Genomic DNA, 53,164 nt, shown 5'->3' on the forward strand with positions numbered 1-53,164 from the left:
AACCGTCTAGAAATCTCAACATGTGTTCTTTTGTTGTTTTAGATTATACACTATTTACAATTTTAAACACAAAAGGTAAAAATAAAGGAATATAAAATCATTTTGAAAATTAATATTCTTTTTAACTGTATTGAAAATTTGGAATCTCATTAACCAACTTTTTATATGCTTGAAATACAAAATTTTGAGATGGGCAAACCTAGCTTGACCTAATCTACCTACCTCGATCAAAGTTGAAATACAAAGACCTACTTGTGAAACTAAATTAATTTATTGATAATAAAGTTATACGACATATACATTAAAATTAACAAGCAAATAAATAAATTAATTTAAAATCAAATAATAATCTAAATAAATGTAACCACAATTGTTTGTACATGATAATTGAGATCTGTTTCATATCTTTTTTGATATAACTTTTAACAAATGAGTCATTCGATCTAATTGAGTTTTCATATAGATTTGATCTTATATTATTTTTTGTAAATGCAAGATTGATATCTCTATTGAAAACCCAAGTATTTTCAACAATAAATGGAGGCCACATATGTAGAAAAAAGCTATAAAATGAGCTTTTTATAAAAAAAAAATTCATAAATAAGCTCTTAAAAATTTTAATACCAAAATAAGCGGTTTCAAAATTCAACTTAAGAAAAAGCTTATTAAGCCTAATGAAGATATATGAACTAAAAAAGACCCTAATATAAATTCTTTTGTTGTACATTTAATAATAAATTTTTATTAAAATTAGGGAAATTTGCAAAGAAACACCTTTTAAAACCTCTTTTTTGTAAAGAAACACCTTTTATAATTTTTTTTGTAAAAAAACACCTTTTAAAAGACTTTTTTTTTTAAAAAAAAACACCTTAAATCAGTTTCCGGTGACTTTTGTCAACTTTCCGGCGTTGACTATGCCATTTGTCAACTTTCCGGCGTTGACTTTTGTTTTTATTTTTATTTTTATTTTTATAATTAATTTAATTTTTTTTAAATTTTAATTTTTATTATTATTAAAAAAAAAATAATAATAATAATAAAAATAAAAACAAAAATAAAAAAATTAATAATAATAAAAATTAAAAATAAAATAAAAATAAAAACAAAAGTCAACGCCGGAAAGTTGACAAATGGCATAGTCAACGCCGGAAAGTTGACAAAAGTCACCAGAAACTGATTTAAGGTGTTTAAAAAAAAGTCTCTTAAAAGGTGTTTTTTTACAAAAAAAATTATAAAAGGTGTTTCTTTACAAAAAAGGGGTTTTAAAAGGTGTTTCTTTGCAAATTTCCCTTAAAATTATGGAAAAATTGATATTAAATAATCCAACCTTTCACTCATCCGCTGTGAATAATCCTACCTTCAGATTATTTTTTAATAATTTAACATTTTCCTTTAGTTTTCTAGCAGCATAATCTTTTATTTTTTAATAATCTAACCTTTGACCTTAGTTTGCTATCAGCATACCCTATTAGTATGCTGACAATAGACCCGATCATGGGCGGCCCGAAAAAGTGAGGGTTTGGGTACCAAAATATGGCCCGATGGGTGGGTTTGGGCAGAAAATAAGTGGCCCGAATTTTTTTGAGATCGGTTTGGGATTGGCGTTTTGGCCCGCGGCCCAGCCCGAAAAGTTATGGGTTTTGGCACTTGCATTAACATTATTGATATCATTTAATATTGTTCTAGGTCCGTCCCAATTGAAATAATTGCTTGACATAATTAAATTTTATTCTCATTAATTTTCTTTGGTGCTATTTATATTATGAAAAAATTGTCTCAGTTAGATTGCTTAACGATTGGCGTAATAATTTCAAATAATTAATGTACTTAGTTTTTCTTTTCAGTTTGTTTCTTTTTTCCAGAATATTCTTTAGATTGTTAATCTGATTTGCTGCCATATTTCTATACGAAAACAATATACTTTTTATGTAGTAATGTTAAACTACATGCTCCTATATGAAATAATTAAAACCATTAGTACATGTACTGAAATATTGGAAAATAACATCTTAATTAATTTTAAAGAAGACAAATATAATTCCGTTTCAAAGAATTTAAAATGTTTGAGCTAATATATTAGAGTTGTATAATAAAATAAACAAAATATTATAATGTATAAATAATATATAACATAGGCCCGCAAGCTCGCATATTACGGGTTTGGGCATAAACTTTTAGGCCCGCACTTTGGCCCGACTCGACCCGACCCGACCCGCATCAACGGACTGTTTTTTCCCACCTGGCCCGCCCCAGTGTTTGATCAGGTCTAACTGACAATAAACTAAGGGCAAATGTTGGATTATTAAAAAATAATCCAAAGGTGAGATTATTCTCAACGGATAAGTGAAAGATTAGATTATTAATATCAATTTTTCCTAAAATTTTTATTTATTGTGATAGAAATTTTTGAGGGTTTAAAGTTTCTTACAAAATAATTTTTTTAGCAAATAAATTATTAATTATAAATAATAGTTATTATTTAAGTTTATTTTAAATTGGATTAGAGACACTCTTGATCTCACAAATGCACAATAAAACACTTATGCTAGATTGAAAGAAATTGTGTGTGATGGATAATTTTAATCCCTCTCTTAACTCTTGTAGTTGTGTACTTGTGTTTCGAATTTCAAAGGAATTGAAGTGAATGAATGGCGCTTCTTGTTCTTAGACCTCGTTGTTTTCCTCATCGTCTTCTCATGGCTGCTGCTTCATCTTCTCGATTCCCTTCTTCTCCCTCTTTACTTCACTCTTACCCTTCTTTTACCCCCTCTTATCCCATTACTTACAGGTGTTTTTTCTTGCATTCTTTACTGTTCCCCTTTGAATATTATCATTTAAGCAACACTAATTCATGGGATTGTGGATGTGAGTGTGTTTTATGCTTCATTTATTTGTTGGGTTTTACCAAATATTGCATTTTTTTGTTGCTTAAGAGTTGTTTAGAAGTAATTAATCTTTACCTAGTTCTAATTTAGGGTGTGAAAATTATCCTTAAGCAACAGAAATTCATGGACTTGTGGTTATGGGTGGGTTTTATGCTTCATGAATTTGTTGGGATTTTACTAAAGATTGCATTTTTTGTTATCCTCTTTTTTTGATTGATGGGTATTGGGCATTTCAAAGAGGGAGTGAATGTAAAATTTTGTTTTGTGGGTGGGTTTTATGCTTCATGTATATGTCCAGTTTTTACTAAAGACAGAGGTTTTTTTATTGGCTTTGTTTTAATGTTGATTATTTTCTGCTTAGTGTTTTTTGGAATAATTTCAGCTTTCCCTAATTTGTATTTTAAGCTTTGAATAACACATCTTCTTTTAAATTTTTTTATTTAATTGATGGGTATTTCTCTTTTAAAATTTTGTTTTGTGGGTATATTTTGATTGTTGAAAATAATGGTGGCAGGGTGAATTTTAGATTGAAGAGGGTTTCAAATAGTTCAGTGGTTAGAAATGTGGGATTTCCCAAAGCATTTATGTCTTCCAGTACTGCTGCTGAACTTTCTCAGGCAGGCAAAGGTTCAAAGTCTTATGGTTCTGAGCAAATTCAGGTAAGCAAAGTTTCAAATACAGGCAATGTATTGTCTTGTTAGTGATACAAGGTAATTGATTTGTGTGAATCATGATCTGTGAGATCTTTATCGTGTTGCGCAAACTTTGCCACGTACCCCTTTTCGAACAGTTCGTAATGAAGTGTGCAGAAACGCGAATTAACACTAAAATAATGTTTCTCGTTTGCATCGAGATAGAAAACTTGTCTTTCTTTTTACTTATACCGTTATGGTTATTATGTTGTACATTCGCGCTACATGAATTATGCTTTATCATTAGTGTTATGGTTATATTTCCAACGTATGATTAGTCTGTTTGGACAACATCATGACCCTATTTTAGTTTTTATTGGATCAAATTTCATTCCCTAAATTTCTGAAGCTTTAAGTTAACGATATGCATTTCATTTCTCATATCGAATTGAATTTTGTTTTGTTTAACATTGATCTTTATCATGTCGTGGTGGCTTTTGGCTGATGTTTGGTTCATAATGCTGTTGTTATCGGTGCCCGGGTTTTATCTTAGAATTTAGTTGTTGGAGAAGTTGTTTCTATTCACCAATCCATAAGGATACTTTTGATGTTTGATCCATTGCAACTTTTGGGAAATAAATTTGCTCATGCTATTGTAGAGTGGGCTTCTTCCATTTTTCAGTTGCTTATTTAGTGTGCTGTTTTCTTGCCATTTAGTTTGGCTTATATCCTTTGTTCATTATGTCACACATTTAAACTTTACCGTGCTTCAATGATTCCTACCCTGCTAAAAGTACTAAAACTTTGTGTTTTCCTATTTTATGTTCTCCATGCCATAATGTTTCTTGCAGTTGTTATTTGTCTTTTCTTTTCATCCATATGATCTATGGCTTATACATTGCAATGGCTTCTTAACATAGGTTTTGGAGGGTTTGGATCCTGTAAGAAAAAGACCCGGGATGTATATTGGAAGCACAGGCCCTCGTGGTTTGCATCACTTGGTATTTTTAACTTTTGGATATTGTTTTTGTAGTTATTACGCTTCAATGTGCTATTTTTTTTTATTTTTCTCTGAATGATAAGGAGAATTATCAAACTGAAATCGTGAGATAGACTGACTTTGACTCTGGGTTCTTCCAGGTTTATGAAATACTTGATAATGCAGTTGATGAAGCACAAGCAGGATTTGCGTCAAAGATAGACGTTGTCTTGTTTGCTGATAACTCTGTGAGCATCACTGACAATGGACGTGGGGTATGGAACATCACTTGTTCAATAGCAACGAATTTGTTTATCCTTCATAGTATCTTGCTTCTCTAACTTTGCTAGACCATCTATTGCACTGCTCTGTTTATCCTTCAATTGCACAGGCAGGATTTGCTTCAAAGATAGACTTTGTTTTGTAATCTACAAGTTTTAGATGCTCTTTAAACAAAATTTTAGCTTGATGGAGATTAATTAAAATTTGACAGTTCTTTTGTGATGTATCTGTAATTACCTAGGGCTTGATTCTAGAGTCAAGTGCTATTTCTGTTTCTTGCGTAGGCTAGTCTCATAGACGTCTTTTTTCACTTCATGTTCATTTCTTAAAACTCATATAATTGGTGGCATGCCACTTTGTTGCTGATTTTGCGTTTTTTCTCATTTGATTTGTTGCAGATTCCTACTGATGTGCATCCTGCGACCAAGAAATCATCTTTGGAGACTGTCTTGACGGTAAAGCCTTTAAAACAAATTGGATTGGAAGTTGCAATATGATTATAACTGCACATGCGTCGTACAAGTATACACTAATCATCTAAAATGGTGGTAGTTAAATTATGCAGGTCTTACACGCGGGTGGAAAATTTGGTGGTTCAAGTAGTGGGTACAGTGTGTCTGGAGGTTTGCATGGTGTGGGTTTATCAGTTGTCAATGCACTATCCGAGGTAGATATTTGATGTCTTTTATGATTTTATGCTTTTAATCTAGCATTAGAAGACGCTGGGTTTTATTCAATTGCTACAGTGTTGTCGTACATGTGATCCTCTTTCTATTTCGTCCAATAAATTAAATCCTTCGGTCAACGTATTGCTATCCTATTTAAAGGAACCAGGTAACAGTGCTTTTAATTCTTATTCTCCAGGCTTCTGACACTCTATTATTATGAAGGTTCTAGAAATTACAGTTTGGCGGGATGGAATGGAGTACAAGCAGAAATATTCCCGTGGAAAGCCTTTGACAGACTTGTCATGTCAGGTGCTTCCACCCAATTCTGAAGATCGCCAAGGAACGTGTATCAGGTTTTGGCCTGATAAGGAAGGTAATGGAGGAAAGTCTTTGTTTGCTATGGCCTTGTAACTTCGCAAATGTTTTTTTTGTTGATTGTATGATGTTTCTTATCCATCTAGTTGCCGACTAACAAGTTTTTTTTTTTTTTTTTTTTTTTTTTTTTTTTTGTTTTTGTTTTTGTTGTGTTTTGTTTTTTTGCAGTGTTCACTACTGAAATACAATTTGATTATGACACTATAGCTGGACGGGTCAGAGAGCTTGCCTTTCTGAATCCAAAGGTAGAATATTGGCCATGTATCTGGATATTTGAAAAATTGAATATTTGGATAAGATGTTTGTATCCACGGTGGTGGCTAGTTGTAGATAGATTCTGATTTTAATCTTTCGTTTACTTTGGAGTGTGAAATGTGAATAATGGCAGACATTGAACCCAGAGTTCTAATATTTATACTTCCTTCGTTCCATAATACTTGTTACATTTGAGTAGTAACTCTATTCATCTCCAATTTTGTTTCGGTAATTCCGAATCATGCTTAAGAAATAATACAATCATATGGGATTTTGTTTTAATCTTCTTAAAACCTATTTTTTAATATGTAATTTTCATAATTTTTCGTTTAGTCAAAATAAAAATATTTAATATCATAATATGCATTGAATTATGTGCAAAAAGAAATGTACCAAGTATTGTGTAATGGAGGTAGTATATGATTATGTAATTATTTAAATAGATTTATCGCGGTGAAGACTATTACCACTGCTTAGTTTAGGTTGTTGATTGTAAGCGATTGTTTATGGTTTCCCTTGCTATATGCAGCTAACCATTGTGCTTAGCAAGGAAAGTGAGGACCCTGAGAAGAATCAGTATAATGAGTATTACTATGCTGGTGGGTTGGTTGAATATGTGAAATGGCTTAATACTGATAAGGTATGCAATCTACAATGAATGTCATTTTACTATAGTTGCACTTGCTAATAATGAAGTGTTCTTCCAGAAACCAATTCATGACGTCGTTGGGTTTCATAAGGAAGTGGATGGTGTAGCTGTTGATGCAGCTTTACAGTGGTAGGCTTTGTCTCTTAATATTCTATGAGAATATGTGTGTATTTTCTGCTTTATATTGTTTAATTATTTTCTAATTGTACACTTTTTCAGTAGTGCTGAGATTATCCACATATTGTTTAATTATTGTGGCCTTTTTCTGATTTCGAGAGTCACTTGACATATGTCAAACCCTCAAAGTAAAGAACTATAAAAACAGAAGAAATTTTGTAGATGAAATGACTATGACAAATACTAAAAGGAAAAATTTACATTAATGATCCAACCTTTTGCTCGTCCGTTGTGAATAATTCCACCTAGATTATTTTAATAATCTGACATTTGCCCTTAATTTGTTGTGAATAATCTAATGGTATAACCTTTGTCTTAGTTTGCTGGCAGCATATCCTTATTACCTATTATTGTAATATGGTATGTTTTGGGCAAACTATAGCAAAGGTTAGATTATTAGAAAATAATCCAAAGGTGAGATTATACTCAGCGGATGGGTGAAAGGTTGGATTATTAATGTCAATTTTTCCTTACTAATATTAGAATCAAAGAAGAAAAATGCAAAGCTTAAACAATATCAAGTTCAAATACACCCATATTTCGATGGTACAAATCTTGTGCTTTAAAAGGTATATATATTTTGTGCTGTTGGCTTATTTTGAGAGTCGGGGATTGAAATATGGCAAATCCACAAAAAATATAGAATGTGAAGATATTACTTAAAGAATTCTGTATGTTTGGTTGCATTCAAAGCTTCATAATACACATTTTTGAGTGTTACGCTTCCCTTTATTGAATTTTTTTTTAAAATAGTTACGTTTCTATTTTCTTCTATTTTTAGTTTTGTAAATCTCTCTTCATATACCATTATACCCTCACTTGGGCCCACTGAGAATCCTCTTTACCCACCACCTCTCATACTTATTGACTTCTGCTCTCATACGGTCACACTTCTCACTTCCTTACGAGAATTCGGTCCAAGTGACAAGTGAGATGTTACTGTTAATATAGTGGGATACTTGAATTCTCAGAGTTGCTTTTCTTAGTGATGTGATGGGTTTCTTCTTCTTTGCTTGGCAATTCGCAAATGGCATGTGTGTTCACCCTGCCAAATCAGCCCCTTTTTGTTTTATCTTATTGTGTTGCTCTTCTATTAGACTAGATACGTGTTTTGCTTGTTTTTGTCATTGAGACTGTGTTTCTTTTGGTTCATCTGGATTACTAGAAGATCATCAACTTTCTATATATATTTAAAAATCGCACATACTTGAATGGCTAAATCGGTTTATTGTTTTATAGGTGTGCCGATGCATATTCAGATACAATATTGGGATATGCCAATAGCATACGCACAATTGATGGTGGCACACACATTGAAGGTTTTAAGATGTCATTGACCAGAACTCTAAACAATTTGGCAAAGAAATCAAAGGCTAACAAGGTGCATTTCTTTTCACTCACATCGAACTTTCCTTTATTTTAACCTTTTATTGTTCTTTTATGGAGTTTAATTATCATAAACCCATTTTTCTCGCCTAGTATCTTTTTCAACTGTATAAATTGCACATTTGTATTGCAATATGATGCGAGGACAGCAGTAAATGGTTGGATCTTCACCCGTCTCTAAAGATTTATGATGAATGTTCTTCCCATCTTCTCATCATATTTTCTTAATAAAAAAAATTATTGTGCTTTCATAAGTCTTACCAAATAACATTAGGGGTAGGGGTTTTGATTAGAAAGGCTCAATGGGTCTTGTTCTGTCCCGCAAAATCATAAGTCTTACCAAATAATATTAGAGCATAATTGTGCTTTCAGGACAAAGAATTAACTTTGAGTGGTGAACATCTAAGGGAAGGATTAACTTGTGTCATTTCCGTTAAAGTGCCAAATCCCGAGTTTGAAGGACAGACTAAGGTACTTATATTATCTGTTTCTTCTCTTTAATGGTTCTGTTAGCAAAAAAAGATTGCACCATAGTTTGGGAAGCAAATGATTAATCCTGTTTGACCATGGCTAATAGACAAGATTAGGAAATCCCGAGGTTCGTAAGGTTGTTGATCAATGTGTACAAGATTATCTTTTGGAGTACTTGGAGTTGCATCCTGATGTTTTGGATAACATCCTTTCAAAAGCTTTGAATGCTCTGAAGGTAAATTTGTTCTATTTTTTTATGTTGTCTGTTGGCTGATTCAATAAAATCCGAATTTTCTGTCTATGTATGCTATTTAGGCAACAATGTGTTGCCTTTTTGTTGGCTGTACTAGTGAACGGCAGCATTTTTCCATTTTTCATTTCAGGCTGCTCTGGCTGCCAAAAGGGCGAGGGAGCTAGTGAGGCAGAAGAGTGTCCTCAGGTCATCCTCTCTTCCTGGAAAACTTGCTGATTGCTCTGCCACAAATCCCGACGAAGCAGGTACGTCTAATTTTTTTTAGTTTTGAAAAGCGTGAGGCGCACCGAGGTGCAAAAGGTCCTTAGAGCCTAGATGCAAAGTGTTGGGTGAAGGCGCAAGCTTTTTGTAGGCGAGGCCCACTTTTCCGCTATAAGGTTAAAAATCAATTTTAAAACATATGTAATACTTCAAACAATATGATATTCATATTTTAGTATCAATAAGCTTGAAAACATACATTATCCTTGCGGTAAACACTAGCACAAACTACTATGATGAGAACATGAATAATTCCCAAAATTATTTTCTTCCTCTTCGCATGCTTTTTGTTTTTCTTGAAGAAGCAACAATTTTTTTGAATCTCATATTCAAGTAAATTTGGTTTTGAGTTTAATTTCTTTTTCGAACAAACAAGCATGAATTAGTTACCAAACTCAACAACGAGGCGCACCGGGCACCCAAGGCGTGAAGCGCATTGAGGCGCCCAAGGCACATGCCTATTGTAGTGGGCTTTGCCTAACCTGGTTGAGGCGTTTTAGGCCTATCCTAAGCTTGAGGCGCAAAGCTAGGCGTGCTTTTTAAAACTACTGCCAACATATAAACCTATCTGTTTACAAAGTGGAACAAGGGAGTTTAAATAATCTCTTGGTACCAGTAAAATACTGTAAGGATGGTTTACAAAGCTTTACGCAGTCCTAATCTCTAGACATCTGCATGGAGCCCACCCTTGATCATAAAGTAGAAACACTGAAGAAATTCAAACGTCAAAAGCAGCAATTGAAAACCATATTTCTCAATTTGGTTTCCATTATGAATCTATATTCTAATGGTTGACATATTCTAGTTCCAAACAACTGAATATTGAATCATTTTTGCAGAAATTTTTATTGTTGAGGGAGATTCAGCTGGTGGAAGTGCTAAACAAGGCCGGGATAGACGCTTTCAAGTGAGTGATTGCTTCTTGTAGTTGAGGCATAATCTAACTTTGTGCTAATTATGTTCTCTTGTATCGTCTATAATCCTTTTGTTCAAATGTATAATTCTTCAAACCAGCTTAGCTGCTGGCTCCTGAATAAATCATGATGTTCCTTAACCTCCATTGTATTATACTGAAGCTAGGAGATTGGATTTCTTTCAACAACTTTCTTCTTGTAGGGGGGAACTCAAAGGAAAATAAGGTAGATGGGCAATCAATAAAGGATAGTATGAAAATTCGAAAATTTTTTTACTTCTGTTCAGGGGAGATTCTGAGCATGTTCAACATGTTTTGCTGCACAAGGTCTTGAAAAATTTGGGGCCTCAATATTAAATTTTGTGGTATATGTTATGTGTTTTAAAATACACAGTTGTTTGAAAATATGATAATTTATAAAATTGCACAAATTGCATTAGGCTTCAAAGAATTGATCAAATTTTGCTCCGCCCTGTTCCACAAAGAATTCTTGCTAGAGAACTTTTGTTTTCCTGTCGTTCGTTTCTTTCTTTCTTCTTTCGTTGCGTAGTAAAATAAATGTGAGGTGAAGAAGTCTTAGGTTACATGCATACATTCGTTCATTCCTGAACTAATCGTATAAAAAATATTTAGTTTTGTCTTTTCTGATAACATATCTTTGCAGGCTATCCTCCCCTTGAGAGGTAAAATTTTAAATGTTGAGAAGCGGGATGATGCCGCCATGTATAAGAATGAAGAGATTCAAAACCTAATCCTTGCTCTAGGACTCGGAGTTAAGGTACCGGTTTGATTATAATTTCTAAAGTTTTTTTAGACCTGTATGGCTGTACAATTATCGATTTTGACTTATTATCGTTTAATCAGGGTGAAGAATTCAAAAAGGAAGATCTTCGTTATCACAAGATTATTATCTTAACTGATGCTGATGTTGATGGTGCTCATATTCGAACTTTATTGTTAACATTTTTCTACAGATATCAGGTATATGCACTTTGGTGGTTAGAATACACTTATCGAGTAATGTATATTAGTAATAGTCTAATGTATATGGCTGATTACTTGCAGAAATCCTTATTTGATGAAGGCTACATCTATGTGGGTGTTCCTCCCCTGTACAAGGTTTAACTTCATGAACTTTTTCTTATTGATATTCTTTAGTTCCTTCCCTGCATTCGTAGTTCCTTAGGCAATGGGCCGTTCCGTTCATTTTTGGGCCTGAGAGCGAAAGATAATAAGGCCACTGAAATCTTAAGCGTAATGAATGATGAAATACTCTATTTGTTTTTTATTGTTGATATTTGAACTACTCTTATCAAAACAGAACACTAATAGCTCATATTACTTAGCAAAAAAAGTTAATTATATCTAAATTTAATTCAAGTTACTATCAAATGTGTACATGAAAATAAATTTTTGGGACCCTAGAAAATTTGGGTCCCTGAGCATTAGCCCGCTTTGCCCACTAACTGACGGCCATAGGCATGGTGGTGGTGATTAGTGAAAGCTCACTTGTTGGTAGGACTTGAGACGTTTAACTTTGTGAACTCCTCTTATTGATGTACTTATTCATTTAATTTGCTATCTTATCTAGGTTGAAAGGGGGAAACAGGCATACTATTGTTACGATGAAGCTGAACTTAAAAGCCTCCAGCGCAGCTTTCCTTCGAACGCTTCATACAATATTCAGAGATTTAAAGGTAAACTAGAACCATGCGCGTTAATGACATGCTCTTATGTTTCACAATTTTGGCTGCATATAGGTTTACATATAGGTGAACTAGCAATTCTTTTGTTTGATGAAATTCGGTTATAACTTGTAACCACGGCTTGTGGACAAATCAGCATTATTTTATATGTTTTTGAATAATTTACGGTTCCATTGTCCATGTTAGAAGATGGTCTGGATTTAACATTACTTGCGGGCTTTGTTTCGGTTCTGTCATCTTCGCTTATTGTGTGATAGGGTTGGGTGAGATGATGCCTGCTCAACTGTGGGAGACGACAATGGATCCAGAAAGTCGATTACTGAAACGATTGACAGTAGATGATGCAGCTCAGGCAAATTATGTTTTCTCCTCTCTTATGGGGGCTCGGGTATGTAATTTTTCTTTTGCACATTTTCTTTTGTTCTTTTTCCATTGGGCGATTTATATTCTTCCAGTGTAGTTTAGTCTTAACCCGCAACCCAACTGTAAAATTTTTTTGGGAATTTGGAATAAAAGTGAAGAATATTCTGGGACAAAGGTTGTAGTCGCATAAATTGCGGTAGGATTTCTTACTTCCAGCTTTCCTTGTATGTCCACTTATTGAGTTTGCCGTGTAACATAACTTTTCCAGGTTGATGGGCGGAAGGAGCTTATAAAGAATTCAGGAAATATTATCAACCTCGAACAGTTAGATATATAAGAACTATGTGATGTGGAAATACGCTGATTACACCTTCCTACACGGGACATGGTTTTACTACCTGAAGCTCTTCATAAGGCCATCAAAGATCGTTTAAGACATCAACCCAGCAGGGTAGTCGAAGCTAGTTTTCACTGTTTTTCCTCTTTTTCAGGTAGGATTGTAGTGGTAGGCGCCAGAGGGTATGCATGTCCCATGGTTTTTCCGAAACATTGCTGCGGTGCCATGACTTCGCTTAGAATTTAGGAGTACTCAAGAATCTGATTGTTTTTGAAGACACGAAATTCGTAGTTCGATCGTTTTCGTTTTTATGTATAGTTTTATTACGGTTAGGCTCATTTTAATTAACGTAATCTTTTGAAACAATTTATTAAAGAACATATTATGTGTAGAAAGGATGCTGCAATATGTGCTTTTTATTTTTTTATCTGTTGAAGGACTAGTATTGTATGCCAAATATATTCCATTCAGGAAGATATCTATAATGTTCCATACAACACTTGTTATTGGCACAACTTTAGACCTGTGTAATGTCTCGGATATGGGCTGGGCCATGCTCTAATGAAAATGGTTTGGGCAAGGCCCGTTATTGCAAAAACATAATACAGGCTTAAACAAGATGGCTTCAGCAAAAACACTTGATGATCATTGTTCCCTTTATTAATGTCAACTTATTTTCGCAAAAAAAAATATTACTCAATTGGGGTTTAGCTAACAATTCAAATCTAAGCATGTAAATGATTTCATTCACTAACATGCTAATGGATTCAAATTTGATTTCTTAGAAGAATGCAAGTTAATACACAATCTTGTATTGGTTTAGGTAGTTCAGATCTGAATGAGGTTGATTTCTTAGAAGTAGAATGTTGGATGGACTCAGATTCCGAGAAAGATGATGATTTGGCTATAAGAGATGATGCGCTTTCGCAAGAGTTTATTCGTGTTGATGAATTTGATCAAAGATTAATTGACGCTTGGATGAAATTTTTATGAGACCTTTACATTTAAAAACTAATAGGAGTAAATTGGATATTTTTGGAGAATCCAAGCCTAACTGATAAAGTAACAATTCCAACTGATAACTATAGGAGCTCAGGCACCAACCTCAGGAAATCCCTAATTATAAGAACAATTATTCAATTCTTGGTGATTCTTTAGTTCTCAGTTTTATTTTTCTAAATCTAGGGTTTTTGATGTTAATTCATGCCGAGACTTTACATTTTAGGGTTTCCAATTATGATTCTTTTTAAGCATCTATTAATTCATCTATTACTTAGGAATTTGCTCTCAGTTTCCTTTTTTTACACGGGCAATTTTGTGTAATTTTTCTGTTTTGATTCCGCAATTCCTTTTCGTTTCAGATATCAGGAAAATGATAATTGTTACTTAAAGCTTGAAAGTAATTAGGTTAGCAATTTGTCTCTAAATACTGTTTAGATTATCATGAAATGTTTAATATTTGGATTATCTAACATTGTATTTCTGATTTAGAATGTATATTTTGTGAATTATCAAGTTGGGGAATTTGGAATTAAATTTTTTTTTATCATGTTCATGTTTTTTCATAGGACTTAGTTCTGATTCTAGTTACCACAATGGATTCTGATATGTCCTATCCAACCCAAGATAATAATGAATCGAAAGCTGAATTTCGCAAGCTTACGAATGAAGCAACTAACCGGAAGTATAGGCGTCAATCCCCAGTTTCTGGGATTTCTGATGATGGTGAGTCTTTTCCTTTATTGCTTTTTTGTTTGCTGATGTATTTGAGCTTGGAGGATATGATAGAGATACAATACATATTATATACTATGCCATTTCTAGTAAAGCTGGAACACAATTCTTATTGAAATTTACAGTCTCACTTTTGAAGTTGAAAGAATCCCACATCTTATGATAAGAAGGTGATGACTTTGGTAAATTAACATAAGAAAACCATGTTTTTGTTGGGGAGGACATTACACTTTGCCTTCTAATTGTGAGAATAATATAATTGTGGTTTCGTAAACCTTAATCTTAACATATGGGCTCAACTATATAAACCAAAATCATTCAATGCGAAAGATCATCATTAGCAAAGACTATACTTTATTCGGCCAATCTTATGGTAGTTTACAACTAAAAAAATTAGTTCAATGATCATCAACATATATTTTCCTCTACTAGTTCCTATTTTTTGTCATATACTATTGCAAATCTCAATTACTGATGTCATTCCTCACTCGGGCATTCTTGTTATCAAGTTTATCTACCTCTTCCTATTCTAAGTTCTTCACACTTCAACCTGTCCAATATTCTAATTGATGCATTTTTCGGACCCTTTTGCATCAAACCAAACCAAACCATGATGTAAATTTATTTTGTGTGCTCTGTTAAGGGCTAGGCTATTTGCTATTCTAATGTTTTATTGTTTGTACCATTGCATGTCTATCCTTTTGATGGCATGTTGGAGTATGTGATTTTTGATTCAGACTGAGAAGTGATTATTATTTATCTTCAGAGAGTCCAAAACATGATCATATCTCAAGAGGAACTTCAAAAACTTCTCAACTTGAGATAAGGAACCATGATAAAGGAGATGACAAGTTTTTCAATCGGAGCCAACATAGTCGTAGCAGCAATACTTATAGGCATTCTTCCAGAGTCAGTAGACGACATGATGAGTACTCTAGGCATCGGAAACTTGCAGACCGAAGATAACAAAAGTGATTCAAAACCATCTGATCAGTCAGGACAATTGTCAAATGTTGGCACTAATTCTGATCATAGAGATAGAGAAAGCGACTACAATAGGTCAAGGGATCGGCACAAAGATGTAGACAAGTATCTACGGGATAAGTATGATAGAACTAGTTATGATGGGAAGCATGGAAGTAGATACGATGACTGTGATAGTCATTCGCATTCTTGGGTTAGAGATCATCACCAAAATGGGAGTAGGGAGTACAGAGGTTGTAGGGATCGTAGAGGTGATCGAACGACCTCGTATCAAGATTCAATGGAGCCTCAAAGTGATTCCAACTCATAAAAAGAATCTGGTGATATGAAGGATTCAGATAATCCAAAGTACTACAAGGAAAAGAGTAAAAATGAGGGACTAGACAGGTCAGCAGATAAACATGACAGAGCAGGAGGAGGATCAAATGATAGGTCTGCTTTTGCAAATGAAGACTTGGCTTCCAAAAGGCCTAAGTTCAGCTTGGGTAGTGATACCATGAAAGGTGAGAGTTGGACTTCTGCAAATTATTATGCCTTAAATTGTGTAGTTTGTCCTCTTCATTGAAGTTTCTGAAATTTTGCTTTTAAGCAGAAGAAAAGCAAAATTTGGTTTTGAAGAAAGGTGAGGATCCTGCAACTAAAATACCACCTTAGCAAGTTCCTGTTTCCGGTGCTGATTCTTCTGCAAGTGTGGATGCTGCTAAACTGGCAGCTATCGCAGCTGCTCAATTAGGTTAGTGAGAATTGTTGTATTATGTTTGGTACTTAAGAACTTCAGTTATGCTTTGATTAACATTTGGATCCCATACTATGCCATCAATACCTTTGTGACGAAGACATGAAGTCGTTATCTGTCATGTGACACACCATTGCTGGGAAAATTCCTGCTCGTTTATTTGTGATTCGGGTTGTTTTACTTTATCGTTAGATCCTCGGACGAAGAAGCATTGATTGGTTGCTTGCATCTTTGATAGAAATGAAATGAGTGGCAATTTGTTGAAATATGGTTTTGGTGGTTTGTTTTATTTGTGATTCGGGTTATTTTGCTTTGCTTTGCATAAATTGGGCTGCCAACTATATCTACTTTTGTCTTGGTTTGTTTTATTTTTTGAAACATTTCTCCTTTAAGTGGAAATTTCATGTGGATAACACTGATGCCTTTGGAGAAAGATGATTTGAACATTAGATACTAATGAAAGTTTGCTTTGTGTGGGTGGTCCTTTTCTAATTTCTGCTTTGTATTGAGCCTTTTTTTCTGATATAATTTGGATAATTTTGTGGAATTTTAATCTCAATTGCCCTTATTAAATGCAGTTAATCAGAACCTTACAAGTACAGGGTTCATGACTGCTGATCAGAAGAAGAAGCTGCTATGGGGAAGCAAAAAGAGCACTACTACAGAAATGGTACTGCCCTTGGCTCGAGATTAATGCTCGGAATGATAGAATCCTGCAAAGAAAATGAGTGAGTGAAACTGAATTGTACCTCCAAAAGTCGCAACCCAACTCGATGCTTTGAAACGATTTTTTATGATTAGCACTCCTTTCTAATGAGAGTTCTAGTAAATCGTAACGCAATGATATGCAATCATGATAATGCTCCATGCATGTAATACTAATATCACCGATATATCTATAATAATGCAAAAATATATTTATTTTTATAATTTTTTAACTAAAGAGCTAAATGATAATGATCAAATCTGAGGTATGAGATGAGATGACTTTTTTGAAATATAAGCTTCAAGTTTAAGAAATATGCTTCTAGATTCGAGTTGTTCAAAGTATGACTATATATGGTCTACAGTCACAAGGGTAGACTTATTCGGAGCTAATCTCCTAAAAAGCTCCTCCAACACTCAAGTTAGTCAACGAGTTTGACTAATTCTCTAATTAATTATCTACTTAAGTATCAGTATACATTTGTTATCTCATGTGATTCTACTCTTTAAGCAAATGTTGGCTTCATATAATTTTGTGTATACAAAATCAATCTGGATATGCCATTTTCAATTAAGAAATCAAACATTGCATATTATTATCAAATATAATTGATTTTTATAGATACAATCAGTATCAATTTGGATTTATAAGTTTTAATGAAGAAATCAAATCTCCATTTTCATCAAGTATAATTCAGATTATTAATCATATATTATTATACATGATATGATATGATTTTCATACATACATTTTGACTTTTTTAGTTATGAATTACATTGTTACGTACATAAGTTAGCCTCTTTGACTAGTTTATAAATATATAAGCTCCTATCTCATTTCAATTTGCTCAAAGGAACTAAAATAATTAAAAAATTTACTTTTTTTTAAAATCCATCAAGAAAACGTGTTTTCTTATCTTAATACATTTTAAATACAAAACTTTATTTTATTTCTAATTTTTTAATTTATTTACTGTCACAAGGGTGAAAAGAAAAACCGTCCATTTTGAATTCAAAAAGATGAACTATTTAAAAGTTTTGTACAATGTATTAGCCAAAGTTGTACCACTTTACATGGCAATGATATTAGCCTATGGTTCAGTAAAACGGTGGAAACTATTCACACCAGATCAATGTTCAGGAATCAACAAATTTGTATCACTTTTTGTAGTTCCATTTTTCAGTTTTCATTTTATTTCAATAAACAATCCTTATTCTATGAATTTTCACTTCATTTTAGCAGATTCTCTCCAGAAACTTCTAATCTTATTCACCCTTTTCCTTTCTTCTAGATTCAGTTCAAGGGTTTCTCTAGAATGTTCTATTACCCTATTTTCCCTTTCTACTCTTCCAAACACACTTGCAGTAGGAATCCCTTTATTACAGGGAATGTATGGAGATGTTTCAGTATCTTTAATGGTACAAATTGTAATGTTACAGAGCCTTGTTTGGTATACTTTGTTATTGATTTTGTTTGAATTTAGGGCTGCTAAGATTATGATTTCTCACAAGTTTCCTGATTCTGCTGATTTAATTTCAGCCGTTGATGTACATTCTGAAGTGATTTCACTTCATGAGAAAGATGAATGTTTGGAGACTGAAATTCAAGTTAGGGAAGATGGGAAACTTCATGTGAGATTGTGGAAATCAGCTAGTGTAAAATCAGATTATTTTTCAATAAATTATTCTAGTTTTGGGGATTGTTTAAATGATGCTATAAATAGGAATGTTAGTGGGGTTGGTACATTGAGGTCAAAAAGTTTGAATATGGTTCAATGTGGTAGAGGTGGTGGTGGTAGTGATGGTGGATATAGGTCGAGAGATAAGATATTCTTGCCGGTGATGGGGCCTACGTTGGTGAGCATGAGGGAGGAGGAAGACGAAGAAAAGATTAATTCTAAAGGTTCGTTTTGTGGTTAATTGAATTGAAATTGTTCATATATTTACTCTGCATTATGTAGTTACGTAAAAAAAACTTAAAAAGAAAAGTCAATTATAATTACATACATTAATAATCTATGATTTGATGATAAAGTCATCATTTCATGTCGTTATGGGTGATAATATTATTATAAAGTAAATCAAATTAAAAGCGTAATTTCTAAGAATTGATATTGTCTAAGATGGATTAAGTATTGCTTTTTTCAAATAAGATTCTGAATTCGATGCTGAATAAAGTCTTTTTCTTTTCTCGATTTACTTTATATTTGATTACTAAGTTTGCAATAGTCTTGAACTAAGTGAATTCTCATGGTCTTGTAGATGATAATTATTATGAAATCAATGGGCTCAATCGTGCCAATAAACCTTGTGGAGAAAAGCACGAAATTGAAGGCCCAAAATTGTTAAAATTCTTTTCAAGATCAAGAAAAGTACAACCAGAAATTGCCATCCAATGTGAACCAGAGCCCAATATCGAGCCAAAGCCCGATCCTGAGCCCGAGCCCAAACCCAAGCCCGAGTCTGTTCCCAAATCCACTTATTTGCCTCCTGCTCGTGTCATGACTAAGCTCATCTTAACCATGGTTTGGAGAAAACTCATTAGAAATCCCAACACTTATTCTAGTCTTATAGGCCTTGCTTGGTCCTTGATCTCGTTTAAGTGAGTTGATTTTGAATTATATTAATCAATAATATTATAGTGTTTAAAATGGTTAATAAATTGATATTTTTGAGCGGTTTACAGGTGGAATGTTACAATGCCAACAATTGTAGCAAATTCTGTCAAAATTATGTCTGATACAGGACTCGGGATGGCAATGTTTAGTCTTGGTAAGAAAATATGATTTGTTGGGTTACACTAATTTTCTTTTTTTTTTTTTTTAAATATTAAATTAATCATTATTCTAAAAACAATTTGCATACTTTGAATCCAATTTTTAAAAAAAGAAAATATCTGGTACATGTTTTTAGTATTGTGTTTAATATCAAACATAATTATGTGTTGATTTGATTGACATTATTTAATATAATTATGTAAAGTTGCTATTTTGGTACTCAATTTGGTTTTGTTGCGCATGCAATTAAAATTTCCCTTCCCTTTGATTTTATATAAATTCAATTATATAGTCTAGTCAAGTCGAATTAAATCGTATTAAATTTAAAATAATTTTTTATAATCGCTTATAATTATATATAAATTTGTATATTTTGAGTTCAATTTTAAAAAGGGATTAATTCATGTCTAGTAGTCTAACATGCAAAAAAAAACTTTACAATAATCGATATTGGTTTATGTGGAGGTATGTAATTATAATATTAATTTATTGTATCAATATTGATTGTATTGTCATTAATCAGTGAAAAACTTGTTTTATATTTGTAATAAATTAGTATTATCTTATATTGACTTAAAATTTTCCCAATAAAAGTACTTCTTTTCTATTTTCAAAAAAAAGTAATTATTTTGTTGAAACATATTGTATTTACAAGTCAAATATACATGTAGGTTTGTTCATGGCATCACAACCTAGAATAATTGCTGGTGGCAAGGCAATGGCTGCTTATGGAGCAGCCGTAAAGTTCATCGTCGGTCCGGCAATCACGGCGGCCACTGCAGTCGCTGTTGGCTTAAGAGGAAATCTCCTACGTATCACCATCGTACAGGTAATATTAGTTGCTCCTTTCTCGATCATATTTTTATTTGATTTTGTACACATACTGATACATTATTTTAATCTTATATATCGTGCTTGTTTTAAAATTTTAAAATTAAAAGAAAAACATTAAGACGAATTAAATAAAATTCAACTTCAATATCTTTTAACTTATAAATTGAGGTAAAATGCAAATTTAGAGTGACTAGTGGATAAAGCTAAAAAATAAATAGAACATTTGATCAGAATAGAAAAGAGTAAATTATCTTCTTTTCAATTTTGATGGTCTAACAACGTCAATACCAAGTAATACGAGTAAAAATAAACTGAAATACTAGAACCGTTATAAGATGGTTGTAAATTATTCTTAGTTATTATGTAGATCTATCAAACTGATTGGTTGTTGGTTTTGAGTTCATCGGATTTAACGCAATTAATCATATATATCATTATATCATTTTAATTTTATAGTTATAAAATAGCTAAAATGTTAAAGTAATTTTGTTTATCAGTATAACATATTGCGCCAAAACAGCTTTCAATTCATAATTGTAGAACATTGAATCTAATAATAAAAATTGAATAAAAAAAATATATATCGTAGGTTAAAGGTCGAAAATATCAATGAAAAAGCTTTATTATTCACCAACTTTTAGAAAGGCATACGGACGTAGCTCATCGACTTTTAATCGGATTTTAGGGTCAAATTAAGATTTAATAGATATAATCTTAAATGAATCCAATTTTTCAAATGAAAAGTATTGCAAATTTTATTAAATGTTTTCATGTTCACACAAAATAATTTTTAAAGAACATACTAACAAATAACAATATGTATGCTTTTTGATTCTTATTAGGCATCTTTACCACTTGGAATTCTTCCATTTGTCTATGCTAAGGAGTACGATGTTCATCCTGATATTCTTAGTACAGCGTACTCATTCTTTCCTTTTACACCTATATATTATATCAGAATATAATTGAATTTAAATAATTAAATTTGAATATTTTTATAAATTTTTAGTTATATAACATTTATTATATTACTTTTGGAGTATAGCATAAAAGTTAGAAAATCATCAAATCACGTGTTAAAATATATTATACTATTTTTATTTTTATTTTTTTTCTTAATTTACTCTTTTAAATATGATATTGTTCTTGACTTCTTGTTAACGAATGTTCTGGGACGTTTATTATCATTTGCCTTATATTAAAATAAAGAAAAATGATACTTATTTATATTTCTTAATGCTAGATATATGAAGGGAGAAAGTCCAAATTTGATTTGATTACGAATTTAATTGAGCAACTTTTATGAGAGATCATCTCTCAGTGAGACAACTTCAAAACAAAAATTTTATGTTAATAATTTATATTATATGGCTACTTAATTAATCCATGCATGAGCCAGTCTCACGATAAAATTATCTCATACAAAATCTGTGAATTTACTTAGACTTTAACTTATCCATAAACCAACAACAAATAAAAAAATAGCTTCATAATACTAATGAAAATTTTAAATTTGTATTAATTTTGTGTCTTGATGATTGTTGATGCTAACACGTAGAAAATTTGGGTGATGCAGGGTAATCTTTGGATTGTTGATAGCATTACCAATTACACTGGTTTATTTCATTTTATTGGGCCTAATTAAGTGAGAAAAGAATCAATTGTAATATTTGTACTACAATTATAAATTTTTAAACTATTTTCATAAATTATTTTATGGTTTAAAATTAATTACTTATAAATATTTTGTAGTTTTATATAGAGTACTATTGTAAAGAAACACAATTACACTGTAAGACTAAAATTAAAATAAATTCTTATTATGTTTGTAGCAAATTACTCTTTCATTGAACTTGTTTTCTTTTAAAAAAATTACTATTTTGTGTTTTTTTTTACTCTTTGTTATTAACAACGAATAAAATTGTATTTTTTTTTACTTTTGTTTATTTTTACTCCTGATATAAGACTCAGTGCTTATTTTGAAATTTTTTTGGGCAAAACTTTTTTTAAAAGTTTTTTCTACATTAAAAAAAGTTTTTTAATTCAAAAGTTCCTATTGTATGCTACTTTGTGTGGGCCAAAATGTCTATTTCATGGGCTATTGTGTTCGAGATTCCCACTGAGTTGGCCGGCCACTTTCTTCCTCCAATAGAGGATTACAAATTTTGTATGAAATAATCTCACATAAAATAGTTGTAACAGTTTTGTTTTTTTATGTTATTCAATATATGATTATAATTTTTAATATCTTTAATTTATATAATAAAAATTTCTAAAAAATTAATATTATGAAAATATGCATTAAGACGAATTAAATAAGATCCACTTGACTATGTTTTACATTATACATAGAGAAATACATTCCAAATAAAACTAGTTGATAAAAAATAATTACTACAGAAATTGTAGTAATTATTAAAATTCAAAAAAATACGAGTTAAATAACTTATCTAATATATATTTTGAAAATATAAACTCGTTATTTTACCAACTCAAAACTAATCACTTTCTATCCTTTTTGAGAGTTATTCATGAATAATGAATAAATAAAATGATTAGAAAAGTACGCACATGTAATTAGTTAGTATTAATTAATTAAAGTAAATAAGCGTGAAAATGTTGTCTAGTTACTATCTTTTATAAACTAATCTCTTTCTACCTGTAATTACCACCTTTGTTTTTTCTTAATAGCTATATTCAAGAGTTTGTAACTATTAAAAATACAAACACATTATTAAATTGAGATTACTAATACGTTTTCGTTACAATAATACTCTTAACCTTTATAAAACTGAAATTTGTTGAGATAGAGGTATTATTATTCTATTTTCTCATTTATTCTCTTAATACCATCTACAAATATATATTTATATATATATATATATATATATATATATATATATATATATATATATATATTTTTTTTTTTTCTCTTCTGCAATTTTTTTTCTCTTCCACACCCATATCTTATGTCGTATAATTCTTTTCTCATTGTATTTTGTCAAAATCAATTTAAAAAAGAATTTCTATATAACAATTTTGAAGACATATAAAGTTTAATCAATGTTAATAAGCTAACTCAACAAAAAAACTTAAGTTGATGATTATAGTCCTATAATATCTTACACAATTACCCTTTGGGCTAGAGGGTTAGAGACTAGAAGTATGGATGCAGTATATATCATTCTTATACATGACGCTAAATATTACACTTAAAATACTGAGGTGTAAATGAAATTCAAACTTGTGTTTCTTATAACGTTAACTTCAGATACCATATTGAAAAATCAATTTAATTAAAAACTTAAATAGATGATTATAGCCTCTATATATAACATGTTATATGGTGTACCATAAACAAACCAAATCATTGTTGTTTATATTTCCTCTGTTCCACAATACTCAATATATTTGATTTTTTACGCAATTTAATACTTATTTTGATAATTTGTATATTGAACTATACAGTAAAAATTATAAAAAGTTAATATTATAAAAATATGCGATTAGACGATTTAAATAAGATCTTACTTAACTATATTTTTTCTTACACATTAGTGACATTATATAAAATAAATTTGAAACATAAATAGTGTTGATAATAAAATATATGGTTAGTATTTCTGAACTACAATTTTTTTTTTCCAAGCAAGTGTCTAAAATAAACAAAAGTTATTAAGGTGGTTTATGTTGGTTCCCCGTAAAAATTGAAAATGTCTAATCAAATAGGATTTGATTACATAACAGAAATAAATTAGTCAATATCATGAATTATTTCCATCATAAATTATGCACCAAACATTTGATTTCGGAATCCACGAGTTGTTTATAGAACAAATCCAATGGTAATAATCATTGTTCTTCCATTTGCTCAGCTTTTCAAGATTCCCTTCTGTGTCCTTTCTTCCAATTTTGAATGTTCCTGCTTCTTTTCTGTAAGAGGACTGCTTGATCATGAGCTAGTATTTAAATATACTTATAAAAAAAATTTAAAAAAGATTGAAAATGACTTGGAGACTCTTAAAATATTGGAGTAGTACTTACTATCAAGTAATCAAGTTTTAGCTCAAAGATGAGATTTTAAGATATACTCTCTCCGAATCAATTAAGTTGTCCCATTTGCTTGGGCACGATTTTTAAGAATGGTGTAGGATCCATTAAAAAGGGTAAATAGTGAAGTGTAGTTGGTAAGTAAGGTATATGGGGGTATATTCGTAATTACATATGTGAACTAAGGATATTTGGTAAAAAAGATTGACAAAAATAAAAATGTGACAACTAAAATGACTTTGCCAAATAAAGAAATGGGACAACTAAATTGATTCGGAGGGAGTATTATATTCTAACAAAGACATGCGTGGAAATGGATGACGGCCAAAATTCAAAGATTGCAATGATAGAAAAAAATCAAGTATTTATGAAATGCAAAGAAAAATTCAACAAAAACAATACACTTAATTTGCCCTTGTCCCTTAAAATTTGTTATGAAGTATTGAAGTTTTATATTTTAGAAAAATTTGATTTTCTCAATTGTGCTCTAATTAAAAAAAATCACAATTTTGCGTTTTATCTAAAACAAGAGCAATAACTTTAAGGGTTATCTAACAAACACATAGCCTTTTGATGAACACATAACTTTTACTTTAACAGTTTAAGGGTTATCTAACAAACACATAACCTTTTGATGAACACATAACTTTTACTTTAACGGTTGGTTTGGTTAGTGTTATTAAATGGTGGTAATGAGAATGATTTATAGTGTAAAATTATATTAAAAGTTCCATATCATTCTCATGGTGATGAATAATTTGATCACAAAAAAGTTTTTTGTTATAAATTTCCATTACCACTTAATACCACCTCTCCCAATGGTAATGCATTAAAATAAATTTTATGAAGAAAATTTAATGATTGAAGTTGGACAAGCATGACTATCAAGGTAGCTAAGAGATTGTTCAACTAAAATTACATTAATCTTTCATTTCCACTACCACCGTTTATTATTACCTACTAAACGGACCGATTTTATATACTTGTTGCAATTCCAATACGAGACGGAGTATCATTTTTATTAAAGGTAAAATGTTGAAGTTGGTGGGCCCCTTCAATGGTGGTCATAGGTTGTGATGATGGAGAATGGAGATGGTGGTGCGTGCCTAGGTGGTAAGTACTCTTCACTCCTCAGTGCTTTTGCCAGCCTTTCATATGGAAGTACTACTAACTTGGAAAGCATTTAGGGAAAAAAGTTTCAAAGACAAGTCTTTCTTCTTTAGATTTTTTTTCTCTTTAGAAAAATGAAAATGCTTTTTTTTAAAAAAAAACGACACTTATCTTATTTAGAGATAAATACAAATTTAAAGTAAAAGAATAATCCTCCAGAACAATGAAAAAAATATGTTATTTTATAATTCTATTTCAATAAAGTTACGTCACTTTTCAAATGAGGTTCTTTAATAAGAGGATAGCGAATATTATTTATAACAATAAAGACTGTAAATAAATTAATCAAGTCTCTTGTACTTTAAAAAAAACAATCTTAATGTATTAGAATATAACTTTTTTCCATCAACCATATGTGAAAATGGAACTCAATACATAAAAACGTATGAATATTAAGTTTTGAGTACTTAAATGGGCTATGTCGCAATTTGGCAAGACCAACTCCCTTGAAATGGGTTAAAATAGTTCATCAAATAACGTCGTTTCGTGATCAAATAACCAAGATTTTGAACAAATGAAAGCCCCAGTTTTTAGATAGCAGTAAAATAGATAAACTAACTTAATCACTACTAGCTTTTAAGTTAATTGAGTCAAGTCAAGTCGAGTTGAATGAAGTCATATGCTAAAAAATAGAGTACCTTTGATTTTGATACTCGAAGTTATATTTCTACTCACATGTAACTATCAAGTATCAGACTATCAATAGCAATTTTAAAATAGAGTTGATCATTCACAGGTTACTTGTTACGCTCAGCCCACCCAATTGAAAAAATAAGTGAGTTTGGACAATATTTTTTTAAAATGTTCAAAGTATGGGTGGACCAACTACCAAGTCCGCCCTTTTATAATTAGTTTATTTTTAATGTATATATTTAACATTTAAATTTTATATTTTATAAATAATTATAAAAACATTCTAGTCCACTTTTTATTTCTAATTTTCACGTATTATAATAAGGCATTAGGGATAGAAAAAACAAACAATCACTTCTATGTTTACCCTCAAATTTATCTGCATTAGTATATTTTTGTTTTAGTCATTGAAGTTTTTGTTATTGTTTAAATGTTCTGGGAAGTCGTTAATTTTATTCTCTTATAAACTAGTGAAATATGTGAGTAAATCACATTTTTAATCGGATAAAAATATATGGATAAAATGATATATAAATTAATATGTTATGTCTAGACGAGAATTAAAAAAGACGTACATGTATCATCGTAAAAAAATATAATGAGTCAAATTTGATGGAATGGATATTATGGTACATTTACATTGACTACTTTGTTCTTGTATACAACATTAGAAATAATGAATTATTATATCGTCTTTAAATTATTATTAATTTTAACTTATAAGATAAAATATAGTGATGTCGAATCTTGTTTGATTCGTTTTCATACAAAGATTATTGATATTAAATTTTTATAATTTTTATTATATATAATCAAAGATATTAATAATTAAATTAGTGAATTTAACAGCGTAAAAAATTAATTGTTACACGTATTTTGAAATGGAGGAAATATATCATTATTTAGAAATATACTCCCCTCGTTCCATATTATTTGCACCAAATTAATTTTGGCACTATCTATCATTCTATGGCAATTCACATATTTTGGCTATTATACGAGAAAAAAACATAGTCATATAAAATCTTTGTTTTATTTGTCTCATTACATATCTTCATAAAATTAAATTTTTATAATTATTAGCAAGGTATAAATGTAGATATGAATAATCCATAAACATATTGGATTGGGCACAAAAAAGTGTTTGGTGCAGCTATTACGCAATAGAGGAAGCATATAGCAATTTAAATGACACAATGCCAGCAATATGTTTTATAAACGTCTTCTGCAAAGTGTAAAAATTTGCAGAAAGTATAGAATCTCTTTTGGAGTTCACCAGGATTTCGTTCTCACTTTTTTTTAACAAGCCTCACTTTTTTTTTTTCTTTTGTACAATTGTTTACACCCTCCAATTCTACCGCTAATCCTATTCACTTTTTGTCATTATTTAATTATTTTTGTATTATATACTTAATTTATGATCAAATAATATTTTATTATTTAATTTTTTATATTTTTAATTATACATAATTAAATATATTAATAATTAAAATATTATACCATCAAGTAAAAAAAGTAATTTAGATTAAGAGAATAATTTATAGGGTGATTTGTGAACTATCTCGCTTGTTTAGTCTTTTTAATTCACTCAAAAGCCTTACTTTTTAATCCCTCCCAAAGTAGTCACCTAAAGTACCTAAATTTCCCATTGGCTTTTATCATTAAACTCTCTAGCTTAATAGGTTTTACTCCCTTTGTTACTCTTGGTAGCAAGTAAAATGTACTAAGATTAATAAATAGTAGAATTATTTAAATTATTTGGATGATATTAAATAAAAATTAAAATATATGAATAAAAATATAAAAAGGTGAAGATATTATCACAATTGAAAATTATAGTAAAGTAAAATAAATAGACTTAAAAAATATGACGTTCTCTTAGAGATAGATGGAGTATATTATTATTGATTTACCTCTCCGCTCTAAGAAATTGCAACACTAGCAACACAAGTAATAAGAAATTGATAGAGACCATAAATTACATAAATGTAACTAAAAATGAGAGAAAATAAGAAAAATATATACATAAGAATTGAAGACAGTTATGAGATACTGCCTAAAATTAAAACATGTTAAAATTAAAGAAACATATTAAAATAAAAAATGTAACAATTTCTTAGTTATAGAAAAAATACTTAATAAATTGATAATAATCATGTTGAACTTATTAAATTTACTACCATGAACATCATGAAGTATACTATGCATTTATTTATGATGAATCAACAAAATACATATAAAAAGTACGTATGCGAAAATACAATGTGTGATTTCTAAAAATCGTACTATGGTTGTCTCTATGAGAAAACATTTTAACATTTTAATTTTATTTTCTTTGATTTTATATACGTATACGATTCATGACTTTTTTTTGAGTGGATAGTACATAACTTATACAAAGATAAATAACTCATTTGCCATATGTAATTTTCAAAACAATCTCAATTATAATTTGAGGCGTGTAATGAGTATTTTGAATGTAATGTTTTAACCATCATTCGGATTTAAGATAAATTCACTCATTTTAATTAATTGTTTATATAATACATGAATTAAAAATTGCAATTTATATTTTATTTCATTGTCTTTATTACACTTTTACCTCATGTCCTATGGGTTTGATGATATATAAATTTTTAGTTCGAATCATAATCAGTGGCGGATTTAAAATCCAAACCTATGGATAGCACCAATGTATTAAAGTAAATAAATAGATAAATTGTAAAATTATTACGTACTAAAGAGTCAACTTTGACTTTTGAGGAGGGGAGAATTAATTTGAAAAGAAGCACAACATCAAGGGGCAAGGAAGGAGAATAGATCAAATGAGAAGGAGGATGAAAGCAAAGTGAGAGAGAGAGAGAGACATATATGAAAGCAAAGCGTGAGAGAGAGAGAGACAATAAAGGGAAAGAAAAACCCTACATCTGAAAATGCAAAAAATGTGAATAAAGAGACTGAAGTTCTCTCTCAAAACTGATTAAAAAAACATAGGTAGCACGTGCTACCTAAGGTTATATAATAAATCCGCCTATGATTAGAATGGACAATATATTAAAATGGCTTATTCATTCATGCATGTGCACTTTTATTTATGCGCAATTAGAAACTTCTTTCTTTTCCTTTTTGATCTCAGTTTCAGATATCTAATTAAACCCACTTACGAACACAACAACCCATGAACTATAAACTCGCCCTACAAACCAATTGAAATTTCTTTGGTTATTTTGCCTTCACTCATGTACACCGTAAGACTATTAAAACTTTCCATGAGGCTACGCCGTTATGCATCATAAAACTAATTCACTTTAAGCACACTTAATTTTAAAGTTCTTACCTGTCACTGAGATAAACTTCTTTGAATAGAAGATGCAGAATGCTTATACGAGTAGTATTATCAATCAATTTTAAAACTAATTTATTTTTTATCTAAACTTTGATATTAAAGTTTAAATTTTTTAAAGTTAATTCTATATGTTTGTCTCCCTCATCTGTAACACCCCTGAATTTCCGACACCTTGTACGAAACCAAAACTGTAAAGGGCGGGAGGAAATTCGGGTGTTACATTAAAATAAAATAAATAAATAATAATAAACATTTAAAATATCAGTGAAAATATCGGCAACATCTGCCCTAAAACTGTGCGCCTTTGTAAAAAAAACAAAAGTTATTAGAATCTAATAAAAAAAAAAGGCATCAACGGCCTATCAAAACTATATCACGGTGGAATGTTTCATCGCCAGCTTCTCATGTCAAGCATGGATCGTGGTTCCAATGTAAACGCTTGAGTTTCCAAGAAACTAAAACATACAAACCAGAAAATTATGCAGCGGAAATAACTTTTACAAATAGAGGTCGCATGCCTCTCAAAACATATACAACCCAGCAAAACATAAAACTTTGGGGTTAAAACCCATGAAAACATTATCATAAACATAAGTTATGCGCTTGATCCCCCATATGCAATGCACCAGAGACTCCATAACCTGTTTAAGTCTATCTATGATCTCTCTGCTGCTCAACGTAAGACGGAAATATCAAACGTGTCAGGGCCATCATAGAAAGAACCATTTCGAACAAATTAAACATGTACACGTCAGAAACTAACATCATATCATAGTAAGGCATAATTAGTATCAATAGAGTGTGTCATAATATGACGGTGATTCCACAACACTTCAGGTGCTAAGCATAACCACTAAACATCAATTCCTACTTCTCATTGTCATTTCCATCTTCTTCACTTCTTTTCGACTTCATAACTTCTCTGTATCACTTGAACCAAGAGCTTAACCACTTTCAAATATCTATCTATATATGTATGTGACTAGAGGCCACCATATTGGGGTTTGCAAGACCCACATGGCAACACCTCAACCAAGGGCGGTGACGGGCCATACTGACGCCCAATGGTAAAGCATGATCGCATCCCCGTACAGCGACCATATACAGATGGTCCTACCTCCGAGAACCAAACCCACTAGGGTACCAAACCAGTGGAGCCACAATACCTAAACGTATGTGACTAGAGGCCACCATATTGGGGTTTGCAAGACCCACATGGTTCCTCAACCAAGGGCGGTGACAGGCCATACCAACACCCAATGGTAAAGCATGATCACACCCCCGTACAACGACCATATACAGATAGTCCTACCTCTGGGAACTAAACCTACTAGGGTACCCTATCCAGTGAAGTCACAATAACCAAACAATTCTGATATGAATCTCATCGATAAGGGACTCATTCCCATTACAACCAACAACTTTCTTGCTCCATCACGAAGAGACTCATTCCCGTTCTAACAAACGTAAGTCAAACTCATCAATAAGGGAGTCATTCCCATTCAAACTAGCAATAATCAATCTCATCAATAAGAAAACCATTCACTATTCAAACCAATAATAATATATTCATTAATAAAGTACTCGCTCCCTTTCAAATAAATAATAACCAATCTCAATAACAAGAGAATCGTTCTCATTCTAAATCATTATCAGCCTTTGGCATACTAGTACCGTTCTCTATCAGTAAACTTGAAAATCATACAATCAATAAATTCGATATTTCATTCGACGATAATTCATAGATAGTGTACAACATATGTTTTAAATCAATTCAATATCGATAAATATACAATGCAAGATCCATGTAAGGGTTAATTACTGCGTGTACGTACCTGCAAGCGTCACTGCACGACCAAAAGTTACAAAAATAACCCAACTAAGTTCCTTCTTTCCTCTTATGAACTGGAAACCTATACAAGTTAGGAATAGAACTAATAAGTTCCCTTAACTACTTTGTCATACCAACTAAATGCCCAAGTAACCACTATCACCCATTCAACATGAGTTTTCGATTACTCTAGCACGCACACAACTCATTCAATACAAGTCAAAATCATTAATTCAGCACAACATAAGTCTTTTCACCAATTTAAAAGAAAAAGCATATATGAATCGTTCCTTTTCATCAACAAATATATCCGTTCTCGTTACCCAAAAATAACTAATCACAACTAAGCCTTACAATTAACATAACACTTATTCAAAGATAATGCAAATCTTAGAGTTATCGAATCGTGATATCATTTGTTATATTCTCCAAAACTAGAAAGAACTATTATCAAAACAACACGACAAGTAACTTTAGCAACCATCGACGATAAGTTGACATTATGCTCTTGGCTAACTAACATTATGCATTATGACTTTAATAACAACGTAGTAAGAGTACTTGTAATTAGTAACAATCAAAACACAACAATTAGCAACTATTATTTATTCCCAATTTAACAACCAAAATCACTTCCATAGTCAACTAAAATCATCGCCATTACTAATTATCACAACAATAACCAATCGACTAAGTCTCAAAACAATTTTTAAGGTTATTTAATCAATCATCACCAAAATATAGCATAAAACACACATGATTAGTAATTTCAATTCTAAATCCAAACCTAGTCATTTCATGTTCAAAGATAATACTTTTAACCATTATCCATAGCAAGAATCAATAAACTAATAAACCACCTAAATATAACATGAAAGCCCATACCATTACTAATTTCAAAGATAACACCTTTAATTGTTACTCATAGTAAGATTTAAAGAAACTAACACACAATCAACACACAACTCATAATTTCTAATTACACTTCAAACCCTAAACCATAAATATGTTTAATTCATCCATCAAAATCTTACCCATAAAAAGATTTAATGAACTTAATACAAAATCAACATCAAACTCAATACACTTAATAAAACTCCACATAAAACTAGAAAATTAATTAGAGAAAATAGAAGAGATGGCTTACAATGGGAGACTAGTAAAGGGTGAGGGTATAGGTGATGGTTGTAGTGTGGAGCACGAAATTGGTGGAGTAAGGCTGCGTGGGCTGTCGCGGTTGGCGTCACAGCAGCTTGCTGCTGTTGTTGGGGCAAAACGCAGCTGCTACTGCCGCTAGGAGGGAGGGGAAGGCTGGGTGATGCTCGTGGAGGGAGACGGTGGTGCTGCCGGTTGTGGGGGAGGAGCAGCTAGTTACTGTGTGCCGTGAGTGAGCCGTGAGTCTTCACAGGGAGAAGAGGAAGAAAGAGAAGAGAGGGAAGAAGGAAAGGCAGCCGTGACTCGAGTTGTTAAGGCAAGGTTGTCTCACTTAAAATCCTAAACCCTCCTTTTTATTTTACTCCATTTGTTTACTTATTTATTTATCTAGAATTATTTTTTTCGAAGTCCAACTAAAAAAAAATCACTTTTCGTGTGCTCACACATTTTAATATAAATAATAATTTGATTCGAACTTTTTATTTTAGAAATCGTAATTGTATTTTTAATATAAATATATGTTAAAATTTAAATTCGTATATGAAAAGTATTTATTAAATCTACTTCTAAATTAATTTAACATAATTATTAAATCCTCAAAAGTTATCAAAATATTAATTAATAACGTCAGAAAAATCTGAAGATGTTACGTCATCCTAATAAATTTGTCTTTTTTATTTTTAATATAACTTCATTGCTTTTATTCTTTAAATAATCTCTTTTGTTTCTAATATCTCACTATTATAACTTATTATAGCTAATTTTTTAATGTTTGTGCTATTTAAAAAGGAGATGTATTCCTTGAGACAAACAACCTCTCCTATATTTAATCTTATGCCTTAACTAGTTGGATTTCTTAACCAATAATAGAAGTACCTCAAAATGATGGGAGTATTTTTGAACAACTAATTCAAATCCCAAATTCCAATTTTCTTCCATATTCCACATTCTCTAAGAAGATATTTTATAGTTGACCCTCAATCAATATTTATTTTAAAGTTTATTTTCAATAGAATTTAGTAACTTGTGAATTATAAGTTTAGATTTTTTTGCAAATTACAATTTTAATTTTATATTTTTTGCAAATTACAACAACAAAGATATTAATTTCTACAATAATCAGGCTAAATCATAAAATTCCAACTATCATCATCATCAACCAAATATTCCGCTTGAAAATAAAATTTGAGTATGAAAAAGTAATAGACAATCCATATTGATACGTATTGGGATCCTCTCAATTATTTTTCTCAATTACTCATTCTAAGATTTTGACACCTATTTTAGAATGAAAAATAAATCTCAAAATTCCTCCTTTATCAAGTAATTATAACTATTAAATTTGAGTAATAGACCCTCCATTATATTTTAAGTAAAAAAGAGGATACTAACTTTATTCATACTCACTTTCCGGTATTCCCACCCCTTAACCTAAAGTATTTGTGTATTACTTCCTCCGTTCTGTTTTAGTCGCTACATTTGCATAGACACGCAAATTAAGAAAAGTGATTGACCTTCATTGTAGCTGATTGTTTACTTTATAGAATATAGTATTTTATTATTAATTGAAAAAAAAAGGAAAAATAGGTTGTTAGGTTGTATAGTATAGTATTTTATTATAGAGTATAGAGTATAGAGTAGGATAAAAATAGGGGTAGGTAGAACTTTAAATAATTGTTTTATTATTAAAAACTGAAATGTGACAAATAATATGAAATTGCCAAAAATAAAAAATATAACGGGTATTATAGAATAATTGATTTAAGATATTTTTAGTTGGAATAAATTGAAAGAAAAAAAAAAGCGCATGGCAAACAAAGGACACAAAGACCCCAGCTTTTATTTTCTTGTCTGCCAGACAACAATCCTCCATAAATATACTCTTTCTTTCTTCATTTAGCTTTACTTCTACCATCACACTCCATCTATACACCACTCTCCTCCTTTTTTTCTTGAGCCCTGTGTTTTCCCTGTAAAAGCTTCAATCTTTGCCGGAAATTTGACTTTCCATCCATTTTCCGGCAATTTCTCTTCATCTTCAACCTCATATCTCTAATGGGTTAATCCTATTTTTCACTAAAACTCTTAAAACCCACTCGATTTCCACCATTGTTACACCATATAAACAAAACCCACAAAAAAATTCTTAAAAAACAGAGAAAGATGATAACTTTATTGGATTTATACCATGTTATGACAGCAGTTGTTCCTCTTTATGTCGCAATGATCTTAGCTTATGGTTCAGTAAAATGGTGGAAAATCTTCACACCTGATCAATGTTCAGGAATCAACAGATTTGTTGCTCTTTTTGCTGTTCCTCTTCTATCCTTCCATTTCATATCAACAAACGATCCATATTCCATGAACTACCGTTTCATTGCAGCAGATTCATTACAAAAAATCATAGTTTTATGCATACTTTTCTTATGGGCTAAAATCAGTTCAAGAGGTTCACTTGAATGGTCAATAACCCTATTTTCCCTTTCAACTTTACCCAATACTCTTGTAATGGGTATCCCTTTACTAAAGGGTATGTATGGAGAAGCTTCTGGAACATTAATGGTACAAATTGTGGTTCTACAATGTATCATTTGGTATACTTTGATGTTGTTCTTGTTTGAGTATAGGGGTGCAAGATTATTGATTTCAGAACAGTTTCCTGATACTGCTGGATCAATCATTTCATTTAAGGTTGATTCTGATATTATGTCATTAGATGGGAAAGAACCCTTAGAAACAGAGGCAGCCATTGGAGAAGATGGGAAGCTTCATGTAAAAGTAAGGAAATCAACAAGTTCAAGATCAGAAGTTTTTTCAAGAAACTCCCATGGAGTTTCACTTACTCCAAGACCATCTAATTTGACAAATGCAGAGATTTATTCCCTTCAATCATCAAGAAATCAAACCCCAAGAGGGTCTAGTTTCAATCATACTGATTTTTACTCATTTGTGAATGGTAAGGGTTTGAGTAGTGTGAGTCCTAGGACATCAAATTTTGGGAATTTGGGGTTTGATGAAGAGAATGGTGGAGTGGGCCCACAGTTTGGGGGCAGGAATGTTGGTGGGTACCCGGCCCCACCAACTGCTGGGATATTCTCTCCTGCTGGTGGACCCAATGTTGGAGGAGGTGGGGTTTCAAAGAATGTTAAGAAGGGGGATGGTGGAGGGAAAGATCTTCATATGTTTGTATGGAGTTCTAGTGCTTCACCTGTTTCTGAAGGTGGTCTTCATGTGTTTAGAGGTGGTGCTAATTATAATCATGATCATGCTGCTCTTCCTAATACCAAAGGTTTGCTTTTAAATCTTCAATTTATTCCCTTTAGTTTATTTTATTGAATTATTATACATATCTAAAATATATGCTGGTTGAATTTTTTTTTTTTCTTACACGTTAGTTGCAATATAATCCTTAATACTTTTAATTGTCTCATTTAATTTTTTGATTTGCAATATAATCCTTAATACTTTTAATTGTCTCATTTAATTTTTTGATGTTATTTATTGATTATTTTTAATTTATATTTTATTTTTAATTTAAGCGTTAAAATAGAGTCCACTGAGATCTTATTTGATTTGTGTCAAATATAAATTTTATTAATATCAAATTTTTATAAATTTTAATTATTCACAATTAAAAATATTTAGAATTGAATTAGTGTTAAATTTACAAATTAAAAGAATTGAAGGTAGTATAAAATAAGCTAGTGTTAATAACATAAATATTTAGCCATCTTGTTATAACTAATCCCAATGTGAGATAGCTTCTCTATATGAGCCTTTTTTAGGAAAGTATAGGTATTTACAAAAATAGAGAATAATAATAGTACCAAAAGGTTGATTAATTTATAGTAGTATAAATTTTGGTTGGTTCATTGTTTTATTTTATTTTGTTGATTTGATTTATTCTTGATTTATGGTTAATTGGTTTATTCTTTCTTGATCTTGTGCTTCTATGTTTTAATAATGTTTATTCTATTTCAAGGCGAGGATAATACCGTTGCTAAAAGAGAGGAGGCGGAATTGATCTTTCTATACGTCTTGTATAACAATATAACCTGTTAATGTTGCTAATTATGATCACAAATTCTTAAATGAGACAGTTGATTAATAAGACGGTCTAATCTCAGACGAGCTAATTTATAATTATTTCCTAATATTTTAATAGGTTTACTCAACTGCATTTAAGTATTATTGAGATGCCTGTGATTTCTCCATAAACTACGGGAGAATTTAGTGGTTTATGTTGGGAATTTGACTCATGTCGGTCCAAAATGTGCAGGATTTAGGAAGCATAAATTTGTGCAGTTCATGATTTTTGGCCTTGTTTGTTGACCTTTACTTATGATATGTGTATATTGTTGTATGTATAGTTATGTTTCATTAATAAATGCTTCATTAATTTCTATTAATTTGTAGATTATGATGATTATGGAAGAGATGAGTTTAGTTTTGGAAACAAAAATGGTGGGAATGGGCCTGAAGTCGACGGTCCCACATTGTCCAAGCTGGGTTCGAGCTCAACCACCGAGCTTCGACCTAAAACAGCCGTTCAAGGTGAACCGAAACCGACTGCAATGCCTCCTACAAGTGTCATGACTAGGCTTATATTGATCATGGTTTGGAGGAAACTCATTAGGAACCCTAATACATACTCGAGTCTCATTGGGCTTGCTTGGTCTTTGATTTCGTTCAGGTGTGATTAAAATCTAATCTACAGAATTGTATAGTTGTAACTTGTAATAATCTGATTATTTGAACTAATGGGTTGTTTGTTATGTATTTGTTTTGTAGGTGGCATGTTGAAATGCCTGCGATCGTGGCTAATTCGATCAAAATTTTGTCTGATGCTGGGCTCGGGATGGCTATGTTTAGTCTCGGTGAGCTATGATCTGGTTTTCTTTGTTTTATTTATCATGTTTAAGACTGTTTGATCTCTTAAATCCTGCATAAAAGCAAAAGATCTCACGCTAAAAATAAAATGTAGTAAAACGAGCAAGACAGAGCTGTTTTAACTAACAATAGAAGCATTTTAGAATGGAGCAAGAATAAAAGCGTTTTACATGTTTTAGCTTAAATTGGAGTGACATGTTTTGACAATGTAGTCAATCGTAAACGAGTTATGCATCCAACCTTCTCGCTTTGTGCATACACAGAGTCGCTTGGCATTAAGGGAATAGAATAGTGTTATAGTACGATTCCACTTCAATTGTTTTAACGCTAAAGATTGGGAATGTAGGTCTTTTCATGGCATTGCAGCCAAAAATCATTGCATGTGGGAATTCTGCGGCTTCTTTTGCTGCTTTAGTAAGGTTCATTACAGGACCGGCTGTAATGGCGGCTTCATCCATTGCCGTTGGGCTTAGAGGAACTCTCTTACATATCGCCATTGTGCAGGTAACCAGTTACACAATTCACACCAATGTTTTCTCCTCATTCTATTGGGACTTATGTTTTCTCGATTTTATCTCCAGGCCGCTCTACCTCAAGGCATTGTCCCATTCGTGTTCGCCAAAGAATACAATGTTCATCCCGCCATCCTCAGCACAGCGTACGAATTCTCTCTATTCTTACATGCATTCAAAACATAACCATTGATTCACATAGTTTTTGACGATAATCAGTTGATCACCTCTGTTACCGCATCACAACCTTAGCAACACTTGCTTTCAAAACATAACCATGGATTCGCACAATTTTTAACGATAAACAACTGCATCACTTGTGTTACCGTGTCACTATCTTAGCAACACTCGCTTTCAAAACATAACCATTGATTCACATACTTTTTTACGATAAAACAACTACATTACCTCTGTCACCGCATAACTATCTTAACGCCACTCGCTTTCTTGGTGTGATGACTTGATGCCAACAATACTAAGACATGCAATGAATTTGAAATGCAGGGTAATATTTGGCATGCTGATAGCATTACCAATTACATTGGTATACTACATCTTACTTGGACTTTTTAGATAAAGAAAAAGGAAGTAGAAGTAGAAGCAGGAAAAGCTACAACAAGAGAGAAATGCTTAAGCAATAAGCAGTGCCACTTTACAGTAGATTCTCACCTTTTGCCAGTTTTTTTTTTTTTTTTTTTTTGTGGACCCACTTTTGTAATTTATCTAACTGGTTAATTCAAGGAATTAGAAAATATTAGGAAGGAAAAAAAAAAGAAAATCAGGGTAAAAAGAGACAATTTTCTCTTAAAAAAATTAAAAATGAAAAATGAAAAGCTGACTTCGGGGATGTTGATTGTTGGGGAATATTTTTTTTGGGTTTTGGTGGTAAAATGTTGTTGAGCAATGAGGCCCTTTATACTTAAGATGTGAAAATGGTGCTTTTGGGCCCCACTTGCTCACTTTTGTGAAGAAAAAGTAGTAAAAACTTTGTCTGTAGTTAAGGTTACATTTTAACCTTTTTTACTCCCTACTTGACGATCTCAAAGTAGTCCAACAATATTAAGAGTATTCTATGACGTTTTAGAAAAATTGCAAATAATGTTTGTGGCTCTTTTGCTTAAAATTTGTGGGATCATGGTTGTCTAATTGTTGCTATTTTGGCTTGTCAATTAACTGTTATTTCTTCTCATAGTCAGACGACTTCAAAATATAAAATCTATAAGTTAGAATTTTTTATTATTAAATTATTTAAGCCAAGTATGAAATATGTCTCGTTGTGAAATTATCTCAAACAAGCATTTATGTTCAGTTAATAATAATAATAATGATATTGTTAACTATTATATTACTTTATATGAAAATCAGGTTTTTTTAACTGGAGTAAATATTACTTTTTCCAAATAAAGTCTAAAATTTGATTTTTATGTTGCACATTTTATTTTCCTTTTTTTTCTATCCATGTGACAAAAAAACTACTCATTCCACTCTACTAACTATTGAAGTATACGTTTGTTTTTTCACCTCATCTAAAAGTACTAATTTAAAAATTAGTATATCTAATTACCTGTAAATAATTAGCATAAATTTTCTTATTAATTAATTTATCTTAAGAAGAATGCTAGATAATTTATGATTAGTTAAATGTATTATCGATAATTTACGATTAGCTAAATATATTATTAATAGGTAGTTGATGAATAATAAATACATATAAATTTTTATATTTTCAATATTATCTTAAGTTGATAATTTAGTTGTGGCTAAACAAAATTTTTTCCAAAATAATCCTCTATAAAATATCTTAAATCAAAATCTTACGAAGTCTTAAGCAATGGCGAAACTGAGGCACGAGAAAGGTTTTGCGCCATCGGTCTAAACTTGTATTATTATACTTCCTCCGTTTCATAATACTTAAATGTGATATGTTGTGTGAGAAAAATGTCACAATCAGTAGCTAGTATTATAAAACAGAGGAAATATACATTATATTTTAACTTGACTCCATTTATTAATTTATAATATAAGATATCAGAGTTAATTAATGTCACAAATCAAGTGAAAATTAGTCTCTCATCTCATCAAATTTATAACATTTACAATAAAAACTCTCATCTTAAAAATGCAAAGTATATAGCAAATTGAATAAGGAAAACACTAAATTTAAATAGTAGAAATTAAACTCAAGGTTTTTGAATCAATTTTTTGTCAAAGTTATAAATTTAATATTTTGTTATTATTTAAGACATCTTGTTGCAAATGATGAAAAATTTTCCTTTGAAACAATAGAATTTAACTTACTTCTCTATGGTTTTGTTAGTTTATCTACTATTCAATTATAATTATTTTACTATATTTCTAATTTGATTTGCTCTTAAATCCTGTTGTTTGAAACAATAGAGCTATCGTTTGCTAAACACTTCATAGAATCTTCTCTGCATTCTATACTAACTTAGAATCTTTCAGAGTAATCTTAAAACGAAAACTTCATAGGATGGAAACCTTCAATGTAATTTAAGTGATTTTTAAAATCGTCTAAAAGATAAATTGTTTAATTTCAGTTTGTTTGTTTGTTATCATTTTCGTTACAAAATAGTCGCAATTTTCAATATTTTCGCGCAATTTAATGATATAATTTAATTTTTAATATTGCTAAATATGTATAAAAAGTTATAAATATTTGATGTGGATAACAGTTTAATTGAAACGAAGCAAACAAAATTTTTCTTAATCATATTTTAACTTACAAAATGTAATAATAAATGAATAATTACAATATTTTTAACGTTACAAGTAATTTAGAATAAAAAAATTACAATTTTTATCAAAAAAGCTCCAACAATTTTAATTAAAGTGTAATCAACAAACGTATACAAAAGGTGTAGCTCTTTAAATCCATTAAAAAAGGCAAATTTAGGTCGGCTATAAGAGAAGAATAGTGCAATTAGTCGTAGTAGTAATGATAATATTACTCCATTCGATTTCTAAAAAGCCGTAACTTATGTATAAAAGCATGCAGATTTTCATGAAAAACATTACGTTAAAAGCAAACTTTTTTTGAAAAAAAAAGAGAAAAGGCAGTCTATTAATGTATAGATGCACTTATCATATATTGATATTAATGATGATCATTAATTATGTAAAAGCCTCCTTAATCAAAAGCAGACAATTTCCTGTTCTTTGCTGCCTGCCTGCCTGCCTGACTTTGAGTAAAAATTAAGTTTTGTGTTCAAATACTCTTTTATTCTCTAATATTTTTTCCATTTAAAATATTTCATTATAAGGAGAGAGAAATGTGATTAATATTTTTGACACATATTTAGAAGATAAAATATATTCATTTGAGATCTCGTTAGATTCCTATTAAGATATACTTTTTTATTATATATTTTTTATTATATGTATTTAAAATATTGAGATTTAACATTTGCTTAAATGTGCAAAAAATAAACGGAAAGAACAAAAAAGAACGGATGGAATATAATTGTAAATCTATTTTAAAGTTGGGTTAAATCCAGGTTCGGTTACAATCCGGGTTATATTGGAAAATGATTTTCCTTGCCATTCATTTCATGAATTGATGAATATATACAAAAGGTAATCTCTAGTTTTAGGAGACTAAATAACTACAAAATAATTATCAAATCAAAATATTTACAAAATATACAAGATATTATTTTATTCAAAGATATTTTATTCTAATACACCCCGCAGTTGAATCGGGAGGTTTGCAAACACTAAGACTGGACCGAAAATCATCAAAGAGAATCTGATGAAGGCCCTTGGTAAAAAATATCGGCAAAATTTGATATCAAGATGGAACATGAAGTACACGAACATCCCCACGTTGCACTTTTTTCCGAACAAAATGTATGTCCATCTCAATATGTTTAGTTCGTTGATGGTGAACTGGGTTGCCCGACAAATAAAAAGCGCTAACATTATCACAATAAACAAGAGTGGTCGTAGAAATGGGAAAATAAAGCACAAGAAGTAAGTTACGAAGCCAACAAGTCTCAGAAACAACATTAGCCACACCACGATATTCAGCCTCAGCACTGGACTTAGAAATCGTAGGTTGGTGCTTAGCAGACCAAGAGATCAAATTATCACCGAGAAAAACACAGTAGCCAGAAGTATAACGACGGGTGTCAGGACAACCGCCCCAATCAGTATCGGTGTATGATAATAGGGAAGAGATGGAGAACTTATATAGCTGCAGTCCATGATCAAGAGTACCCTTAACAAATCGAAGAATACAATAAAGAGCAGTCATATGTTCAACCCAAGGATCATGCATAAAAGACAAACTTGTTGAACAACATAAGAAATATTCGGCCGAGTGAAAGTGAGATACTGCAAAGCCCCAGCCAAGCTACGATACAAAGTAGGATCATCATAAGGAGAACCAACATCAACACAAAGTTTACTAGTAGTAACAGGAGTAGGAGCAGGCTTGCATTGAGATATGCCTGCTTTATCAAGAATCTCAGTAGCATATTTGTGTTGAGAAAGAAATAGACCTACAAAATTTCGAGAAACAGCAATGCCCAAAAAACAACTGAGAGGACCTAAGTCCTTCATAGCAAACTCAAAACTCAATTTAGCCATAATAGACTGACGAAGTAAATCAGATGAAGCAGTAAGAATAATGTCGTCCACATATAACAAAAGATAGGCAATGTCGGACCCGTGACAATTAAATAAAAAGAAAAGAATTAGAAATGCTGTTAATAAAACCAATAGTAGTCACAAAATCAGCAAATCATTGATACCAGGCCCGAGGAGCCTGCTTAAGATCATAAAGAGACTTTCGAAGAAGGTAAACATGATCGGAATGAGTAGGATCACGAAAACCCAAAGGCTAATGCATGTAGACAGTTTCAATCAAGTGACCATGAAGAAACGCATTTTTAACATCCAATTGATGAATAGACTAAGACTTGGACTAAGCAATACTCAAAACAATGCGAATGGTAGCGGGTTTGACCACTGGGCAAAAAGTCTCATTACAGTCAATGCCTTCCAGTTGAGACTTACCATCACCAACTAGACGTGCCTTATAGTGCTCAAAAGAACCATCAGACTTGGTTTTGACCTGAAAAATCCACAAAGAATGAATCACATTAGCATTAGGGGGCCGAGGGATAAGATCCCAAGTATTATTCTCAATCAAAGCATCAAATTCCTCTTTCATGACTTGTTTTCAGTTCGGGTTACGAAGGACATGTATGGGATTTTTGGGAAGAGGGAATAAGGAAATATATTTGGGGTTGGGCTTAAAAGTTTCATGCTAACTACCACATCGAGAGGGGATGGAGGAGGGGGAGAGGATGAAGGTACGGATGGGCTGAAAAGGTGGGGTGCTAGACCGTGTGATGTAGGCCCAATAGGAAGGGGAATAAGGGCTGGCGGGCTGTCAACTGGGCTAAGCCCAGCATTTTGAGATGAGAAGGAAGGAGTTTGTTGATGGGGGATGATGTTGGGCCATTAGAGAAGTGAGGTCCAGTAGGAGATGGAATTGGGTTAGGTGATGTAATGTTGCTGTTGGGTTGAAAATGGTGGAGAAAGAAATAAGGGTTGGGATCATCCAAAAAATCATACTCGTGAGGAGTATGTTTGGAGTCTTGGGAAAAAAGAAAAATCGTTTCATCAAAAATCACATGACGAGAAATAAGAATCTTACGAGACGCGAATCATAGCACTTATAACCTCTTTGTGATGATGGATAGCCTAAAAAGACACATGGAGAAGATCAAGGTTGGAGTTTGTGAATTTTAGTGGAAAAAATTAAAGGAAAACATAAATACTCAAAAAACCAAAGATGATCATAAGGAGTTTTGTGAGAAAGAAAATGAATGGGAGTGAGATGACCAAGTAATTTAGATGGGAGAATATTAAGGAGATATGTTGCGGTATTTAAGGCGTGGGACCAAAAACACAGAGGAAGAGAAGCATGACACAAAAAAGTACGAATAATATTATTGATGGAACAAATCTTTCTCTCGGACTTGCCATTTTGAGAAGAAGTTTGAGGACAAGAAAAACGAAGAATAATACCCCGAGAAACACAAAGTTGGTGAAATAGTTTACTATCAAATTCACCCCATGATCATATTGAAAGGATTTGATTTGTAGCTCAAATTGGGTGTTAACATAAGTATTAAAATTTACAAAAAATTTCATAAACTTGAGATTTACGAAATAAAGGAAATGTCCACAAAAAATTAGTATAATTATCAAGAAAAAGAACATAGTATTTGTACCAAGATGGGCTTAAAACAGGAGAAGTCCATAAATCACTATGTATTATTTCAAAGGCACGAGAACTGACAGACATAGAAGTGCGAAAAAGAAGGCTAACATGTTTTGCTAAAGGACAAGAATGATAAACAAAATTAGGATTTTTATTACATTTGATTAAACGAGAGGAATACAAGGTATCTAAAATAGTTTTGCCCGGGTGCCCCAAACGAGAGTGTCAGTGGTAGAAGAGGAAGCGGAAAAAGCGGATGACAGGGATGAGAAAGAGGTAGCTCCATGTGTCGAAATGAAAGGATAGAGATCACTAGTGCTATTAGACCGTATAATTATTTTCCCTGCGTCCAATTCTTTCACGAAAAATTCAAAAGGATCAAATTCAACAGAGATCATATTATCATTAGTAAATTTTCGAACGGAAATGAGATTTTTAATGAGTTTAGGGGCATGGAGGACATTTTTGAGAGTTAAAGGTTGATTGGAGGAAGGGAGAAAACATGCCTGTGACCGTGAACCGGAATCATATGACCATTACCGAAAATAATTGCATTATTAAAACGATGCTTCAAAGGAAAATAATTCAAGAGAGTACCTTGAGAATGTAACGTATAAGATCTCGTACCGGTATCCATATAATATTGCTCATTCGGAAAAGATAAAGAAAGATTGTGCATGGCGTGATCAATTTTCGCAGGAAAATAACCCATAGAAGAACTAGACCCCGTACAAAAATTTTGGGCCGGATGTGACCCCAGAACTCCAGGCGCACCATAGGAAGATGAATAAGGCTTTTTGTTTAGTCCAATTGTATGTAGAAAAAATGAACAAGGGGAAGCCATGAAAGAAAGAAAGAAGAAGAAAGAAGGAGGTGGACGACAAATGTTGTGAAGAATCAAAACCTAGGCTACTCATACCATATTGGAAAATGATTTTCCTTGCCATTTATTTCATGAATTGATGAAAAATCTCTAATTTTAGCAAATTAAATAACTACAAAATAATTACCGAATCAAAAGATTTACAAAATATACAAATATTATTTTATTTAAAGATATTCTATTCTAATAGGTTAATGTCTACATTTAGTCGATGCCCTCCTTATTTTACATTATTTCGATTTACAATAAAAAAGCTTTTAATGAATATAGAACGTTATTTCTGATTACGATGTGATACCTTTAAATGTAGGACATTATTTCGGATTACGATATAAGAATTTTGAATAAGTTGAACATATGGGTCTTTAATTAATCTTTGTGATAAGTGATTGATTGTGATCAGCACACATGCTTTGAATTACTTTTTAACTTAATTAATTAATTTATTTATTTTTTTAATTGTGTGTGTGAAGATGTAAGATGTTGATGAGTGGTGAGTAGAATGATTATACAAGACTTTAATGATGTGCATGTGCATCACGTCTTATGCACACTACACTATACAATTCAGTTTCAGGCCATAACCAAAGCTAGCTTCTTAAACATTGTTGAAGCCCCATTGTGCTTGGTGCTTGCTTTGTCACTTAGAAATAGTACTTGGTCTCGATATCATTTTGCTTCATTTGCTATTTTTTAGACTGCATTTAAATAATAATAATTACTATTTATTAATCAATTTTATTGTACAATTTTATCATATACTTCCTCCTATACAGCCTAAATGTCCCATTTGACTTTTCACACTTGCCAAGGTAATATTTTAACCTTTAATATCTTAAATTATTCTTAATTAAAAATTATAAAAAGTTGATATTAATAATCCTTGTATTGAGACAAATCAAACAAGATTCTACATGATTATGTTTTAACTTATAGATTAAGAGTAAAATACAAATATAAAGTGATAAGTGAATAGTGCCAAAAATCAAATGGGACATTTAGGTTGAATAGGAGGTATAGGAGGTAGTATTTAAAGAAAAACATATAGTTAAATAAGATTTTATTTGATCCATCTTAAAGCATATTTATATTTTATTATGTCGATTTTTCATTATTCTTATTATGCATATTGAAAGATTTTTAATTCAAAATATTACATTCGACAGTGTAAAAATTAGAGATTTAGGCATTAAAAAAACAAAAGAAATAGTTTATATATTTGTTGTACTCAACAATATTCATATTAAATTAGGTGAATTTTTTTCGCCATTAGATAGGAGTACTGAACAATACTGTTTTGTTATTTTGAGTTTGTCTATTTTGATCATTTTATGTAATAGCTTTTTGGTTTAAAGAGGAAAACTCTACAAGATATACTAATTTCAAAAATTTCAATATATTTATTGAATTTTAAGCTATTATCAAATCCTTATATTTTCAATATAATAATTTTCAGAATAAAACAACATGGTACATGCAATAACGGCCTAAGCATCATTTAGGAAATAGAAAAAATAAATAATACTTCTAATAATGTAAACAAAACGGTGTTATAAGTTCACCATCACACCCACAACAACCTAGTCCTATTCCTATGAATTATGACACAGTTGGCATCTAAACATCGTTTAGGAAGTAAAATAATAAAATTAATAAAACATATTTGTAAATATTTATAATTTGTTGAAAAATATCTAATTTATAAATGTATTATAATGATTCAAACAATATTGCTTCATATTCTAATTAAATGTCCTATTTAATTTTACACATTTATTGTTTTAATTTTCAATCTTAAATACCTGTAATTGTCTTTAATTAAAAATTATAAAAAAGTTGTTATTAATAAAAATTACATTGAATAAAACCAAACAAAATTTCACTTGACCAGGTTTTAAGTTATAAATTAAAAATAAAATACAAACTAAGAGTAATGAGGGAATAATACCAAAAAAATAAAAACACATTTGATCAGAATAGGTGTCGAAAATATGCTACAAACAATTTGGTTTATCCATAAAATATTTCACTTTTTCACCTTTTGGGGTTAAATTGATCGTTTTTCTCTGGCACTTTCTCTAAAGGGAGTACGAGTATGGATTATCCGTCACTTTTTCTTATCCAGACTCTATTTTCGAGCCGAATATTGGGTTGATGATAGAGTATTTCACATTTGCTTTTAAAAAGTACACAATCATCAAGGATCGATACAAGTCCTAGCAACGTTATTAAAGGACAATATTTGAATTTTACATTAAATTATTTACCTATAGATATTAATATGTGCGTTGGTTAAGTTAGTAAAAGTTTTTCCTATGTGAAAGTACTGATTTAAATTCGAATTTTAGTATTTACCTTTTTTGTATAAAGTATTTTAAAATAATTAACTTTGATATAAATTTAATTCGACATCATTTAATTTTGTTTACGATCCCACCAACCTAGCAGTGGGATATAAAACAATCAATTTGGTTGTTAGAACCAAAACTTTTATTGTGGTATGAAAATAACATCTTGTGAATAAAGAGGCTGATAGAGACTTACTTTGAGACACAAGAAGTCTACAACAATGAAAGCTAATAGAGTAAAGAAAGAGTATAACTTTGATTATGATGGCATGCAAAATGCAATATTAATGTTAGTTGTTATCATCAAATACTCAAAGGTTCCTTATAAGTTTTGACATTTGACATGGAGTGATGCAACAATTTAAACTTAATATGTCTCCGCTTTTTTTTAGTCTGTTTTATTAAATTTGTTTCTTTTTTTTAGTTATGACTTATATATTTTTTTTTAATTTTCATTCAAATTTCTCCTATTTTCGTATAAAATACATTTTCTTAGGAGAATACAAGGGACTAAGAGTTTTGCAGAATAACTGAGAAATAGATATTTTTATGTTGAAAAGATCGTTGTGTTAAAAACTAAAGCGGTATCAGATGAGGCAAAATAGACATTTATATAGTTTTTTTTGTCAAAAAGTAGTATTATAGCAAATAAATTAGAATCAATAAATAAGAAAAATGTAACAAGTTTAATAAAGGAGAGAAAATATTTATTTGTATATATTTTTATTTTTTATACTTAAAAGTATTGGTTTGAAAGAGGTACTAATCTTGTTTCATCACTATATCAGGAACCAAATCTTCTTATAGTCGTATCAATAATGAAAAAATGCATTAAAAAAGAGAGAAGTTTTGTGTCCTTGGAAAGTAGAAAGGTCATAGAATAGCCCTGTTTTCAGCTCAGATCATCAAAGTCAATGTCTTTGCACATTTAATTCATTGTCTGATTTTCTTTTATTTGGAGTAAGAGTGTGTAATTGCATTAAATGTTTCTCTCCCCCTCTTTTCATGCTACATTGTTTGAGTTTGTATCTAAGCTTTGGACATTCCCCTTATCCCATTTCTGCTTAACCACATCTATTTACCGGATAAATTATCCAATATTAATAGATAGAAGTATTAAATAGTTGTGGGTTCCACTTATCGATAACAAATACTCTCTTCTGCATAATCTACTAGTCTTTTTAGTTATTCGCACTAATCGAGATAACATTTTAATCTTTAATATGTTTGATTATGCTTAATTAAAATTATAAAAATTAATATTAATAATTTTTACATTGAGATGAAACAAATAATATATCACTTGACTATATTTTTAATTTTATATTAAAAGAAAATATAAATTAAGATTGATAAGTAAATATTACCCCAAAAATAAATGAAACTTCTTAAAAACTATGAGTATATTTTATTTACTTATAATAGTGAGTAACTTATCCCTAGGATGAATAAAAAATTTTCCTTCCTATATTTATTGCTCTTATCAATACGCGATATACATGAATATTTTAAGAGCACATTATGACTTTGTTCCTTTTTTAATCATAGATAGACTAGACAACACTCTATCAAATGGAGATGAGTAGGAGGTGGTTCACAATTGGTTGTTGGATGTTAAATTTTTAATTGGTTTGTTTGATCAAGTGGAAATGTCGGCTGTTTTTGGTTTTTAAGTTAGCTGAAAAAACTAGTTATTTGTGGAGATGTTTGATAAATTTAAATATTAGTTGTTAATTATTTATTAGACAAAAAGCGGGTTAACAAGTCAAAAGCCAAACAAAAAAGCTAATTAAAGCAATTTTTTCATTTTGGCTTAAACACCATTTTTTCAGCTGCTTTAAATGTCATTTACTAAACACCTTTCTTGGTTGTTTGATCAACTAACAAGTCAAAAGTTAAGCAAAAAGCTAAGAACCAAACACCCATATATAAGAATTGAACCAAGGACTTTTAGTTATGAAAGCAACTCGTGCTTCAACTAAGATAAAATCTAATTCTCAATTTTGCTCTTTATTTTATTTGTATGTGTTCCATGTGTTTTCATTAATATGTAAAATTTTAAAATATATCAATGTAGAATACTGTTAGATTTATCTTAATGTGTATAATTTTAATGCACCGAATATAATTTATAATTTTTGATGAAAAGTATGTATAGATATTGAGATTCGAATTATCTTCTTAAAATTGTGCAAAAAACATATGTAACCAACAAGATGAAACAAAAAGAGTAACTTTTTGGTTAGGAAAGTAATAGGATATATTAAAATGACTTGGCGAAGTTATGTGCATCTATTTATATGAAGTTGTTGATAATGCTTAAAATTAAAGATTAATTGAAATAATAAAGCAGTATTGGTTTATGCAAGAATAAGGTTGCATGCATTTGACTTTATGATTCTGCCTAAGTGGCTATTATTTAGAGCCGATGGAATAAAAGTAATTAGACATGGGCACAGGCCCTCACTGTTGACCAATTTTTGCATTGAGCCACACAGTGATAAGTGCAATTATTTGCACTTATTTACTTCCTCCGTCCCATTGAATTTGCATCGTTTTTCATTTTGCTTTGTCCCACTTAATTTGGATCATTTCTATTTTTGAATAATGACTCACCACTTTCTTTTTATCTCATCCATACATTTTTAACTTTCTTTTAATTTCATCTACACAATTCATTATCTCTTTTCATTTATTACCACTTTCTTAAAACTTACCTCACTTCCTCTTTGATACAATTCAAAGAGGACAAATGTTTTTATACTCCTTAATGATGGTTGTTGTTGGTAATTTCGTGCTTAAAGATTTATGCTACTTTAACCGTTTTGGTTATTCATGTTGATTTTGAGTGGTTTTGATTGTTTTAAACATAACTCTTAAGGCTTTAATGATGACAAAGTTCACTAAGAGATTTTAGCTCGGTTGAAGATATTCTACAAAGAAAATGAGCAAAAGTGTAGAAGAGTATTTATAATGCAAAAGTTTTGAGGTGAAATTTGATACACGTCTACTTTTTTTATCATAACTTTTGATAAGAAGATCGTATTAATGCAAGGTTAGTGGTATTGGAAACTAGACTTCGAGAACTTTTCAATGGTATTTTATATGTACAATTCAGACAACCAAACAAAAAATGACAACCATTTGAAATTTACTGAAATTGACAGCATAAATATTAAATTTGACTCTTTAAATATCAAAATGCTCACTTTAATTATTTAAAACAACACTTTATAGGCTTGTTGTTATTGTTATGTTTTAATGTGAGACGTTCTTATAAAAGGCCCACATATAGACTTTGATAGACTTTATAGAAAATTTGAATAAAATAAGATGTTTTAACAACTTAATTCCAAAAATAAGCTTTGTGAAAACTTAATTCCCAAAATAAGCGTTGGAGTAAGTCGCTATTACTAACAGTAGACTAAAAAAAAATTTAATATATATATATATATATATATATATATATATATATATATATATTTAAGTTGCTGTTACTAACAGCGACTTAAGGAGTTGACTGGTCAACTCCCTAAGTCGCTGTTAGTAACAGCGACTTATGGCTTTTATTTATTTATTTATTTTTCTTTCGCTGTTAGTAACAACGATTTACTCAAAGGCTAGGTTTGGGTGTACGGACGCTTATTTTGGGAATTAATTTTTCATGAAGCTTATTTTTGAAATTAAGTTGTTAAATAATCTTATTTTATTCAAATTTTCAGACTTTATACATCTCAATATTAAATAATCAATGACCCAGCCCATCTACAATTTTATGCGCTTTTGGGTTTCCTGATCGTTAATGTCAGCCCATAAATTATAGAAGTACCAAGGTATTTAGTTGTTGAATGGTTTTAGTCAATTTTTTGTTATCACACATAAGTCTAATGGCGACAAGTTAAATCAACACCAATTCATGTATGAGACGTCTGTAACTCGTACTTGGGTTAAATAGCCCAATAATAAAAATTAATAACATAATTGACCTTTTGTATAGAGTCGCCTTATGATAAGACGGTCTCATACAAGAGGGGTTATTAAATTAATGGTTGAAACTATAAACTGCACGTCGATTTTATTTTATGAATTATTTCTATGTAATTTATCTAATTTGAAATAAGCCACAAATTTATTAGATTAAAATTCAAAGTATACAGATTAAACTGAAATTAGAATTAGATTAAATCTCGTCAATAATACTTTCATGTATAATTTTCATGGTTCCTATTAAAGAGAAACACACATACTTGTGATGGCAATTGAGTATTGGGTGTTTATCTCAATTTAAGTAAAAATTGCTTTTTTAAGATAATGTTATGAGTTTGATTTTCGCTTAACAGCTTAAATTTGAAGGATATATAGAAATTATGGGTTAGCATGATGATTGAAAGGTATCTCTTTTAGTTTTGGACAAGAATTTGTTTCTCACTGCCTAAAAGTTAAACAAATTTTTCTCACCCGTTTTTGTCCCTTAAGAATTTTTCGAGTTAAATTAAATCTAGATTTAGTCTATTTATTAATAAGTACAAGTGCAACTAATTTTAAAAATTAATTATTGCATTATTCCTATTCATTTGCACCATTTAGTGAAAACTGGAAATCCATCTATAAAGTAATTTAGGGTTTTGAAAACCATGTACTGGACTCAATTTATGTGTGTTTATATGTTTCAAAAGAAATTCAACATGTTTAATCTTAGAGAAATGATATATACAAGTCAAACATAGACATTAATTTCATTTTCAAAAATTGAATTATTTTATAATTTTAATATCAATGACACAAATAATGTAATTATTTCAAATAATAAAATAATTAATACTCATTTTTCTGAAATTCTTTGTACTTTTAACTCCTTGTATATATGTACACTCCTATATGGAGTATTATACTTCATATATATTATCAACCATTTATTATTTATTATTTTGTCGTTCACTAGTATAATCTTCAATAGCCAATAGCCACTATTTCCTACATTTAATTTTATGTAATTATTTTATAATTATTAAAAATATTTTTAATTTTTTTCTTTTGCTAAACCAGTTTAAATAAAGCTAGGTCGGCCCTTTTAAAAATGTCAAGATATGAATGTACTCAATTATACCTCTTTAGAGGCAATGTTACCAATGATATAAAGCTGCATGACGGAAAGTAATGAGGTAAATTATCAAGGACTCGCAATTGATTTGATCACAAAAGATTAATCTTTAAATTTGTTTTAAAAATACAAATCTTATTTTGGTTAGAGTATTTATTATTTTTTACTGGTATGTAAAATTTTAAATTTTTTTCTGATCACTTAGCCTTATCTTTCTTTCCGTCAACATCCAAAAATTCTTTATTTTTTATAATACAAATTAAGTAGAGTATTTATGCTATTTATTAATCAAAGTCAAGGAGCATGTTTTCGTAAATAATTAAAAACATAAGCACAAATGTCTTTATGACCTTTTTAGCAAAATATAAAATTTCAAATCACTAACTATAAAATAATTTAAAAATTATTTCAAATGTCTTTATGACCCTTTTAAAAAACTATTAATAAAATTTTTTAATTTTCCAAAAAATAAAAAATGTGTTTCACTTCCATGAATTAAAGTGTTGCATATATTTTATAAGTAATTAGAGCTCTTTCTATCATTGTCATATGGTTTGGGATGATATCTCTTAAATTATGAATAACTGTACGCAGCTCTTGTTTCCACGATTATATGTTGGCATTGATAAT

The 53,164-nt window shown here is 30.7% G+C and overlaps 3 protein-coding genes, 1 long non-coding RNA gene and 1 pseudogene across 4 annotated transcripts; 4 read left to right on the forward strand and 1 right to left on the reverse strand.

Annotated features, from left to right (window-relative positions):
- The first annotated feature begins 2,511 nt into the window (after window positions 1-2,511).
- Window positions 2,512-13,086, forward strand: LOC130827476 (DNA gyrase subunit B, chloroplastic/mitochondrial-like). Its single transcript, XM_057693210.1, has 21 exons — window positions 2,512-2,788; window positions 3,400-3,544; window positions 4,438-4,518; window positions 4,658-4,771; window positions 5,177-5,233; window positions 5,344-5,445; window positions 5,669-5,819; window positions 5,990-6,066; window positions 6,606-6,716; window positions 6,784-6,854; window positions 8,142-8,283; window positions 8,661-8,759; window positions 8,866-8,994; window positions 9,143-9,257; window positions 10,113-10,180; window positions 10,851-10,964; window positions 11,051-11,167; window positions 11,252-11,305; window positions 11,778-11,883; window positions 12,150-12,280; window positions 12,524-13,086. Exons 1-21 carry the CDS (start codon window positions 2,649-2,651, stop codon window positions 12,590-12,592), a joined length of 2,193 nt encoding a protein of 730 aa, XP_057549193.1. The 5' UTR covers window positions 2,512-2,648; the 3' UTR covers window positions 12,593-13,086.
- Window positions 13,087-13,233: 147 nt separating this feature from the next.
- LOC130827486 (uncharacterized) lies at window positions 13,234-16,948 on the forward strand (annotated as a pseudogene).
- Window positions 16,949-17,771: 823 nt separating this feature from the next.
- Window positions 17,772-22,077, forward strand: LOC130827496 (auxin efflux carrier component 2-like). The gene is made up of 6 exons (XM_057693231.1): window positions 17,772-18,654; window positions 19,014-19,353; window positions 19,438-19,523; window positions 20,200-20,357; window positions 21,205-21,281; window positions 21,939-22,077. The coding sequence occupies exons 1-6, from the start codon at window positions 17,772-17,774 to the stop codon at window positions 22,009-22,011; spliced, it is 1,617 nt and encodes a 538-aa protein (XP_057549214.1). The 3' UTR covers window positions 22,012-22,077.
- Window positions 22,078-29,342: 7,265 nt separating this feature from the next.
- On the reverse strand, window positions 29,343-32,890 carry LOC130827511 (uncharacterized). The gene is made up of 3 exons (XR_009047203.1): window positions 32,540-32,890; window positions 31,397-31,474; window positions 29,343-30,230 (listed from the first exon to the last, which is right to left on the reverse strand). It is a non-coding gene; the product is annotated as an uncharacterized LOC130827511 (long non-coding RNA).
- Window positions 32,891-34,372: 1,482 nt separating this feature from the next.
- Window positions 34,373-38,776, forward strand: LOC130827506 (probable auxin efflux carrier component 1b). The gene is made up of 6 exons (XM_057693243.1): window positions 34,373-35,836; window positions 36,964-37,240; window positions 37,339-37,424; window positions 37,784-37,941; window positions 38,019-38,095; window positions 38,454-38,776. The coding sequence occupies exons 1-6, from the start codon at window positions 34,711-34,713 to the stop codon at window positions 38,524-38,526; spliced, it is 1,797 nt and encodes a 598-aa protein (XP_057549226.1). The 5' UTR covers window positions 34,373-34,710; the 3' UTR covers window positions 38,527-38,776.
- The last annotated feature ends 14,388 nt before the right edge of the window (window positions 38,777-53,164 follow it).

Source organism: Amaranthus tricolor, chromosome 1, assembly GCF_026212465.1.
Source record: "Amaranthus tricolor cultivar Red isolate AtriRed21 chromosome 1, ASM2621246v1, whole genome shotgun sequence".
NCBI lineage: Eukaryota > Viridiplantae > Streptophyta > Magnoliopsida > Caryophyllales > Amaranthaceae > Amaranthus > Amaranthus tricolor.

Excerpts from the sequence above, each read along its gene's own strand:
- LOC130827496 (XM_057693231.1), top strand. The coding sequence starts at position 17,772 with ATGAACTATTTAAAAGTTTTGTACAATGTATTAGCCAAAGTTGTACCA. Across the intron at positions 18,655-19,013 it reads AGAAAAGATTAATTCTAAAG|ATGATAATTATTATGAAATC; the intron begins GTTCGTTTTGTG and ends ATGGTCTTGTAG. Across the intron at positions 19,354-19,437 it reads TGGTCCTTGATCTCGTTTAA|GTGGAATGTTACAATGCCAA; the intron begins GTGAGTTGATTT and ends AGCGGTTTACAG.
- LOC130827506 (XM_057693243.1), top strand. The coding sequence starts at position 34,711 with ATGATAACTTTATTGGATTTATACCATGTTATGACAGCAGTTGTTCCT. Across the intron at positions 35,837-36,963 it reads TGCTCTTCCTAATACCAAAG|ATTATGATGATTATGGAAGA; the intron begins GTTTGCTTTTAA and ends ATTAATTTGTAG. Across the intron at positions 38,096-38,453 it reads CCCGCCATCCTCAGCACAGC|GGTAATATTTGGCATGCTGA; the intron begins GTACGAATTCTC and ends TTTGAAATGCAG.
- LOC130827476 (XM_057693210.1), top strand. The coding sequence starts at position 2,649 with ATGGCGCTTCTTGTTCTTAGACCTCGTTGTTTTCCTCATCGTCTTCTC. Across the intron at positions 4,519-4,657 it reads CTCGTGGTTTGCATCACTTG|GTTTATGAAATACTTGATAA; the intron begins GTATTTTTAACT and ends GGGTTCTTCCAG. Across the intron at positions 5,446-5,668 it reads TTGTCAATGCACTATCCGAG|GTTCTAGAAATTACAGTTTG; the intron begins GTAGATATTTGA and ends ATTATTATGAAG.